The following is a 72,089-nucleotide window of genomic DNA, read 5'->3' on the forward strand; positions in this document are numbered from 1 at the left end:
TGTTTTTTAAGTATTGGTCAACATTTATTTAGTGACACGGATAAACTTATTATCAATTAATATAAATTGTACATCGTTCTTCTTGATATTTAGAAATAACATGTCAATTGTCCCTATGTCCATTTCTTTTAGCTGTCCCCAAAATAATCTCCACTCATTAAAGAGTAGTGTTTGGTTTTTCCAAAGATTCATTTGTTGAATGAAAGAGAGACTATAAGTGGAACACATCATAGGATTTCCTTTGCAGTTCCCCAGTTAGACCAGCCTTCTCTTGACCTTGCTGACATCAGTTTTCTCCCCTCTCTCTTTCTCTGCTAAATTTACTCAACTTTCTTAGCTATTACCTCTCTTTCACTCTGCCTCTGATTTTTCATTCATAACTCCTACCTCCCAAATCCCTCTCCATTTTGTAGTCAAGTAATTTAGTTCTGTCTTGCTTCAATCTCCAGCACCCTACCTCCCCTGCCCAAACACTGTTTTTAAGAGTGCCAGAGACCATTAGGATGAAGATGACAATCTTGTGTGTGAACGCTCAGCAAACAAAAGACCCTATAGTTAGTACAACTCGCCAGTCTCAGAAGCAAAGGGAGGTTATAAATAATACTTTTTTTTTTCTTTTTTCCTGTCACACGTTCAGATTCAAATAAGAGATTTCTTACATGCTTTGGTGCTGGATCATTTTCCTTTTTGACAGTTATGTTAGCAGTTGTTGGTGCAAACCAGAGTTAACTAGAACCATATTTCTGGCTATTTCCAAAGAATGGAGTTTTAACACCTCTCACCGACTGGCTATCCAGGAAGTTACCAGTCTGATGTATCTTGGTGTCAGCAATGACAACATAAAACAAGGTAATGTAATTTGATCAATAAATAATACAATGGAATCCTGGACTCTACAATTGGCCATGATATTTCAATAAGTAAATAGTTGTTGGATTAGTTTTATCCTTTTGTAGCCCACTCAATATTTTTTATGTTCAATTGCTGACACCATTATGTACTCATGAAACTGATTGTTAAGTACCTGATTATTTATGTATAATCTTAACCTGTTTCCCCTTGGTTTGAGATTTAAAATCTAACCCCAGAGGGATTAAATTTAATGTTAATTCAGAATCATTAAATGTATTTGTTTTCTTTCCCAGATTTCAGCCATCACAACTTTAATAAACAGATTTCAACGTCCTTAAATAAAAGTCTGATTTTCTTCTAATGTTCACCAGGACTGGACAAAGTATTATCTGTCACAGCAATTAAGACCACTGTCCAGTATTATACCCACCTGCCAATAGAGAATCCAACTATTCAAAAGTGCTGACGATGATATTTGTAGATAATAGTAGGTATAAAACATTCATTTTTTACTTTTAAAATCTGAAGATTTATGTCCTGAGACATACTGAGAGATTTCTACACTGCATTATGTTTTTTGAGTACAAAACTTATTCTATAGCTCAACATCCTCAAGAAGAGGAAGAAAATGACAAAGCAGCAAAGCAAAGCTTCTGTGCCAAGTATAGTTTTTACCATGTTTCAAAGGTTTTTTCAACAAAGGGAATCTTAACATGACAATCTTGGAAATGATACAGGTAACTCTGGATCAGAATTTTCACATATACATCATGAAACTAAAGAAGACTGAGACAAACCAGAAATGGTTCTTTGAAACCAAACATATAGTTCACTATCCATCTCCGGAAAAAAAAAAAAAAAAAAAAAAGCAGGAGGCCTTTTCAAAAAGATTTCTCAATGTCATCAAACAAGAGATGAGATTATTTGAAAATTAAGAAGTCAGAAGAAACTATTTGGAGTGGGTTCATAAATATCACTTCATATGTCCCAGGCAGGGACATTTTATCCGTTAGAAACATTTTATCAACAGCATGAAAATTTTACACAAAAGTATACTTGGGACTCAGTGATAATACCACAGACACATTTTGTGTATTGAAAAAGTATTTTAAAATAGGGTAAATTTATATATATATATATATATATATATTTAAATTTTCACATCTGTAAAATTGGATTAAAGAAGAATGCATCTTTTAATACCTATTGGTTTAATTTATATTTTTAAAGCTCACTTTTTATATTGAAAATTTCATTAAATGTCTTTCAATATTTTAAGATAAACACTGATAAAGTTCCTTGCTGTTTCATTGGAAACTATTCATTAAACTATGTTAATCCATGCTGTAGAACAACAGTTAGCCAGCCATTCAGAGGACCAAGGGAGACACACATAGGCCTCTTGCAGAGTAGTATGAACAGTAGAATCCAACACAGCATTCGTGATAGCAACTCTAACTTGTGGTATTTTATTTCTTTCCAGGTATCATTCTGGAGAGTGGCAAATCTAAGAGAGGTACATTATCTTCAGTTGAGTCACCATTCAAATGCTCCTCAGAAATTAGAAATCTGCAAAGTGGTTGCTATTACTGTCCTTTAATAATGAAGGACAGAGCTTGTACCCTGTTTTACCTGTTCTATAGCCTCATTTGCCTTTCTCCAAAGTGAAAGCATACTAGATCTCTAATAATATTTAAATTATTCTTTACTGAATAGGTTTAAGTGCTTATTTAAAAACTGAACAGATTCTTGAAAAGGGGAAAACATTAGGTTTTATTCTGGCTCCAATTACTGTATTTCTTTGTACTGTCTAAAGAGAAAGTGTTCACTATACAGGTTCTAGAAGGTTCTCATGTGGACAGTTACCAAGTTACGGAGCCAGGTCTAAAGACCACCTTTATTTCTGAATTCCCCCTCTGTTTAGTTGAGAAATCCTGCGATGACAAAATAAGGTCAGCAGAAATTATCTGACCCTTAGAGACGTTATTTCGTTTGCTCAGTATTGACGTATTTAGTGCTATAAACAAACATATGAAGAAATAAACATGGTTAAAGATTAATTTTTGTCAAAACATGGACTTAAAAATAAACCAAAAAATAAAGTAATATTTTTAAATTATGAGATTCCTTATTAAATCTGGATTTCCAGTTTTTCTTACAAAGCTGCAAGACAAGGTAACACTGAGCCATGTACCTAACTGTGATAAACATCTGAATTTGCTCATATTCTGCAATTTGCCATGATACCCAAATATCTGTATTTTTTTTAACCCTGAAACTACATGTTCATTGTCATTTATTATCTGTTGCTTCACGTGTTGTCGAGTTAAGTACCAACATACCTGTCAAAAGGGAAGGGGGGGAATATAACACTATGGTAGTATGATTCAAGACAAAAACTAGGAGAAAGGATTTTCAAACACCTGGATGACCGAATTTATGTTACACATCAGCCACGCTCTCTACCTTCCTCCATGGGCCTTTGAGTTCATAAACCTTACTTCACATACTATGTTCTCTTCTCTTTCTTTTTTCTCATTCCTATCCAGAAACGTAATCAGGTGATGATGTCCATTATTCCCTTCTAGTATTCTGAAATTTTTACAGCCTCAGGAAAATGTTTCTTTTCCAAAAAAAATCGTATAGTACAAGGTTCATTTTGTGAGCTATTCTTCTAGGAAAAGATGAAAGCAAAAAGGCAATTTTACCTTCTGGCTAATGATAACATCACCTCTACACTAACAAGTAAACCTCTTTCCTTGTGTTTCTGCATGTAGTTTTTCAAAGATCTCCTTTTTATCCTTGGATTTTCCCTGTGAGTGTACCTTAATACAGAAATGTTACATTTTGATCACATTTATTGTGAAGTATCTTGCAGACATCATTACCTACCCATCAGATCACACTCCTAATTCGAACACTTCTCTAGCCATTTCAAAAATCAATAAGCAAAGTCTCCTTTAAAAAAAAACCAGTCATATTTTTAAAAAAACATCTGACCTGGGATAAGTGAAAGAGAAAGTACTTTCAATGCCTCTTCGATATACTAATAATTTCCTGAGTATGAGATGAAAATAATCTGTATTTATTTCTACAAGCTTGCTCTTTTTAAATTATTTAATGGGCCACTGAAATAATGGCCATCAAGTCTGGGAGACTTGTTTTCTGGCTGACATGTTCACTGGCAATGTTTAGAGTTCTGGAATGCCTCAGGGAAATAAATACTTTCAAAACAGCCTCTTTTTAATATCTGTTTCAAGGGAAAGAGGGACATTGGTGATGCTGAGATGAGGAGATTTTTATTTCCATAATTTAGTTTGAGTGTCTCAAAGCACAGTTAGTTTGATTTGTCTTCATACGTTCCGGACCACAGGTGTTTCCCATTAAGACAAGCAAGCTGACTTTAACGGAATCCAGCAGAGCAGTGGGCACAGAATGCCTTCTGTGAACTGCCAATAATTATTTGTCCTGGCTTTGTTTCTGGAGATTCTACTTAAATTGGTTCAAAAGCTGATAATCTGTTTCATCCCTAAAGATTAACCCCTTAAAAAAATAAGTGTGCTTCCACATAATTGGACTGAATAAAAGAGCTCTCTTAATATCGTTGTTAAATTAGAGAATGATTTTTAAACTGTGATAAAAGGAGACTTCGGAAGAGCACTCAATATGTAGCACTGCTAATAAAATAGCTTCATCAATTCTCTTAGTCTTTGCAGTAGAGAATGGAATGAGTAATAAATCTAAACTGGCTAGTACCTAAATGCTTACATTATAAAACATGCTGACTGCTGAGTCTGCTCTGGAATATGAATTTAAACTTAAGACATCATTTACAAACTTACTCTAATTTGCAGTCTTCTGTAAAACCAAGACGCACTTTTTAAAAGTTGCATCTCAGCAATCCACTGATCCTAAAGTGGTCATAGCTTCTTCTCTAAGAATAAATAAATGGGCACATATCAACACCCACGGTGGACTTGGTCAGCCAATGCCAGTTGAATTACAATACAAAGTATTTTATTGTAGTCTGCTTCCCCCTCCTTTCCTTTAAATTACATTGTTTGCCTTCTTTGACAGTGGGCTTTGGTCAGTCCAACTCTTTAAATGTAACTGACCTTGAAAGAAAATCTGTGCTTATTTATTGTCTCAGAAAAGAGAGCAGATCCCACACACACATATACAACTTGGCTGGCTTAGTATGTTACAGTCACCATTGCAAGATAGTCATCTGAAGTATACAGCTCTTGGAAGAGTCTCAGGAAGAATTATCAGAATGAGATCATATTCATGATGAAATTAAAACTATATTGAATTGTTTTAACATTGTTTCTGATTTATTTTTTTTACTAATAAATTTGTACTAACATATATTACCAATATACATTAATTAAAATAGCATTCAAGGGTACAGGTTTAGTTTGAAAGCATATATTTTAGTCCAAGAAAATTAGTATGCTGTCTATAAGATCTAAAAAGATAAAAACTAATTTAAACTCCAAATTAAAAAGAAAACATGTTATGTTTAATTCAACTGCTCTCATTTATTTTGTAATACATGTGCACAAAGATACCTAAGGAGCCACTGGACACCAGGATGGATAGGAAGATGGGAAGAAAATACCTAATGATTTTAAATTAGTTTATTTTTCAAATTCCCCCCCCCCCAAAAAAAAAACACACTAAAACCTCTAGGAGACAGAATTAGCAAGAGTTGTCTCTGAACAACTGCAGATATTCTTTGAATAAACATAGACAATGAGAGTAATGTTTAAATATAAAGAGGAAGATATCCAACTTTTAAAAACAAAGGAAAAATGGAGGATACTTGAAAGTATAGGCAACGATACTTATGTTTCTGTGGAAAAACAATGTGATGTACTTTTTAGGCAAAAGGTTTGCATATACTAATAAAAAAAGGTCATTAATAAGAATCAGTGAAATCAGACATTAAGAGAAGTCAAACTAAGTTAACACCATATCCTTTTTGATAGGGTTTATGACTAGTAGGTAGTCCAGTGAAGACTGGAGAATAATTTGCTTTCAACAAGAAACCTATTGTTATTTCTTATATTATATTTAAAGAGAAAATAGAAAGATTTGGGGCTGTATGACAATTATCATGAAGGATTTTTACACCTAACTCCACTTTCTCCCTTTCTTTATCATATACTTGTAATGCACCACTTCAGATGCTGTTGACATCATCTGTTTCTCCTTCCAGCAACAGAGGTAATGATCAGCTCTGCATGGGCTCAGACCAGCTTCACTCATATGCACCTTTGCCTGGGTCCACCGCATGCACTCCCACCTCTCACTGTTGGATTTTTCTACAGACTTCATTTTGTGGGATGTCTTAAAACTTCATTTGGCACCCCATAGGCACAACCCAGAATTTCAGAGGATTAACACTGTATGAGGCAAAACATTAACCACTGGGCTCTAGGAGCCAATTGAAAAATACTCACAGTTGTTCCTAAGATGCATTTCATCCAGCTTGTCATACTCTACACGAAATCAGGAATCGTTCACCTAAAGTACAACCAACCTGAAAATACATTCTCATACTGGCTCCCCCTCCTTCTCTGCGTTGTGATTGTTCCTTACTCAAAACCTTTCTAAACCTTACAATTTTTCCTTTTGTATCCTAGTTTGATCACTTGAATTTTACTTAACATCTGGAATTTTCCTCTCAGCCTATAAACATGTCCAAATTCCTCTCAACCAAAATAAAAAGAAATGCAAAATAAATAAAAAAATAATACATCTTGATGGCACATTCCTATCTAATTATTGTTTCTTCCTTTCTCATCAAGTATCTTAAAAGAATAGCCCACATTTAAGTTCTCACATCTTCACCATCCCTCTACTCATCAACCAACAATTTTACTCTGACCTCAACATATCTCTGAAACTCCTCCTGCTAATTCCATCAAGGACATCCAATTGCTAAATAAAATAGACACTTGTCAGTTATTTTATTTGACTTTCTTTTTCTTTTTTAAGCTTCTTTGACAGTCTTGAGAAATCTTTTTAAGACTGTTTGTTTTAGATTTAACTGACATCATATTCTCTTTGTTGTTTTCTTTGATTTAATACCCCCAACAGTTCTTTTGCAGGTCGAGGATTGTATCCCTTCTTTATCTGCCTTTGCAATGTTATTGCCCATAAACTTGTAGAGCTTTTCTTATTCTCGAATAGCAATATCATTCACACTCCTAGTTTGAACAAAATCCAAACTGTTCATGCACCCTAATCTCTCTCTCAAGGACTGACTTCATGGGAAAATTTTAACTTCATCTATCTGAATAACCCACAAGCAATACAAGTTTAATGTGTTCAAAACGGAACTCATGATTTTCTCTGTGCTCATATATAAAATTGCTTTCCCTCCATCCTTTCCAATATCAATTTTTTGCCTACTATCAAATGGGTCAACACATTCAGAATCACTGTAATCTCTGTTGATACCTCTTTTACTTTCACCATCACAGTAATTAAATATAAAGACTTATATAATTCTTGACTACATCACCATTGCCACTTCCCTAGTATTGTCTTTACTCTGTTAATTATATTATCATAATACATTCCAAAGGAGATAAATTAATTATATGTATCACATTATCACTTTTTCTAAGGGAAACCATCATTATAAATGGGCAACTCTATATAGTGATGATATAACTCTATTTTGTCGGGCTATAATTGATTGAGCTCAGTAGGAGTATACAACCTAAAGACAAAAAGCACATGAGGATGTCTAATCTGAAAAGCTATGTTCAAACTGGGTCACCCAGATTACCAATATAAAGGAAGTATAAAACATGAAGAGAATCAGCCAGTAAGCTAGAAGAGCAGAAACTAAAAGATTACCAATGTAGAAACATCATGAAAGGACATGATGGACTGTAATTAAAGTTATAAGTAGGCCAATGTTACAAGTATGGAGATCACATGAGGCAGAGGACAAAGAAAGGATGATAAAATCTCTGGAGGTAAGATTAGACATAGTGAGAAGCATATTGAAGAAGACAGTGTATAAAAGTCAGGTTATATTATTAGTGAAGTATTTCTGTGAACCCTTGACATTAAGCTCTACCATAGTTCCTGTTCTTACATGAGTAGCCATGGAAAAGCCCCATTTTCTAAACTAGACTTTGTTTCTTACAAACAAGTAAGTCTAACCAAAGTACACTCACTAGTTTGTCATTTTCTACTCTCTTACTACCAATATCCAACATTAGCACAGTGGCATTAAGTGATAATGATACAAGTCGTGCTCCTGCTTAACTCTATTCCCTCCTTACATCAACCACAAGGCAAAATCTAAATTCCTAAGCATGGTGTACAAGGTCTTCTGAAATCTAACCTTGCTTGGCTCTTCAGACTCTTGCTACTCCTCTGTACCCTTCCTTTCATAATTCATACTCAAGCAATATTGTATTACATCATGTTCTTTCACCACAGTGTGTTGTTGCTCCTATTGTTCACTATTACTGGATTATTCAACTTTTTCTTCCGGACTCTTTTACTCATGTTGAAAACACTGTTCATGTATAACTGAATTTAGCCCTTTCCTACCATCTGTACAGAAACATTTTGTAATGGATATCACATTGTATTTAAAATAGTAAGATTCCCTCACCTTTGTCCCTCTTAACTAGACTGTAATCTTCTGATCTCCCATTATGTATCCCCAGAGAAAAGCATAAAATGTGGCATGCAAGAGAAACTCAGTAAATCTTTCTTCTCACAAACTATGCAAAGTAAATACAAACAATTGATAAAATAGCTTCTTTGGCACCAACTTAAAGGAGGTTTCCAGTGGACTGCCACCAGACTAGATACTCATTCGTGAGTCTGTTTAAAATTTTAATCATTTCATATCAGAATTTCTAACATAGTTCTTGTAGTTCTGAACTTCCAGGAAATTCCTCAGAAGCAATTCTATGTGTAAATTGCTGATCCTTACTCTAGATGAAAGCAAACTCTAATCTTACCACCCCTACTGTCTCCCTTATATTTAAACACCTCATCATTGCTAGAATATATACTTTGCTTATCTTGGTTTTACCATTTTCTCTGTCTTGAGTGTCTTCTTCCTCATTCTTATTTATTAAACTCATACTGATTGTTACAACACTCATCCATAAAGTCTTTGTTCAGTAGCTAATGCATGAGCTCTGGATTGCACTGTTTTAATTGTATATTCACCATTTTAAAAATATGCAATTACTGGCAAGCTATTAAATTCTCTGGGTGCTAGTTTTTTCATGCTAGTAAAATGGGAATACTAACTCTTCCTTTCAAAAGTTTTTGTATTGAATAAGATAAAACATTTCAGAAGCATTAGAAAATCTGTCCTTTTCATTCCTTTTGTCCTGTAAATTTCCACCATGCTTATAATTCTTGTCATATACTGTATTTCCATCTGTGTTTTACAAGAATTCTTGTGTACAAGACAAATCTTGCATTAGTGAGTAATTTGGGGAATGAGACAGGGAGGGAAGATATAGTTTATTAGTCTTTATTTCCCCTTAGTATTTCACCCAGCACATGCATTCAAATTATAGGTATATACCTGTATGTATTAAATATATATATACACACATTCACACACCCATAATGTGTGTTTAAAGACAAGAGACATTTTTTAATCAAATTTATAAATAATGTGAAGTTGAAACAGAGGACTGTAAGTTGTGTGGTGGGATCAAGATACAAAATATCTCAATGGGTTAAAATTAGAGTTTGATGTTTCCATGAGCAAATTAGTCCTGAATCTTTAATGGTATTGTCAGCAAATTAGAGGAGAACTATCTTGAAGCATATTTTTGTTTTTTACCTTCAAATTAGCCAATTATGCATTAAATTTTTAAACCAACTAATCTGAAGTATCTTAAATTAATTGAACTACCATAGGCATACAATAATATTATGAAGTCAGTATACGTTAGCTTATTCATAGTACACTTGAAGCAGTTTGTTCTGTCTTAGGACCTCTACAAAGAACTGGAAAATTTCCAAGGAAGAGCAGCCAGCATCATGAAGGCTATATAAATGCACATGCACTATAGCTTAGCTCAAGAAACTGGGATATTTTTTAGTTTGAATAACCAAAGAGCATGACATCTGACTGCAAGTATTCAAATGGTTGTCATTTGAGAGATATTAGATTTATTCTCTGAAATTCTCAATGAGAGAATTATATCAGTGGACAGAAGATGCAAAGCGGCAGACATTGACGTAATATAAAAAACTATAAAATTTTTAGAGATGACAATAAATATAACAGACTTTCCAGAAAAACAGCAAGTTCCTATCAACTGGGAGGATAAGAGTAGGTAAGTATCTAATAAGGATGCTATATGGGAGATTCTTTTGAGTGAGAAGTTCAATTAGGTAATATCCAACAATTCTGTGAACAGTGTCAATTCATCTATTAAAATAAGATTTAAGAAACTAAAAATATATTAAATACTTCTTTCAATTAAAATTTCAAAAATAATTATATTAGCAAAGTATTAATGTTCCTTAGTGTAAATGAGGTTAACAAATTAAAGACAAGAAGAAGAAAAACTTAGATATCTGCGAGCAAACATTTAAAAAATTTTTTGCAACTTTGGAAAATAAAGTATCCATATTTATGAAATATTAAAATAACTGGTTCCATATCTGTTATAGTGCTTATATGTCCATTAACCTAATTAACTATGAAATCTAGTAATTAACTGATCCATGCACTCACAAGCCAGTGAATACATGAACTTTTAAAGAATGAAAAAAATAGACGTTGATTTATGCTCAGTGATTCCACCCTTAGGAAGTGTATTCATACCTTGAATTTTGCATGAAGTTATGTGAATTACACAATTAGGCAATATGCATTTAGCTACAGTCAACAGAGTTCTGATTTGACTGCCAATTAGGACTGCATGTTGACTACCACTTAAGTGAAATATGACGTGGAGGGTAAAAGACTACCTCATCAAGTCTGCATCCGTCTTTTTCCTAACAGATTTAAGCCTACATTCAGTGAGCAATTAAATCACAAAATATGAGACACAATTTGACCTTCATGGCAGGTATCAGTGTATATATTCACTTCCTAGTTGACAAGCAGTACAGTTATTTTACAGAACTTCAAGCGGTACTCAGTTCCAAGACTCCCATAGAATTATGCAGGATAAAAACTCCAAACAGCTCTGGGTTTGATTTAAGGGAGAGAAAAAAATTAGAAGTAGGAGGAGGAGGAGGAGGAGGAGGAGGAGGAGGAGGAGGAGGAGGAGGAGGAGGGGGAGGAGGAGGAGGAGGAGAAGAAAGAAAGAAAGAAAGAAAGAAAGAAAGAAAGAAAGAAAGAAAGAAAGAAAGAAAGAAAGAAAGAAAGAAAGAAAGAAAGAAAGAAAGAAAGAAAGAAAGAAAGAAAGAAAGAAAGAAAGAAAGAAAGAAAGAAAGAAAGAAAGAAAGAAAGAAAGAAAGAAAGAAAGAAAGAGGGGGGTTGAAATGCTTGATTGAGAAACAGGTGATATTAAAAATGACTGAAGAGTTACTGAACTCATTTTGACATGATTTAAATAATGGCCGGAAAATACAAGGGCATGTGCAGTGCAGTTAAACCTTTCCCACTCGTTAATAGAGGGGATACAAAGGTCACTGCTGTGCAAAGAGAATTGACTAATCCATCCAATGCATGATGTATCCAGTACCTCTTTTATTTAATTTTGTAGAGGAAAACTGGTCTGAATTAGGCCTTCAATAATTATTGCAGGGACCTGATACAAAACTTAACAAGTCCCATAATGCCCTATCTATATATTCAGGCCAATTATTACATACTAACTCATGCAGTTGGGCTGCAAACATTCTGCTGTTAACTCAGAACCTTTTTTGAATTATTTTACATTTCACACGACACCAAAGAAAATAGCCATGTAAATTAGGGAAATAAGGAGAATATCTCCCATGGGGAGGGGTAAAAACCTGATTCTTAATGCTATGTCTCAGTGAAATGTGAGTGATTTCATCTTTAAAGTTTGAAATTGTGCTTGAAGTTACAATTATACTCTTTCTGGCTTTCTAAGATACTATAGAACGAAATGCAATATGTTTCTTAAAAGAGTACAAGGGCAGGAGATAGCTGTATAGGTAAGACCCAGACCAGCAATCTATTCTAAGATGACAGCAAAGGTGTAATGGAGTTGATGCCATCACTCTGGGAAAGTATGAAAACAAAGAAGAAATGGGTACTTATCAGTACAACTTCAATTCCTGCCACACTATTTTTAAAAAATTACAAGGACAAGGCAACCTGAAACTCAACCCTTTCTCCCCAATTACACTGAATGTTTCTAAATAAAATACAGGTACTGGTATTTAATTTACTATCCTCCGAGTAATGCCACACCCAGGACCTGTTGTTAACAAGGCCACTGCTATTAAATATCCCTTTACGTCCATAGCCAGGGAACAAATATTTCTCTGATTTGGAGAAAACATTATTTTGTTCTTCTGTTTGCTTATTCATCTCTAGACAGTTAATGTTAAAGTGACACTAGTTTTGCTTCTTTAGAGCAAATTCTTTCCACAGCTGTTACTTAAATTTCTTATATAGATTTTATTAAAATATATGAATGTGGAATCTGCATTAAACATGACCTGTATATGACCTTAAGCATAATGAAATCAAAACCATTTTCCTTCCTTTTTGTTACCAGTTTTTCATCCCCTGCTTAACTAGTTATTGCAAAATGTGCTTTTCCCTCCCTGCAAAACACATCTTTGTGTCAGAAATGATGAAAATAGTGTAATGGTAAAAGAATACAGAAGCTCACTAGCACTATTTATTTATTACTTAACACATGTTTCTCTTACTTTTGTTTTGTAAATCTTATAGATTTAAAATAAACTGCTATATGGGGATGAGAGGTAGCAGTCCTACATCTATAAATAACGCAGCTTACTAAATGCAAAGGTTTCTTGCAGTCCAATGTTTTAAGGAGTAATTTTTTGCAGCTCTTTTGGGAGAAAAAGGTTCTATACATTTTTTTATCTCCATGATTTAAATTTTAAAGAAAAAATATTTATAAATCGAGCTCATATTTCCAACTTGCAAAAGAAATACACTAAATATTATGTTTTCAGAGAAGAGCATTGAAATCAGGGTAAGGATGTGCTTGCAATTTACTTTCATCTTGCAAATATTAAAAGAAAAAAAATGCCTCTGGGGGTAATGCAATCACTCTCATGATATTTCTACCCTAAAAAATAGTTTATAGATTTAATCTGTGCAATCCAATCAAAACCATACATCCACATAGAACCCTTAAAAATACATTTTTTGGACACTGTTTATAGAAAAATTTACTAAAACGCTTGACTACATTAAAAAAAAAAAAGTTAGATCCTAGTAGAAAGCAACCTTGAATAATTTACCCTAAATTTTCCAAAACACCAATGCAGCATAGAAAAAGATTTGGTCTCCAAAATCTGTTAATTTCCTTGTGCATAGTTTTTCTTTTGTTTATTTTTGGGCCAAAAAAATATCACTGCTATTGAAAGGAACCTTGAAACAAATTCAGTTACTAGAAGCCCCAAGGTCACTTGAGGCAGAACCATAACAAACTTTAATAGTAAATGAAGAAAACTGAAACACAAATGCAAGTTTACTGAGAGTCAACATAACTCATCAACCAAAATGAGGCATTCTGATATTTGTTTCTGTGAGAAAATAAACTGGAAAAAAAAAAAAAAAAGACAAAAAACTGTAGAACTTGGAAACTAGTCAAAATAGAATTATAGAGGGGGTGGAAGAGAGAGAAAGGAGGAAGGAGAGACATAAAAAATAAAAGTGAAGGGAAGGAAAATAATGAAGAGGAAACTGGGAAAAAAAGAAAGCAAAATTAGTGAAGTAAAATGCTAATTTTTATTTGAGCTTTTGTTCACTGAAACTACTTCATGTTGTAACAGATACGGAAAACACATTCCTGTTTGTATTCTTATTAATGATCATTCTTGAAAAGGAAAGGGAAAATAAAAGATATTTCTAGAGACATATCTCTCTAGGTAGAACAAGAAATACCAGAACAAAACAAAGGAAAATTAATAAGGATTGGAATTTTATGTCAACAAATTGAACGAATTCTGAAATTCATTGTTTAAATGCAATGTAACTTTCATTCATAGTATAGCATAGCATATAGGGTCACATGGTAAATGCAGAAATCTACTGCTATCTTCTCAGATCCATCTTCTATGGGCTGCAGAGAAGAAGGGTGGCAGATAGCATCTAGGTGTCAGCGAGTTCAGGGTTCTGCTGCAGAAAGACACCTTGTTTCCTTCTTCCCCTTACCAATGGTGGATCTATTATCTACCACCCTCCAAAGTCTATTTTATCCTCTACTTCCAGAGAACCCAATCCATAAAACTGTTCTTCTCAGCTTTATAAATAATAAACTATGAAATGGAAATCATGATTTTTCACAATCATTGAGCGTTTTTAGCACTCATTGTACTCTATTTAAAGGGCTATGCATAAAGCTCATTTTATGTATTATCTCCCTACCATTTAACCTCCACCATTTTTTTAGGTACAATTTTTATATCCGCTTTACAGATGAAGAAAAAATGGCAGAGAGTTCAGACTGTTAAGTCTGCAAGGGACAAAGCTCAGAATCAGCTCCTGACAATCTAAATCAAAAACTCGTGCTATTATATTAAATCTTCGATATGCTATAATTCCTCACAAATAAATTAAAAAGAAACCTTTGCATACATGGTCCCAAATAGCCAGATAAAAATGTGGAAAATTTCATAACTCAAATATCCCCATGTCTGAGCCTATGTAAGTAGGATATTTGGTTAAGCTATCTAAAACTTCAACTTTCATGGGGATATTTTACATTGAAAAAAACAACAAATATTTAATACACAAATTACTACCAAAAGCACCATGCTAGGTATTGGGGAAAAACATATAGACAAGAAAATGACTGCTATCTTCAAGAAGCAAAATTGTTATACTAAGAGTGGAATGCAAACCAAAACTTAGCTTAATGTATTAGGTGCTAAAATGAAGGCACAAGATATAGCAGGTTCGTAAAAGAAAGAAGCAATAGCTCTTTCTGGAGAAGTCAGAGAACATTGACTTCACAGAGGACACAAGGCTTGAGTTAAGACATGACAAAGGTAACAGGCCAACAAAGGTGTTGCAAAGCCAAGAAAAAGCATGGTATGAGGGATGACAAGTAAGTCATCTTGCACGTAGGAGATTCTCTGACAACTGGGTCATATCTTTTCAGTGGAAGTTTCCTCCATGGCCTGACCACCTAAACTATAAGCATTTAATTTAAGTTAATCAGTTAGCAGCTCTGGGCCAAAACGAAAAATGCCTGCATTCCCAATGTATGTTTAAACTTCCAGTCAGCTATTTCAGCTTTTTTTCTTGAAAGAACAGCCAACCACCCTAGGGTACCGCATCCTGTAGGAACTTTCCAGACTGTGGCCCACAACCAATCCAGAAGCATCAAATACTTCTTTCTTATAGACTATTCACCTAACCCAGAACTTCCCACTTCACATTTTCCCATTCCCCTCATCGACAGCCAATGTAAATTCTTTCTAAACAACTTCCATCTTTCTTCCCCAAGCTCACTATAAAAGAGCCCTGTCAACCCCAGGATTGTAGACACGTCTGTCTTCCCCATCTAGTCCTGCTGGTGTTGCTTTAGACTGCATGCCTCAGGACCTGGGCCTTTGTCTGCTAGCATATGTCTCAATAGACCCTTTCTTTCAGGAAACATTTTGGTCTCAAAGCTTTTTGTTTAACAGAAAGAAGGCATTATTCACTATTATTTATTTATAAAATTAACAAATATGCATAGAGCACTCACTAGGTGCTAGGTCCTGTGGTAGGCGCTGGGACACAGTGAATGAGGCAGCCACTGCCTTAAGAAGTAAAGAATTTAATAAATTAGTCTAAACTAGGTATATACAATTATTGTTTAAATACCTGCCAGTAAGCATTAAGGACTCAGGATCTCTAAAAGGTTGAAAACTAGAGGTCATAGGACTAGATTAAACTGTCATGAAACCAGTGCTTCAATTGGATGAAACAGGAGGTATAATGAAGAAATCTTTCCAACATACCCAATTTAAACTTTTATATATAAAGAAATAAGTAGCAGTTTTTACAGGGTAGAGTAGAAAGGGGGTGGATTTGGGGTAGGTTAAACATGATTTAAAATTCTAATTCTGCCACTCAGTAACTCTGTGACCTTGGGAAGGTTATATGTATTAGTGTCAATTTCCTCATTTGTTTTCTTATTCAGGTTAAGAGTTCTCATTACTAGTGTCCCTTGCATTACCTGAAAAGCACTTAGCATACCTCCTGGTACACAGTAGCCATTCAACTGATGTTAGTTTCTTTTGCTAATTCTTAGGCTAGCCTAACTCTGGAACCCATCAGAGATAAGCACAACTTCTTTACGCCAAATGATCTTCTCTATTTTCATGCAAAATGAAAATTATATCTCTGATGACACCTCCAGTTTTAGGAGACCTTGTAGATAAGCACCAATGTCAGTTTTATGAAATATTTTCTAATATTCTAGCCAGATTATATGTGTTTATTTATATGTTGATATAAATACTAAACGATTTTACTTAGGTTCCTCAATAGAATGTGTTTTTATTATCGTTAATATTTTGCTATTTAATAAAAAGCTAAATAATGATAGCATAGTCTCAAAAGATAAATTAAAATTTAGAAACATGTATTCCATATTTTCTTCTCTATCTATATCTGGCAAAGAGATCACAATCTCATCTAGCCTATTGGTTCCCTAGTTCACTAATGTTCAACTGTGAGAGCTGGTAACAAAAATCTAAAAAATAAGAAAATAACCAACCAATGAGGGCATTGCAGTGAGTGCAAGAGTTCTGCTGAAACGCATCACTTGTGAGATGTATTAAGCCATTTTATTTTCAATCCTTTATTCTTTTAAGATTTACTCTTTAGGCCTTGTTCTTTCCCTGCCCATGGATGAAATTTAGGGTGAGTCCCATGAGTTTTCTGCTTACTCTATTTAGTGAAAACAATCTTTATTCAATAATTAATTGTATCTATAGCTATGATAATAAAAACCTTATATATTATTCAAAGAGAGGACCTCTTTCCTTTACCATCTTGGACCTTACTCACGCTAAGCACCTACATTGAGAGAGCAGAGTGTGATGGATATCTTCTTTTCCCATACCTAACGTGTTTTGTTTTCTTCCTCCTCTTCCTCCATCTTGCTCACTGAGATTTTCTAAGCCCTATGGGGAGGAGGAAGAAAGAGAAAAGGAAAGAAAGGTTCTTTCTTGTCAAATCTGCAATGGTCTATGATTGGAGTCATGCCTTCTGGGCCAGTCAGATATTTAAATTGACCTCTTTACCTAATGGGGAATAGTCACAAATTAGTTGAATTATCCCCCTCCTTAACAAAATTTTACTAGAAATTCCCTAGATGAGGGCAAATGTATCCCTTTCCGCTCCTTACATTTGTTCTTCCTTCAGCTCCTTACCTCACACAATAATGTTGACATCATAGGCAGCCCCCCGGATAGGTGGCCCTATGATGGGTCTCTTTCACATCCATGCTGGAAAAATCTTAAAGTCTGTATCTGGTCTATGGGAAAGGCTTGCACTTAATTTACTCCCTAGAGGATGCATGTTGCCCAGTTAAGGCATCTCTGGCTTTTTCTGCCATTCTTTTGATGTCTTAGGTGATCATTGTTGGCAGTCAATCATGTCTCTCAAACTCCAGGTTACACATTTCAAACTCAAGTGGTTCAGTTGAATATTTTTTCCTAATGTTTGAAATAGGGGTCAGACATCCCACACTCCCAAAAACCTCCCATAAGGAAGTAGAATGGGGCTTAACAGCATAGCTTTTTCCAAAAATCCTTTTCTTATCTCTACTTTTAATACTCTCATACTTGCAAAGTGGCTGAGAATGTTTAGATTCACAAAATTGGACTCCACAATTTCATTTTCAAATCTTCCATGGTGGTCTCATAACTCAGCTTGTAATGTGGCACTGACTGTCTTGAGTCCTCAGCTGAAACTAATACTGAAATATTTCTATTTTATTATTCTGTCACATGAGTTTTTCATAAACTTAAATTTATTTAATAAAAAGGATTTCTCTTCATTTTAAGAATATGTGTTTCTTCCCTTTTAGTGGTGGGGAAAAAGTTCTTTTTTTAATGAAATCCTAGTGATAGTGTACTGTGGTTCCTTTTATAATGTGCTTCCCTGATAAAATAAAGATTTAACCACTGACTGTCTGCCCTTTATTTAATTTATAATTTATAGGTTGATTTCCAAATGTTTTGAAAATATTAATTTAATTGAGTGCCATGTTCTTTCTTTCTTTCTTTCTTTCTTTCTTTCTTTCTTTGTTTTTTTGGGTTTTTTTTCCCTTTTTTTTAAATAAGGAAATTAAATACCTGGAGTGGCAAAGTGAAATTTCCATGCAACTTTAACACGTAAGGGACATAGTCAGAGCTAGTACAAGGAACATAGTTTTCCTGACTCATAATCAGTGCTTATTCCACTACTAACATTAATTTAAATAGGTAGGTGAATTGTTTAAAAAATAAAAGTCTAAAACAAAGAGATGAAAGAGGCTAATTACAAAACAGAAAGCCTGAAAAATGTCAATAATAACGCTACAAAAAAAGCTGTCATATAGTGCATATGTGTCTAACACAGAGAAGTTGCTTCAAATGAATTCATTTAATATTCACAGTACATTTATAAGTATCATTATTTTCTCCATCATATCATTGAGAAAACTAAGTAATAGAGTGGTTCTGTAGCTTACGCATGTCCACAAAGCTAGTATTAGTCGTAAACACAATAATTTACAACAAACTTCTGATTACCTAATAGCCAGCTATACCTAAGCTGGAAGTCATTTCTATTTATTAAAATAAACTACATAAAGATAACATAAAAATCGTTAGGTAAAAGAAAGATGGAATTTAAAAGGCAGAAAAAAAAGACTAATATCTAATTGTAACTTTTAAAGCACTATGACATATAATTACAGGAAAAATGTATAAAGGAATCAGAAAATATGAAGAGACTATAAATGAAAATGGTCTATTAATAAAATTTTAATGTCATAATTTGTATTTTCATATTCTTTTTATAATCCTTAATTTTTTTTGAAAGCATACCATGTGTTAAAAATAAATACTTAAGATATAGGATTTTAGAACCAGATGATATTTCCATTAAAGATTTCATATTTCAGGAGTTCATTACAATCTACTTCCCTTTGTATTGAGCTTCCAAATTCTAAAAATACATATTTTTAAAAAGATTTTAAATCAGTTGGTAAAATAGGAGGTAGTCACATAATAAAGTTCAGGGTTTCTGATGCTCGTGGCTTTTTCCTCCTCCACCTTTTTTTCTTTTTTTTTTTTCTTTTTGGTAAATAGCATACAACTCGATCCTATACACTGACACTGTGCAGGCTTTGTTGGACTGTTCTTTTCCAATTTAAACAAAACATAAAACAGAGGAGATATTTATCTTTGAAGAGTGGCTCTCACCATTGGGACAGCGCCTATTCTCTGTTACTCTCCAGGAGTTCTAGATGTAGGCAAAAATATATAGCAGGGCTTGAACAGCATATTTCAGTGAAAAGAATTAATTACCCAAGAAGTCAAAGATTGCTTAGAGCAGAATGAGAGGTTTCGGGAAGCTTTCCTATAGAGTTACAATGCTGAGAAACAGACTGCATGTTGAGAGGCTAGTCACTATTATATTTTACCTAACCTTTGGCTGAAGCCATATTCAAGCAATGTTGCCTTATTCTCCCTCATAATGTTCTGGAATCCTGTTGTTTTTAACTTGCATCCAGCAAAACATCATTTTTTTGGTCAAGAAGAAAACAAAAATATTCCAGCAATATGCTCGTCCTTGGCTTCTCCATTACAGATAAGAGTTTAATTCTTTTATCAATTTATATTAAATTTCATCAGAGTAAGAAATACTATTTGACACAAACTGTCAGTGAAATGCTTTTCAAATACTGTTTTGGCTTAGAATTGTCATTCTTTAGACTTAATGGCTGCAGCCCCAGGGCTGAAAAATTACACTAGTAGTACAGCTGTTCAATATAATATTCAAATAATGTTTCCTATTAATTTAGAAGCTGTAGCCTAGACTTTGTTCCCTTTTGTTTACATTCTAAGCATCGAAGTTGCAGTGTGTTAGGGTAGTATAGTAATGATGTTAGGAAAAAATAATAGTAATAATTCTGCTGACAGTAGGATCTTGTTTGTTTTCTCATTGCTCTGGCTTAGCAAAATGTGTGTGTTCACCATTCACCAGTAAATAGGGGAATGCCAGTTTGTAAACCAGAAGGAACAATGAAGTAAGAAATTCATATGAATTCTTAATTCAAAATTCATAATTCATATGAAGAAAACCTTGGACAAAGCAGATGCAATGCATCCCTGTTAAGCCTGTTGTAAAGGGCTTAACCTTGTGTAACTTAATAAAATTCAACCCTGATATGGGTCAGTATACTATGCAATGAAGCCTGAAGGGATCGTTTCTGAAGGCCGAGAGTAGTTTAAAGGAGAAAAGACAGCAGTTCAGAATAAAAAGATCTAAATCAGCAGTTGACATAGAGCATGACCTTGGGCAAGTTGCTTAACCTTCTTGGGCTTGAGTAGCTACATCTGAGAGTAAGAATAATACTTTAATGTAAGTACAAAAAGAGCTCACTTCTTTTTATTTCACAAAATTGGAGTAGGGATTAATGAGATAATGTGTGTAAAGCAATTTGATTTCCTGAGGGAAAAACATTAAAACACATAATATGAAGCATTATTACTAATAATTATTCCAGTTGACCTATGTGTAAAAGGTAGAGAGTAGTTTGACTCTTTGTGTAGCATAATTACATAGGAAACAGGTTTATTTATTTATCTCTTAATCTGCTTTCCCCAAAGAGCCAGAAATTAATTGTGTCTTGAACCTAGAAGACAAGATTTTGACTCAGACAGTGAATGGTTCACTTGAGCAGCTACTGCATAATGTGGTCCATATTATTCTTTAGGGTAGAATGTTTGTGGTTTAAACACATAGGCAAGGGAAACTTTTAAGCAATGGATCATTATTTTCTAAATATTGTATAAAGGTTAGGAAATGTTTATTCTTCAAAAAAAGAGTGTTTAGCAAATACAGTCCCACACCCCCTATCACAAGTTTATTTCATGGCCTTGGCTATCTGGTATAAAACGCAAGATTTTTAAACTAAGAATTCACTTAATATACATGGTCTGCCATCAAGTTAGAATTTCATACTGTAGCAATGCGAGGTATAAACAGGGACAAAAATCAGCGGACTATCTAACTGGTTTTCTTTCTAACAGACATTAACTAGCATTCTGACTTTAGTCAAATGCATTCATTCTTTAAGTCATGCAATCTTAACAGGCAAATCTACTTTTTTGGGGCAGTAGGTAAGATTTTTGGGATACAGGAAGAGGAGACATACATTTTTGGTGGTCTGGGAAAGAGAAATTAGGAAAGATCTCATACAGGTGGTAACAGTTGAGTCTTGACAAAACAAATATGGCTGATGTTCATTGGAGCCATAAATTCAGGAAAGAGCAAACGGTCAGGTATGGCTAAACCACAAAGACCTTAAAGTGGAAAGGCAGAACATGAGGCTTAAGCAACAGTCTGAGCATTGGATATCAGTCAAGACATTTCTGTTGAAGGGCGTAAATACCATCTAGCAGACGAGTGATTCTCAGCAGAGGATGTGACCCATCAAACGTAGAGAGAAGGCCCTCTTTCCCACCACGCTTATCCTCATCTAGTCAGACACAGGTTCTGCTTCAAAGACACTTTGTAAAATCTTTAAGTATATTAGGGAAATATAAAACGTCAACAGGAATCATTCAAGGACTTTAAGCAGACAAATCACTTGTCTGATCTGTGTTTTACCCTATATAATTCTATAATTAGATATATGAGAAGACTATTGTTTGCATAGTTGTATCCCTCCACTAGTAGAGGATACCCCTTTATAAATACGTTATTTGAATCTGTCTCCAGTGCCTCTCAAAATCTCTATATGCATTGTCTTTTAGTCCCCTATACACTTAGTCTGATAATAATTTGCTATATGTGCACCATTTGAAAAAATAATTATAAGTATACATTCAATGATCCAAATTTGATGTTCAGAAATTCTAAAATTTCAAAGTAATTCCCCAGCCTATAATCTCTGACTTGTTCATAACAGCTAAAGTCATTAATGGCTATTAATCCCTTGACACATTTATTTTCTTCATTTCATTTAGTTTATGGAATGTAGAGAGGAAAAGGAATGAAAATCTGAAAATCATATTTCTACTCCCAGCAAAGCAAGTTACTAGCCATGTTACCTTGGACTGTTAATTGGGACCATAGTGCCTACCTGCCCCAACTTTCATATGTTTATCAGTATCAGATGAGACGATGAATACAATGAAAGTCCTTTGACAACCCGTAAGCACAGGAAGACAAAAGGATTTACCAGACAACGACTTAGCCAAACTCTCCATTTGATTGGCTAGGATCCGTAAAGGGCCAAATGTTAAAAAATCTGTGATGGGGGTCAGACCCCAGGAATGGCAACAAACTTTGGGTGTTTGAAGTGAACTGCCTATTTTACAGTGTCATTCAAAAGCTCAGCTGAAAATTACTCTCTAGAAGAACAGTGATACAGGTTCCTGAAAATTAGGAAATGTTTTTTGTTCCACATAGAAATTCATATAAAATAAAGGGTATACAATTGAGCCTTTATAAACTATATTTCATAAATAGAACTATTGGAGGTGATAACAGGGTAAGTCACTGAAATCAAACACCCTCCAGTGCTATTTACATTGACTGGGAATTATTTGTGGGCCTTCTTTTATTTATCTTTGTATTCATAAAACTGCACAGTGCCTGGTTCATAGTAGTTATGTAATCAATTTTAAACAAGTTAGTATATAAGAGAGCTTTCTGACATACACATAAAGTATTGCAAATACTAAGTGATCTAAATACAAGAATCTAATTTTTCCAACATTATGTCTAAGTACACTGAGCCACTATCCAGCAAAAAAATGTGGTTCAAAGTTTTCAATGGGAATTTTAAATAAACATGAAGGACATTAACCTTAATTAATGTGCCTGTTTAAAACAGAGGTAAAATGGAGGTAAGGGTAATTGAAATATCTAACCAGTCATTAGTTTAAGACATTTCATTCTTTGGAAAACTGATTTCTGGCATCTTTCTAGAAGAAACAAGAGGCTATTATACGTATATGATAAAAGATTTTAAAAAGTTGAGCAAGTGATTTCCCAGTTAAGTCTCCTAAAGCGTTTTCTGAAGAAAGAAAATTCAAAATTGCCCACCCTATGGTTGACAAAATGCCTAAGAGGGAACAAGAAAATGATGTTTTTATATAGTTTCTTGCCAACAGACCAAAGATAACCCACAGAACATAAAAAGCAATTGTTTCAAGATTAGTTTGCAGCTAAATATATATTTTTACAAACCTGGGTAGATCAATTAATATTGAAAAGTGAATTTCAAGTAGAAAAAACATACTGAATGCCTACACTGCATAAAGCAATGTGTCTTCTATTGGAGGAAACATGATGAAGAAAATTATATAGCCATTTATCTCAAGGAACCAAAATCAGGTAAATTATTTTCATACAGGTAAGTAACTAGTTATAATATGATGCAGGATATATTAACTATTGTAGGCATGAAATGCTATGGGACCTCAAAAAATGAAAAATTAAGCTTTTTTTCTCAAACCAACTTCTATATGTTGAATCTGTTTCATTTTTAATCCTAAGCCTCCACTTTACACTCCATTACTAAACAATCTTATCCATTCCTGTAGTTTTAAATAACATTTATAGTCCAACAATTCCCAAATTTCTCTTTCCAGCCAAGACTTCTCCTCTGAGCTTCAGACTTGTATAGCTAACTCTCTAATGTCTTCACTTGAATGTCCCACAGGCGTATCAAATTAAATGTCTTCATCAGTTACGGTTCTTAGTTGTAAGCAACAGAAACTAACTGTTTGAAAAATCAAAAAGGAATTTTGAAAAGGATATTGAAAAGCTCACAGAATTATTGGGAGGGCTGGAAAACCAGGTTCAAGGCTAAATGTCTAAGAAAAATAATCAGAAGCGCAAAATAGAACTGGCCTGTTGAGAACTGGCCTCTGCAGCTGCTGCTGTTACCAAATTCTTGAAGCTACTGTTTGTACGACTGACGTAAATTTAAGTTTTCCACAATTGGCCACTAGCTCTGATGTTCTAAGAAGGAAGATAATCTTGAAATCACTGCCCCCACCCCTGATAGGTCGAGGTAACAAAGACCATTCGGAGAATGGATTCTCAAGCGCCAATCAACAACCTCTTGCATGAGCTTATGTGCTTTATGGACATAACATCAAGTTGTAAAGAAAGCTGGGAATGGTATTTTTTGGCTTCTTAGAAAGCAGAATTTATAAAGCAGAAATATTTCCCAAGCATAGCAATGGTGGTGAAAAGGCATGAAGCACATAGATAGGATATACTCTATACTACAGTACCCCAAACAGAACTCGTCCTTTTGCCTCCTCACAAATCAATTCACTTTTAGTCTTTGACATTTTATATGTCATTTCCATCAACTCGGTTCAACTCAGAACTTAATTTTTTTTTTAATTCTTCATACCCACATCTAATCCATTACTATGCTCTTTGTGCCCAGATATATCTCAACTCCATCTTTACACATCCACTATTACTATTTGTCTAGATCAGGAGTCAGCAAGTTGTTTTGTAAAAGTCCTTTTGGTAAATACGTTGTGCTTTGTGGTTTCTATATGTCTCTGTCACATATTCTTCTTTACTCTTTACAATCTTAAAAAAATATAAAAAGCATTTCTAGCTTAGGGGCCATACGAAGCATGTCATAGGCAGGTTTGGATGCACAGGCCATAGTTTAAAGACTTCTGGTCTAAATCATGCTACCATCAACTAATATCTAGGTATACACTAAAAGCTTAATGTTAATTGTTCTCTCTGTGTTTTTATCCACATTCAATCTATTCACAAAGAACATGAGTGGTATTTTGAAACCATAAATCTGATAATGTTGTTTTCTAAATTCTTTACTGGTTGATCAGTGCAATTAGCATAAGCATAAACACAAAACTGTTAAGTGGCTTCAAAGCCTGTAACCATCTGGGCCCTACAGACCTCTTTACATTTAGTGCACGCTCATTACATTTCAGCTACATCATCCTAACTTTATTTCCCTGAATGTCAAACTCTGACCCAACGCAGGGACTTTGCACAGGCTCTTCTTTGACTAGAATTATCTCACTTTTTCTTCACCTTTGAGGGCTCAGAGTCACTTCCTCTGTGCCTTTTGTGACAATCCCAAATAAACTTAGTCTCCTCCTATTTTTCTTTCTAAGAGGACCCTGTTATTTCCCTGCATATTACATATCTCTGTTTGCACTTATATAGTGTTTGATTCTTTACTTTTTTATGCCTGTCCCCTCTTTTAAAAGGTAAATTCCAAAAGAACGGGACCATATCTGATTTCTTCACTGCTATAAATCTCATACCTAGCATCTTATGATATTCTCAAATAATTATTTGTTGAATTAATGAATAAATACATAAAGGAATGTATAAATCCAGTTAGAAATGTTCAAGAAATATTCATGGAACTGGTGAAATTTGAAATAAGCCTTGAAGAATGTGAACATTTTAGAAAGGAAAATTAGAAAAGTTTCAGATGAAAAAATCTAGGGCAAATATAGAAAAGAGTGAACTATACAGTATGCAGAGTTATATGTTATGTAAGGGATATATAATGACATTATCCTAGAAAAGTAGGTTGGAAGCAAATTGTTGAAAGTCTTATATACTGAGATGAGGAGTACACTTTACCCTTGTAGTCTAACAGAGTATTTTCATATACTGTATCCAAAGCTTTTAATATGTTTAAACCATTGTAACTCAGGGGAGAATTGTGGTAGAAAGAATCTAAGGTGGCCCCCATCATCCCCATCTCCTGGTATTCAAATCCTTGTGTAATCTTCTCCTCTTGAGTGTAGGCAAGGCATGTGACTTGCTTCTAACCAATAAATTATAGCAAAGGTGATGAGATATCGCCTCCATGGTTGCTCTATGAAAGATTGTAATATCAATCTTGCTAGAGAACATTCACTCTTGCTGGTTTTGATAAAGCAAGTTAACCATGTTGGGCAGACTCACGTATCAAAGTACTGAAAGTAGTCTCTGGAGACCACAAGCAAGAAACTGAGGCATTCCGTCCAGATAACAAGGAACTGAATTCTTTTGTAACCACTACATGAGCTTAGAAGATCCTTCCACAGCAGAGCCTTGAGATGAGACCACAACCTTGATACCTTGATTGCATTCTTGTAGGAAACCCAGCTGAACTATACTCAGATTCCTAATCACAGAAACTGTGAGATAATAAATGTGTTGTTTTAAGCCACTAAGTTTGTTGTGATATTGTTATACAGCAGTAGATACTTAATACAGGATGGTATGGGATGAATTTATATGATGAAGTCCTAACACCCAGTGACTGAAAATGTGACCATATTTACACATAGAGTTTTACAGAGGTAACTAAGTTACAATGAGGTCAGTAGGGTGGGCCCTGATTCCATATGACTGGTGTCCTAATAAGAAGAAAAAAATGGGGCACAGAGACATAAGGAAGGAAGATGACGTGAACACATAGGATAAGAAGGACATCTACAAGGCAAGGAGAGAGACCTCAGAAGGAGCCAACACTTAATCTCAGACATCTAGACTCCAGAACTATGAGAAAGTAAATTTCTATTGTTTAAGCCATCTAGTTTGTGATACTTTGCAGCCCTAGCAAACTAATACACAGAAGTTATTTCAGGTAACATCTTTTCCTCTTTTTTTTTTTTTTTTTTTTTTAAGGACCATCGATTAACATCTGAAAGACTACTAGTAATTTCAGGAACCCAGTTTAAGATTCACTGCTGTGAGCAAAGGAGGTGATGGATTGTTAAACCAAGGTATAGCACGATTAAAGCTAGTAGTTAGGCAAATTTCTCTATATTCTCTTTATTCCTCAATAAGGATATAATAATTATATTCTCAGCAAGGGTAAAATATTCCTCAATATGTATATGATACTTTCTTCTCTCTACTTTTCTCAGTAGGTCTTTAGTCTCTTTCTCTTGAAGATTTGCCATTACATATTTCTCAGACCTGCATGTGATATGTCAGGGCACTCCCTAAAAGTTATTTTTCTATCCTATGTATTTTATAAAGGAAAATTCTTAAAAAGCAACTATAAAAAAGTTTAAATGTTCTAATATGTGAAGCACAGTGAAGTAAAGCCATTTTAAGCAGCTAGAAACACAGGTTTCATCACAGTGAAACATGAACATGTATATAAAATCAGAAACGGAGATTTTTAAAAATGCAATGAACTATTACTCAAGAGATTATTTATTGGACTTGGCAATATCACTCAATAGTCTGATGTTTGGAGAAACTTGATTGAAATTATTGCAAGTGGCTTTTGTTTCCCCTTCTTTTCGGGTCAGATCAAGGTTGTACATTCTCTTATGTATAATAAATGTCAAAGTACTTGTGGGTGGTTTTTAGACAATAAATGTGGTTTTCAACTACTGATTGCCAAGTTTTGGTTGCAAAATCAGGCTTCTGAAAAGCTTTGATCACATATTTTTAGCTGGATGTGTTTGGAATGGCTTGAGAAGTAGTCATTGCTTACTGGGGGCTCCTCTCCATCTCCATGAGAGCTGTCCCCACATCCTTCATGATTTTGTTCTTCCTGCACATCGCCTACATCAAGCTCATAGGTCCTTTCATTGAAGTGTGGTTCCTAAGCTTGGTTATCTATCGGCATCAATTTATAAGCTACTGTGCTGATTCAAAGGTATTGTTTAATCAAGGAAAGATACTTTCTGCTTCTTTGCTTTCTAATTATCATGTTTCCCCGAAAATAAGACCAGGTCTTATATTAACTTTTGCTCCAAAAGACACATTAGGGCATATTTTCAGGGGATGTCTTATGTTTTCATAACAATCTACATTTATTCAAATACAGTCATGTCATTTTCTGGAACATCGTCATAATGTACTAAATGTATCCATCTGGCGGATGATCTTAACTGGGGTTTATTTTTGGAATAGGTCTTATTTTTGGGGACACACAGTAGCTCTCTCCTACAGAAAAGATGGTTCTCTACACCAAGTCCTTTACCTGTCATTAAGCCTTTTAGTTACTCAAATAAGGTTTCCATGTTTATTACTTCCTGAAAGAAATCTCACCAGATTCATCAATGGTCTCCTCATTGCCAAATCCAATATGTTCCTTTCAATACCCATTGTATTTGGTGTCTGAGCCATCTGCGTCTCTTGGTTTTTGACATTCCTGAGCTTTTCTTCTTTCAGCTTCCCTGATACTGCTTCCTCAGTTCTCGTATTATGTCTTTAATTAAACCTTCTCAGTAGCCATGGTTAGATCTTCTTTCTCAGCCTATTCTTTATAACTATTAATGTACCTTAGGTTTTTTTCCTTCCCCTAAGAATCTGTTCTATTCTCCATGTTCTCTTAGGGTGAGCTCATTTAATCCCATTATTCCAAAGACAGCTAGCTATACAATGACTAAATGATGACTCCAAAACATGTATCTCCATCTCATACTATTTTACTGAGGCTTAGCCATCACATCTCCACATCCCCAAACAGAACTCATCAAATCAGCTTTCCCGTCTCACTCACCATCAAACCTGTTATTTCTCCTGCAAGCACTGTCTTGCCATCTCAACAGTGTCAATATTCTTTAAGACCAGGGAGACATTCTATACCAAACTGCCTGCATCTAATCACCTTAACAATTCTTCTATCCAGTTTATCACTCTCTCGCCTCCACTGCTGCTTACTACCCTAATCCAAGCCCTCATCATCACTAACCCCTATTACTGCAGTCACTTTCTTTCATTTCTTTTCTACATTCAATCTTAGATAACCTCAATTCATCTTACATACTACTGTCAAGTATTTCTAAAAGGCATGCTTATAAGGTGTGATTAAATAATACAGTGAATGTTTAAATTAAAAACAAAACAAAACAAAAAAAAACACCATTACAGGAAAAGACACATTGCCATTAATCCCCGTCAAAATGCTCCCCCTCACTTTGAACACACTTAACCCATCATTCTTGCCCCTTTCTGAAGCCGTCTGGAAGTCCTCTTTCGTGAGTGTCTAGTTGTGTTGTTGTGGCTGCCTCGATGTCCTTAATCAATTCAAAATGTTTTCCTTTCATGGTCATTTTTACGTTTGGGAAGAGGCAGAAGTCGCACAGTGCCAGGTCTGGTGAATAAGATGGATGAGAACACACCATAATGGTTTTATTTGATAGAAATTGCCGTACCAGAAGTGATATATGACAAAGAGCCTTTCCAAAGCGATCACATAATATGGTGAACGCTGCCGCCGAGTGCCATCCAACAGAAAAGCAGGGATCTTCAATACAGGAAGCTGCATCTTGAACCTTAGTAACAGTGTGTGACAAGTTTCTACTTGTTCAGTGCAGTCAGTCGAGTGAGAGCTACGGTTCAGAGAAGGTGTGTTTTAAAGTGTGCTGTAAATCATCCTCCATCATAACAACACACTGTGTCACATATTAGTTCCAGTATACGGTAATATCTGTCAAATAAAAACATTCCAGTGTGTCTTCATTGACCCTATTCACCAGATATGTCACTGTGTGACTTCTGGCTCTTCCCCAAGAGTCAAATGATTCAGGACATTGAGGCAGCCACGATAGTGCAACAAAAGACACTCACAAAAGAGGACTTCCAGAACTGCTTCAGAAAGTGGCAAGAACAATGGGATAAGTATGTTTAAAGTGAACAGGAGTGTTCTGAGGGGGATTGATGTAACTTATTTTCATTTAAACATTCACCATGTTGTTTTATTACACCTCATATATGATTTCATTGTCTACACATTACCTAAAGAACTACTTAAAAATAGAACATCATTCATGATCTGGCCCCTGTGTTTTGCTCTGGCCTCATCTCCCCTTCTCCCCACCACCCTTATTTCCATATATTCTATATTCCAGCCATGCAAACTACTTTTAATTTATTTAATGCACCCTTTTATACCCATGCTTACCCTGCCTAACCTACTGGAATGTTCTTTCCCCACACATGTCCAGTTTTCTATACCATGTGCCTGAAGAATAGGTCATCATTGCTTATGATTCAGCGTAAACAGGTGCTCTTCTTTGACTGCTTTCTGAAAACACTAGTTAAAACTAATAGCTTCTTTCTGGGCCCTGATGAATATATCTATTATAACATTAATCACTCATCTTTGGTGCTGCTGAAGGTGTGGTCCAGAGATAAGCATGACTTGGGTGATTGCTAGAAATCCAATTAAACCTCCTGCTCCCATCCCCATATTCTATTCGGAATCAGAATCTCTGAGGTGAAACTCAGGACTTGTTGCTTTAACAAGCTCTCTAGATCATTCGCATGCTCACTAAAGTTTGAGACGCCCTGCTCTGTAAATTTATTTGTTGCTAAGGATCTAAAAGTTAGAGACTTAATATGGCCAGTGGAAGTATGATAATAAGATGATCTGAAGGACACAAGAGGTCTTTGGAAGACCAGTGGGAGAACAACTGTCTAGCCAAGAAACAAAAAGTTATGTAGAAAAGGAAATAATAAAGCTGATGTACATGATGTGACTCAGTTCCCCTCTCTCTGACAAAATTAGAGTGGATTCCTGCTATGTGTGCACATTGAGAGGAGAGAGTGCCAAGCAGGTTGCTGGGAGGACTCTGTTCTTTTGGAAAAGAGAAAATTAAACAATTTCAGCCTGAGCTGCTGGAGGTAGGACCACTGCCAACAGAGACACAAGAGAGTGATTAGCCCAAAGTAGAGCTAAAACTTGGCCTCTTCCAAGTTTTGCCCATGTACATCAAATGGAGTATGGGAAAAACAAGATAATCAACACTCAAATACCTTTTTGCTGAAAAAAAATTTTTTTCTTAAATGTTTACTATAACTTTGTAAAGTTATAGTAGTGTGAGAGAAAGTAGTCACAGGCAGGAAAAGTCAGATGAGGAAGTAGCTAAGTGGTACAGAAAATTTCCACAAAACCAATTAACCTAGGGGATTTCATGAAAGATAATAGTAACTATACATTTTTACAATCTACTTCACTGTAGTAAGTAGAAAGTTTTTAAGAATGGAATGATCTTACTTTTTATCTCTAATGGGGAGCATAGTTCCTGCACACAGTAAACACTCAATAAATCTAGTTGACTATAAAGTGAAAAAGATATTTCTACCAACATAAACCATAAAATTATCAAATTTTAGCTATAAAATTGTTTCTACACAGATGATAATCTATTAGCTAATTTAAATATTGCTTTTCAACATCTACATACCATATCCTGCTCAATTGAATCACCCGTTACTATTTTAAAGACTCTCATTCAACATCACTCCTGAGAAATGCTGTGTATGCTTTTAAACACCAAATGGACAAACTGGAAACATAACTGCCCTCAAGTGCCCACAGAGAGAGGCTGGCCTACACACTGCGTAGTTACTCACACCTACAGCCTTCCACATACATTCTACTGTGTTCAATTATCTAAAATGTGTCTATCCTTGCATAAAACCATTTGTGTAAAATAATTTGCTTATTGAATACACAATAATGCTGAAAGCTTTAATTTTTAAATGTGTATGATTCAAAAATTAGTTAATGTCAATACTGCATTTCTCCTAATTCAAATTGATGTATTATAGAAGAATAGGCTAATGGTATGGCAATTATAACGTTCATTTCCTCCTACAAGTCCCATTTATGGGCATTTATGTTTTGACCTAATTACCAAAAATCCAAGCTCGAACACAGGTAAGCCATGGAAAAAAAATTATTTCTAGAAGTCATCTATTTACAAATTAACCCTTTTAGAGATGAAAGAACATACAGGATCGCATTTTCTCTGCACCATTTATATAATGCTTTTGTAAATAAAATAATACCAATATATCAGGTGTCCCTTCTTTTCACCTTTCTTCCCATCCCTTAATTCCCTAGATCAGAAATATTCTCTGTTTTGTGTGTATTAGCTATGCTATCAAAAATGTTCTGGATGCCTATGCTAAAGATAGAACAAGTATTTTTATGACTTTTTGTTGAGTATTAAAAGCCATGAAAGTTGTGAAAAAAAATGACAAAGAAAGTTACAGAAGTGTGAGACATTTCTTAAACCAGAGATATTTAAATGCCTTTATTTACCGTGAAAATATTGAAAGTGTAATTAGATGAACCTTCAATGACAACCTTGTTCAAAGACACTGACATCCCCTCCAAAAATATGTGTGCATACACACACATACACACACACACACACACACACACACACACACTTTCTATTATGGCTGATACCCTGTCTTTGAATTCTACTTTTGCCTATATATTTATCTCTGAGTTCCTCAGGGACAGGGATAGGTGGAAATGATGTTGTCCATTTTATTATTTCAGGTCCCTTAAAAAGTACCTGACACTTAACAGTCATCCAATAAATACTTAAAGAATGAATGTATTAATTAGATCAAAGATAAAACAAATTTATTATAATTTAAGGGTAAATCTATGTGTATTACATATGGTATACTGGTTTTAAGTCTAAATTATAATACAATTTACTATGGTATGTGTTTGTGTGTATGTATGGACATGCACATATATAGCAGTCTCTTAAACATTCAATGAGCACAGATAAAAAAGGCCTACTCTATAAAAATTGGATTATTTGAAAGATAATTATCTTAACACAGCATTTTTATGAACTATGATGTTTACTTTTATGACATATTGTTTATCATAAATTATTGATCAATAACTTATCTCTCAATTATAACACCATGTGCACAGAGAAATATAACGAGCTTTACATGAGGCACTCTGAGGTATAATTTATTGAAAAGCATTGTGAAAAAATGTGGAAACTGGATTATTTAGGTTAAGTCTGTATAGAACCTAAACATATATTCTCTTCATTGAAAATAGTAATTCATTTTGTTGTAGTGAACACAAATCTATAGCAAACATCATGTTACTGTGTTGGTAGAGCTAATAGAAGAACAATTTACTTGAAAATAAGTGATTATTTCATTTCAAAATTAACTTTATAACTGTAGTTCTAATAAGCAAAATAGGAGGAAACAAATGATGCCTGATAAAGAGAATGACAGCCTTAAGAGGAGGGATGTCATTCCCTGTGACTCTTAAGCCACCCAACCATCCAGGCTCCTATGAGGACTTTGATGCAGAGGGAACGAACATTTCTTTAGAACTTTCTGATTAATCACACCAAAGCCTTGGAGTAGAAACTCTTGATTCTGTCTGTCCACCAAGGGGATCAGCACCCCACACATTATGGGGAATATTCCTCCATCCCAACCTCGGAATTTGATTTAGAGCTGCCATGCATTTATAGACCATACCACTGCCCAGTTGATTAATCTAGATGTAGGCATTGTATCCAAAGTCAATCTATCATAATATTTCACATTCCTGACAGTAGTAAATTTGATTCCTGCCCATTGAAGAAATGAGCACTTTGCTGGGGTTATAATGTGTGTGTGTGGGGGGGGGGGGGGGGGGGCAGGGAGTGTCTAGAGACAATGCACATCCTGCTGCATGCTACCATTACTCCTAAATGAATGAGGAGGCCACTGAAGCAGAGAGATGCAAAGTGACTTGCCAATGGATCACATACTTAGCAGTAAGTGCTAGAGCTGGAATTCAAATATAGTTTGGCTCCAGAGTCTGACACTTAACTATCATATTGTGCTGGCCCTTAAGTGTACTGTGGTCCTATTGTTCATGTAGTCTATGCATTCTGAGAATAGAAAAGAATCTTTAATCCATCCTTCATCACAGGTTCAAACCATAAAATAATATACACCTATGCAGAATTCACAGTGTAGAAGAAATATTCAAATGAATTTTCCAATCCCCGAGTATCCCTACATGCAAAGGTCTTAAAACTAGATTCAATTTCATAGCATTAAAAGAGGCTTTGGAATAAAGCATTTACTGAACAACACATCTTAGGCTTGAAGTATAATACTGTCTTTAACATCTAGAAATCATTTTGCTCAGCCTTTCCCATCATTTTCATTTCTTTTACTCCATTCTGTAACTTCAGCCTCTGTTGTCATCTCTTTGCTTTTTCTTTATAGTCGCTCTGTACCCCCCCATTAAGCCTTAAAGGGTCACCTAAGAGTGAATAGGACCTTTCTCAATTCCCCAGTCAACTTGAGAGAGAATTACACATTTACCATACCTACACAATGAAATTGCAGCAACATGACATAATTGATGTGCGTCTTACTAAGGACTTTTGCCTTGTAATGAATTTTGCTGAAAAGTCTGTTCATTTTTACCTCTCATAGGTTTTGACTAACTTTTCTGAAATTGCCATATGGCTACACAATGCTGGTACAGAGTTTGAGGATTTATTAGGTACCAATCCTGATCTCAGTTTCAGGTAATCAGGAAACAGAGCAGTTATAGTTCAGCTATTATGAGGTAGGAAAGAAGCAATGGAAAGGTGGTCAGCAATTTTCAGGAATGAAATTGGGGATATGAAAGGGATACATAACACTAACTGTGACCTAAATTTCAGAGGAAACCAGTTATAAACATCATCACTGCCGTCCCAGTGTGCACACAGTACACCTGCCCCCACTTGCCCTCCCAGCTTAAAGTGCAAATTTATTCACACCGTCTGTATCATCAACAATGATATGTGTAGATATATATAGCTATTGCTTCTCTGGAGAAATAATGAGATAATAAGCAGTGGGTGGAAAATTTGGCAAGAACTATGGTAATTGCAGTATTCATAACAAAAGACGGGTCCCATTGTTTCATGTTTAAATGAAGCTATACTGGAAATAGCTTTATTTCCATCTGTGATTCATCAAAAAAGTTCTGATTCCTTGTGATAAGTTTCTGGACTGCACTGTGTGTGTGTGTGTGTGTGTGTGTGTGTGTGTGTGTGTGTGTGATATATATATATATTTCTAAAACATGGCCAAAACTTGTTATATCTTATTATAAAAATTGTTTTTATAATTACTTATAGATATCTCCAATGATCATTAATTCATCATAAACACAAAGGGTATTATCTTTAAAAGACTTTTATTTCACTATAACTAATTTTATCAATTCCTTTTGGCTGACTGAAAATGAAATCGTATTATGGCATACATATCTACATGCTGATTTATTTTTCCGACTGCAAGTTAATCTCAGTATATTCATGAAATCTCATTTATTTTTTTTCATTTCCTTTCCAATTATCCATACGTGAACTGTCATTTTGTAATACCAGAAATCTATTTAGAATTTGATCACCAGGAGAAATATATACTATATATGCATTACTCACACACACACACACACACACACACACACACACAGAGTAACTAAAGTGCCAGTATGTTTTTTTCATGTAATGTTTCTCTATCAGTACATTTCTATTCTCCATCTCCGTCTCAGAGCCTAAATAGTAAATAATGTACTATGATCTCTCCAGATCTCACACAATGTTGCATGCCTCAGTTGTTGGTGCCATAACTCAATCCCAGAAGGAAAGAGAGTTTAGCTGCAACAGCAGGGGGCAGCTTGCCTAGTTTCAGTACCGTACATACAAACCAGATTGTTCTCTATGTGGTGAGCCTAGATAGCCAGTCCTAGAGAACTCCATGGCTGACATAAAATTAAAACATTCTTCCTTACAACTGTATCATTGGAAAATACTCTATGGGAACAAAGGAAGAGTTCCATATCAAGTTGGATTGGGTTTCCTAGAAAATGCTCTCTGAGCACAGGAAGCTAACTGGGCAAAGTTCTTTGTAGGTACTAAATCCTTACTCCAACTCTTGAAGACAGAATAATTATTACCCACATTTGACATATGGAGAAATTGAAGACTAGAGTGGTTTTGTAACTTTCCCAAGGTTACACCACCAGTACATGGTAAACCTAATGTAAAACCCATCTAGTTTAACATCACAGTCTGTATGCCTTACAAAATAAATAAACTTCTTCCTTTTCCTCTAAATCTTTCACCTTGAGTCCTAAATGAAATCAATGTCCAACTGCCTTTGGAATGGTGCTATGAAAGTGTTTAAAAGACTACTTGTACTTTAAGGTAATAGTAGTTGGAGCAGTGTGACAAATATTAATGTCTATATAACCCCAAACCTATTTCCAGATATACATTTCCTAACTTGCTAGCCTTCACTATAGGAGCTTCCAAAGCTAATTACTTCCCCCTCCCCCAATTTCCCTGGTACCCCAAAAGAGCCACGTGACATAATTTTGTTTACTGATGTATATAATTAGAAGTTATACAATGGGTTTCTGGGGGAGCTTTTGCTTTTTCTGATAAAAATGATATAGAGGCAGGACTATTAGAATGGTGGAGTGAGAAGATTCTCTACAAAAGAAAAAGTGATGATAACACTGTACAAAACGGTCAAAAACAATGTCAGTTCTCTGGAAATCAACCAACGGCATACAACATACCAGAAACTTCAGACCAAGAAAAAGTACTGAAATTCAGATAAAAACAGTGGAGCTGTGTGGTGTTAGCCTGAGATTACTCCTATCCCACCCCAACCCCCAGGTCCATCAGCTCAATAGTTCAACCAGAGTGAGGCAAGCTGTGAGAAACCTGTGCTGCCAGAGGGAGCTGGCTTGATTTGAAGCAAAACAGATCCCAGGATTGCTATTGAAACAATATTAATCTTGTGGAAATGATTCAAGAGAGAACAACATCACAAGTAGTCAGAGGTTTTGATACTGGTGTATAAGGCAGTAATAGACTAGCCAGAAAGTGAATGTATATATCCAAAAAATAAGACAACCATATTTGGTCTTGCTATTCATTCACATATGCACAAGGGTGTGTGCAAGCTCAGGAAACACCAGAGAGTTCCCTCACTGTCTATTTATGAATGACTGAATGTAAGGCCTGATGCAGAGAAGACACATGAGATAGACTTGCAAAAAAGTAAAAGCTAGGGCATACTTGTAAACTGCCTGAATTTTGAATGCATTCACTGAATCCACACACAAATCCACTGTCAAAAATGGAAGATTTATGTGGCTCAAGGTGTTTAAGCACAGTTTTGACCAATCATTGTCTGACCACTGAGCTATGCTGATTTATCTCTAAGATGTCAGACTTAGAAATAAGGGGGGAAAAAACCCTGAACAGAGACATCAGTGACCACACAATGAGCGAGACTACAGATTTGGTAACTTGCGAGTCACTAAACAAATAAAACAAAGGAACAAAAATAACAACCATCCCTGGGAAGAGAGAAAATCAGAATCTAGATTTGCTACAATAGTTTCTAAGTTTGTAGCTAAAAATGTGAGGCATTGCAAGAAACAGGAAAGGATGACACTCGCACAGAAAAAACATAGCCCTCAATAGATACAATTTCTAAGGTGTTCCTGGATGTTGAACTTAGAAGATGCCAAAGCAGCTATTATAAACATTTTCAAAGAACTAAAGTAAACCATGCGGACAAGGGCACATCAAACAGTGAATATCAACAGACACAGAAATTATAATAACCAATTGGAAAGTCTTCAGTGGAAAACATAACAACTAAAATTAGAAAGAAAAAAATCACCAGAAAGGTTTAAGAGCATAGGTGAGCTGACAGAAGAATCAACAAACTTGAAGAGAGTACAATAGAAATTATCAATTTTTTAAAAAAGTAAAGAAGAGACAGTAACAGAGCCTCAAAGACATGTGCAATAGCATCAAGCACACCAATATGTGAAAAATGGGAATCACCGAAGGAAAAGAGTGACAGAAAAGGCCAAAAAGAATATTTGACAAAATGTTGTCCGAAAGCTTCATGTTTGATGAAAACCATTAATGTATACATTGAAAACACTCAACAATTCCAGGTTGGATAAATTTGTAAGATACACACCTTAAATCTAACTGTTCAAAGTTAAAAACAAAGAGAAAAATCTTGAAAGCAACAGAGAAAAACAACTGATCACATAGAGAGGAACGATAAGAAGATTGACAGCCCTTATATCTCATTAGAAAGAGAGAGAGAGAGAGAGAGAGAGAGAGAGAGAGAGAGAGAGACCAACCAGTGGTACTATGATGATATATTCAAAGGGCTAAAGTGTGTGTCAACTAAGAATTCCATATCCAGCAAGATCATTCTTTAACAAATGAAAGTGAAATAAAATCATTCAAAGATATATAAAAACTGAGAGAATTTCTTGTTGGCTGACCTGCTTTATAAAAAATACTATAGGACTTCAGGAGAAAAGAAAATGACATCAGAGAGTAACATAAATTCACACAAAGAAATAAAATACACTGGTAAAGGTAACTATGTGGTTAATATAAAAGGCAGCATATATTTATTTTGTTATTTTTAATTACCTACAGCAATATTTTTAAAAATTATATTTTGGGCCTATACACATAAAAATTAAAATATATGGCAATGCTATTATAAAGAATAACGGAGAAAATGTAGCTATATTGGAGTGAACTTATATGTTATACTGGAATTAAACTAGTATGCATCCAAAGTAGAATGTGATAAATTGGATTAATATTTTGACCTCTACAGAAACCATTAAAAAAATAACTATATATGTATAGTCAGTAACCAAAGAAGCAATTTATATAAATTAGTATTTATATATTGTCGTATTCTAGTGTACTATACTAGAAAGTTTCTATTTAAAACCTAACAAGACAGTAAATGAAGAACAGAAGAATAAAAGAGATATGATATATATAGCAGAAAAATGACAAAATAATATAATCATATAAATAATTATAATACATGTGAATAGATTAAACATTCCAAAAAAGGAAGAGATTGTCAGACTAGAAAAAAATTAATAATCAATCATGTGTAATCTACAGGAGACACTGTTTAGATTCAATGACATAAATAGGTTGAAAAAAAAAAAGGAACAAAAAAGATATACCATGCAAACAATAGCCATAAGAGATTGAGTCTAATATCAGACAAATAAATATTAAAACAAAATTGTTTCTAGAGACAAATGGGACATATCATAATAATAGAAAGATTAATTAAATGGGAATACAACAATTATAAACACATACACATTTAACAACACAATCTCAAATTGAAGCAAAAATTATCAGAATTTAAGAGAAATAGACAATTTAATAACAAAAGATGGAGACCTCAATACTCTCATTACTTGATAGAATAGGTAGAAAGTAAGTGATCAAATATATGGAAGACTTGAATAACATTATCAACCAATTGGACCTAACTGATGTCTATTGAACACTTTGCCCAACAACAAAATATATATTTTTTCAAGCACACTTAAACATCTCCCAAGGTAAGCAATATGTTAGTCCATAAAACAAGTCCAAATAAATATAAGAGGATTGAAATAATATATTGTAATAAAAGTATATACTTTTTAAACCTATTAGATATCAACAATAGAAAGTAATTGGGGAAATCCCCAAATATTAAGAAACTAAACAAGACACAAAGAACACATGGATCAATGAAAAAATTAGAAGAAAAATTAGAAAGTTTTCCAAACTGCATGAAAATGAAAATACAATAGATTAATTATGATATGCAACGGAAGCAGTGTCTAGAACTTGGTATCTTAAATTGACAATAAAAGAAAAAAAGATTAAAAATTAATAACATACAATTGTAAACACATTTTCTCAGTTCCTCAAAAATTTAAGCATATGGCTTGACCGGGGAATTCTATCAAATATTTAAAGAAGAAATAATACCAATCCTTTATAAAATCTTCAAAAATAAAAAAATAGAGGCGACAACACTTTCCAACTCATTCTATGAATTCAGTATCACCCAGATTCCAAAAGGCAGCCACAGAATTCATAACAAAACTGGAGATCAATATTCTTCATGAATACTGACATCAAGTATACAAACTCAACAAACCATAGCAACATATAAAATTCAGCAACATATAAAAAGGATTATACTCTATGACCAATTGAGATGTATCTCTAGGATGCAAAATTTGGTTTAACATCTGAAAATCAATTAATTCAATACACCATATTAATAAAATAAAAATGAAAACATTCAATCATCACAATAGTTGAAGGAAAAGCATTTTTTAAAAATGTAACACTCATTCATGATTTATATTCTTAAACTAGGAATGAAAGAACATCCTCAACCTGAGGGGAATCTATGAAAAAACTACATCTAAAATCATTTATGGTGAAAGTAGAAATGGGACATACGTAAGTAACTGAAAGCAGTTTTAAAAGAAGAAAGAAAAAATTAAACAATACTAAAACCGGGCAAGGACACAGAGGGCAAGAAAGCCAAGATTAAATATTTTTTGAGCAAATGGTTATTGCCTTATAAGTCTTTTAGTCTGATGGATCCTTTTTTATGTGTACCCCAATTTCTAGCTTAACTAGCATTTTGCATTACTAATAATGAAATTTTTGTATAAAAATATTTTATTGATAACTTGCATTAGGCCATATTCTTTATGTTGAGTTTTGCTTCTTTGAGATAATATATTTTTTACTGAATTTTCTACAATCTCTTGGTAGTTCCTATTAAAATCAAGGCAAGCATTGGTAAAATATTTGGCCAGGATAACTGTGTAAAGTATGGGTGTAAAACCCAAGTGCTCCAAGTAGTGTGTGGGAAACAGATCTACATCACTTGACACTTACCAAAGAACTAGATTCAATCTGCCATCCTAAGTGTAGATAATCTGGTTTTAAGTCAAGATGTTTTTAACAACTGTATTATAAAGAGAACTATCCATAGGTGCACCTCAAATATAACCCCAAATGCTTAACTGGATGACCAATGCAAATACTGATTTTATTCTCCCTAAAACTGTTTAGATAAATGAGCAAATTGTTGTTTAAATAGTCAACAATATATTAATTTTCAGAAACACATAAAATTTATTCAGGTGATATTAAATAAACACATGATTTTTAAATAGATTAAAGTGATTAACATATTAAAATAAACTCTAAGATTTCTCAAATAGTCAATCAAATTTCAAGTCAGGACTTTAAAAACACAAGCTTTTAAAAGGCAATGATGTTTACTACACAATGACTATAAATTAGCTTTTATATTCATTGTGCACAATTGTACATCATATTAATTTTATTGCTTTATTATTTGCACAAAGAGATTAGTTATAGTAACTAAGGGAAACATAACTTGGAATTTTTTGACTTATCCGTTTATATAGTTTGCCCTTAATGTTTTATTAATGTAAGATTTTGCAATTAATTTCCAAAGTAAAAAGTAAATAAATTAAACTAAGAAAGCTCTGCAAAAAAATTTAAACTCGTAATTCACTTGTAATGGGTTTTCTCTGAATGTGTGATTTGAAATTCAGCAAACAAAATTTTAAATACCTAATTATGTATCCTTTTATGAATTTGTTCTCATTATAATAAATGCAGCTGTTATATTTTTCTTAGAATTTGTCACCTGAAATAAAAATAAATTGCACAATTTAAAGGGGCATCCTCTTTAGTGTAGAACTGCTGAAAGAAGCCCTACAAAATCAATGGGAAATAGTGATGAGTCATCGTTACTTTGCAAGGCCTTGAATTCCCTTCTACCCATGTCTTAATTTTGCTACAGGGCCTCCCATCAAATTCTAGTTCTTTAATCATGCCTTCATTGATTTCAATAGCAGAAAGCAATATTTCCCACTCTGATTCTTTTAGAACTGCATCTGTTGCTTCTTCAAGACATGTATCACTTTGTGCTTTATATTAGGTCCCTTCCCAAGTTTAGAATTCAACCCTGATTCTTCCTACAATACCTAGCAAAGTATTTTGGGTATGTGATAAAAAAATATTTGCTGGATTCAAATTATTAATTTGATATATTCCTTCATCAAACCCTTGTTCTTAACTAATATGACAAATTTACAACCTTTCTCTCAATCCCCTGATCTCAAAAAGGAATGGAATACCATATTCATTGTAAGTCCCAGCACTTAGGACAATGTCCTATTTGTTTATTACCACAGAATATACATGTTTTGAATGTGCTAATTTTATGTAGATGTTTCATTATTTTCCCCCAGACAGACAAAACAATGAACGGTTTCACTTCCTAAGGTCATAGAGCCAATAAGATCCCAATCATAATGCAAACATTTTTTTTGTCCTGTGAAATTTGTCGAATTTAAATAAATACAAACGCAAAAGGTCAAGAAGAGACAAGACACTTGAAGTACAAGGCGAGAGGACTACTATACTGAGTATGGAAACTTATAAATTTCCAGGAATTAAGACAGTGTGATATTAGTGCAAGGATTGAATGGGAAAGAATAGAAATAAAAAGAAAAGAATAGAAATAGAAATAAAATAGATAGACGCTTGTGTTATTGCAAAAATGTGTAATAGAATGCACTTATAGTCACTAAAATTTGCTGTTCCTCCTACAGGAAGAACTGTTAGCCACCTAGTAGCTTTGGCCAGTGATATATGAAAAGTTAGCATTACTTCAGGCCAAAAGGTTTATACATGCCTCCCTCCTCCTTTCCCTTGCACCTTGAAGACCAGCGATGTTCCAGATAGAGGTTGTAGCAAAAAGCCAGAACCCAGCCACAATGGACAAGGAGTGTAAATAAGAAATAGGCTTTGTAGTCTAAAGCTGCTACAACTTGAGGATTATTTGTTGCTATATCAAAAGCTAGCCTTTCTGAATGATAAGCGTTTGCACTGTAGAATAGTAGGGAAATTATCCATAGTCTTTTCAGTTAATTACACTGGGCTAACAGTAGCTCCATATGGAAAAGGATTTTTAGAAACTCTCCCCTGCCTTACATCATACACAAAAATTAATTCTAAGTGAGTTGCACGTCTACAGCAAAACAATATGTTTTTAGCAGATAATGCAGGAGTACACATTTAAGATACTAGGATAGCAAAAGGCTTTCTAAACAAAACACAAAAGTATTATCTATAAAACACCAATAAATTGGACTACAGAAAAAACAAAACCCCCTTCATCAAAATATACCATTAAATGCCTTAGAGCGAAAAAAAAAAGAATATTTACAATATATATGAATGACAAAGGACTTACGTACAGAATACAACACAATTTTTTTAAGTCGACAAACTCCAAGAATTTATCCAACTGGTTAATACACATGCAAACGAGCAGAACTTCATTAGCAATAAGTGAAATGGAAATTAATACTAAATTATAACATCATTACAAACCCACCAAAGCAGCTAAAATGAAAATAGACAATACCAAGTGTTAACATAAAAGTAAAGCCACTAAAAATTCTCATACGCCTTAATAAAGGAGTAAATAGTACAACCAATTTGGAAAAGAGTTTGGCATTACGGGCTAAAGTTAAATGTAAACATATTTTATTGCACAAACATTCCATTTCTGAAGTATACACTCAAAATAAAATGTACCTTTGCTGGTCGTGGAGCTCTGCCGTCATTCAGGAAAAAAATCTGTATCTAGTGAAGTCAGAAGTCTCCAGTCGACCTCCTTCATTATAAGCTTCAGATGCAGAAAGCTCATCACCCAAGGTCACACCCTTTCTGGAGCAGCAGCTCACAACCACACCCAATCACAAAGTAAAGTAGGGCTCTAAAGGCCCGCCCATTTTGGCCTTTGTACTTAACTCCAGACCTGCCTTCCAGGTTTGCCAAGACATTGTCAGGCCTGTATCTCAATTCAGCTTTTTTCTCTGCCCAATCTTGCCACAACCTTTTCCCTTTATAGGTGTTAGTCCCTAAAAAGCATTGCATAGCCCAACTTCCATCTTGGCATGTGGTTCTGGAAAAATCAACCTGTAACAGCTGATGTTAGGATGTTAGGAGTAGTCTGAGAAAGTATCTGACAAATTAGGATTTGAAGCTATTTCATTCACCACCCAGCCAGCAATGGAAACTCCATCAACAGTAGTGGATGGTATCCAGGCAGCCCCTGATGCACAGGTGTCAGTCACATTGTAAAAAATCATTGGCAGTGAATTGGGAGGGAGTGCTGGTGAAAGGGAATGTACCTGTATCAGTCTTTGAAATGTTTGGAGAAAACAGTAGCTATTAGGTATCGAATGACTATTGCTAAGTACCATTAGGATCTACAAAAATATAACAAAGGGCTGTGGAGAGGAACTGGTGATTCAAGGCCAGTTGTGAAACCCTGAGGGCCTTGTGGATTGTATACAAAGATTGTCTCATCAACTTTCTCCTGTTAGCTTGAAGAAAACGGAAGATCAAGTTCAGGAATTAAGAGTCAGAGTAGAGGCTCCCTGATCAAAATGGCGGTGTGAGGTGAGCCTCTGTAAAGCTCCCCTGGAATTTACAACTAATCGAACAACAATAACTCCACAAAGGACTCCCTGCACAGCAGACAGGCAAGACGAAGAGGCCCACTACTGAATTCACCTAAAAGTGGGTGAATCGTGCAAGCAGGGGAGGAGGGAAGGAAAAAGTACGGAGATGGAGCCCCACTGGCGCAGGATGCAGACCCAGCTCAGTGCGCCGAGCTCGCTGCTTCCCGGAACCACCGCAGCTGCGGGAGAGGGAAGAACTCGGACTGCTAGGGCTCCGCTTATGGCCCACAGGGCTGAGGGGGCAGCATATAACACGGCTGAACCCAACGCTCACGGCAGAGACCTTGGAGAAAAGACTGAGGGAAGAAGGCTGAAAACGGTGGTTTAAGCCCTCACTGCCGAGCAGAGAAAGGAAGCTTTAGGCACTGAGACTAGCCGCCCCCTCCCTACCCTCCCAGAGCTCGCCCCGCCCCCACCTGCCCAGTGCTAGAAGCGGAACAGTAGCAGTGTCAGATCAAAAGAACAGAATATTTGCTGTTCTGAGAACTGTGGGTCGCAGACACAGATTCGCAGCCCAACTAGTTCTGGCAAAAGGGAGGGAGCTGTGGAAGCAGGACCGGCTGTGCTGGTGGTCCCCGCCATTGCTCTGGGCCACCTCTCACAACTCACCCCGCCCCTGGCCCCACCTATCTGGGTGGATCCCTGCAGGAGTAAACAGAACTGCTTAAACATACGGGCTCTGAATCTGGTGCAGGAAAAGCTTTGGAACTTCAAAAGCTCTCCGCATATTCACAGGGACACTGCACCCTGTGACCCAGGCGAACTATTAACAGAGGAGACGCCCGTATCAAATGGAATCACCCATTGTGTGAGAAGCTGGAATAGTGCAGAGAAAACATAGCACTACTGTGTGAGAGAGAAAAAAAGGCTGCAGTCGGAGAGAAAATAAAACATTCTACCAACACCTACTGGAAAACAAAAGAAAGACCTCTTCCTATCAACCTGTTACAGAAGCCACTCCTGTAGATGTCTAGGAAGAGAAATTATAAATCATTAATTGCCATGAATAACCAAGGCAACAAGACAGCTCAGAAAGAAAGTGAAAAGTCTCCAGAAAAGGAACTTAAAGATATGGAAATATGTGACTTAAATGACAGAGAATTCAAGATTGCAGTTCTTAAAAAACTCAATGAGATGCAAGAAAACACCGAAAGGCAGTTTAATGAACTCAGAAACACAATCAAAGAACAACATGAGCATTTTATGAAAGAGATTGATATTTTAAAAAAGAATCAAATAGAATTTCTGGAGATTAAGAAATCAATAGAAAAAATTAAAAATGAAATAACCAGCTTAGGTAGTAGAGTTGACCAGATAGAGGAAAGAATCAATGACATCAAAGATAGAAACCTGGAAATTACACAGATGGGAGAAGAAAGAGACTTGAGACTTAAAAGAAATGAAAGAATTCTACAAGAACTTTCTGGCTCCATCAAAAAGAGCAATATAAGAATAATGGACATACCAGAAGGAGAAGAAGAGAGAAGTGAACAGAGAATATATTCAAACAAATTGTTGATGAGAACTTCCCAAACTTGTGGACAAAACTGGATCCTCAAATCCAAGAAGCAAATAGAACACCTAATTACCTCAATCCCAACAGACCTTCTCCAAGGCACATTGTACTGAAGCTGTCTAAACTCAACGACAAAGAAAGAATCCTCAAGGCAGCCAGGGAGAAGAAGACGGTAACCTACAAAGGAAAGCCCATTAGATTATCATCAGATTTTTCAGCAGAAACTCTACAAGCCAGGAGAGAGTGGAACCAAATATTCAAACTATTGAAAGAGAGAAATTATGAGCCAAGAATAATATATCCAACAAAGATATCCTTTAAATATGAAGGAGGAATAAAGACCTTTCCAGACATACAAAAGCTGAGGGAATTTTCTAATACACGACCTGCACTACAAGAAATACTAAAGGAGGCTATTCGACCACCATCAACAGGGACACTTTGTGGCAACCAAACCATATGAAGGGGGAGAGTAAAGGCCTGAACTGGAATATGGGAATGGAGAAAGTAAGCGTGCTGAAGAAAACGGAATACTCTAAATATCAAACTTTCTTTTACATAAACTTAAGGGTAACCACTCAAAAAAAAAATCTAGAACTGAAATATATATTGTAATAAAATAAGAAACAGAGGGAAACATCATAGAATACCACCACACACAAGGAATAGACAACAACAAAAAGGCAAAGAAAAAATGGAGACAGAGCCTTACCAGAAAACTAAAGATAGAATGACAGGAAATCCTCACATATCAATAATCAACCTAATGTAAATGGACTGAACTCACCAATAAAAAGGCACAGAGTAGCAGATTGGATCCAAAAACTAAACCCAACCATATGCTGTCTCCAAGAGACACATCTCAGCTACAAGCATAGACTCAAAGTGAAAGGGTGGAAATTGACATTCCAAGCAAATGGTATCCAGAGAAAATCAGGTGCAACTATACTGATATCAGATGAAATAGACTTCAGGGTCAAAAAGATAACAAGAGACAAAGATGGACATTTCATAATGGTAAAGGGGACTATACAACAAGAAGACATAACAGTCATCAATATTTATGCCCCCAATCAGGGAGCACCGAAATATACCAAGCAACTACTAACAGAACTGAAGGGAGAAATTGACCAAAACACAGTTATACTAGGGGATTTAAATACATCGACAGCTATGGATAGATGATCCAAACAGAAAATAAATAACGAAATAGCAGCCCTAAATGACACACTAGATGAAATGGACATAATTGACATATATAGAGCACTTCATCCAAAAACATCAGACTATACATTCTTTTCTAGTGTACACGGAACATTCTCAAGGATAGACCATATATTGGGACATAAAATCAGTGTCAGCAAATTTAAGATTGAAATCATACCAAGCATATTCTCGGATCACAAGGCTTTGAAATTGGATATCAACTGCAAAAAGAAAGCAGGAAAAAACACAAATACATGGAGATTAAACAACATACTTTTAAAGAACGACTGGGTCAAAGAAGAAATTAGAGGAGAGATCAAAAGATACATAGAAACAAATGACAATGAAAATACATCCTACCAAAATTTTTGGGATGCAGAGAAAGCAGTTTTAAGAGGGAAAGTTATATCATTACAGGCCTATCTCAAGAAACAAGAAAAATCCCAAATAAATAACCTCATGCTACACCTTAAAGAACTAGAAAAAGATGAACAAGTGAAACCCAAGGTCAGCAGAAGAAAGAAAATAACAAAAATCAGAGCAGAATTAAATGAAATAGAGAACAAAAAGACAATAGAAAAAATTAATGTGACAAAGAGCTTGTTCTTTGAAAAGATTAGCAATATTGACAAACCCTTGGCTAGACTCACTAAGATAAAAAGAGAGAAGGCACTAATTAACAAAATCAGAAATGAAAAGGGGAAGTTATCACGGACACCACAGAAATACAAAGCATCACCCAAGAATACTATGGAGGACTATATGCCACAAAAATCAATAAACTAGAAGAAATGGACAAGTTTTTAGAAACATATAGCTTTCCAAGGCTGAATCGTGAAGAACTGGAAAATCCAAACAGACTGATCACCAGTAACGAAATTCAATCAGTCATCCAAAACCTTCTCAAAAGCAAAAGTCCGGGACCAGATGGCTTCACTAGTGAATTCTACCATACCTTCAAAGAGGATCTAATACTAATCCTGCTCAAACTCTTCCAAAAAATTGAAGAAGAGACAGTACTCCCTAACCCATTTTATGAGGCCAACATTACCCTGATACCAAAACCTGGTAAGAACACAAAAAAAGAAAACTACAGACCAATATCTCTGATGAATACAGATGCAAAAATCCTAATCAAAATTCTAGCAAATCAAATACAACAATGCATTAAAAAGATTATTCATCACGACCAAGTGGGGTTCATCCAGGGGTACAAGGATGGTTCAACATCTGCAAATCCATCAATGTGATACATCACATAAACAAAATAAAGGACAAAAAAACATATGATTATATCAATTGATGCAGAAAAAGCATTTGACAAGACACAACATCAATTTATGATTAAAACACTTTATAAAATAGGTATAGAAGGAAAATACCTTAACATAAAGGCCATATATGACAAGCCCTCAGCTAATCTCATAATTAATGGTGAAAAACTGAAGCCCTTTGCTCTACGTTCAGGAGCACGACAGGGCTGTCCCCTATCACCTCTGCTTTTCAACATAGTGTTGGAAGTCCTTGCCAGAGCAATCAGGCAAGAGAAAGAAATAAAAGGCATCCAAAATGGGAATGAAGAAGTTAAATTGTCACTTTTTGCAGATGGCATGATGCTATATATAGAAAACACTAAAGACTCCACCAAAAAGCTATCAAAAACAATCAATGAATACAGTAAACTTGCTGGCTACAAGATCAACGTACAAAAGTCCATTGCATTCCTATATACTAACAATGAAATCTCAGAAAAAGAAATACAAAAAACAATTCCTTTTGCAATTGCAGCAAAAAGAATAAAATACCTAGGCATAAAGTTAGCCAAGGATGTGAATTACTGATATGCTGAAAACTATAAGACATTTTTGAAAGAAATTGAAGAAGACACAAAGAAAGGGAAAGACATTCCATGCTCATGGATTGGAAGAGTCAACATAGTAAAATGTACATATTACCCAAAGCAATATACAGATTTAATGCAATCCCCATCAAAATCCCAATGGCATTTTTTAAAGAAATAGAACAAAAAATCATTAGATTTGTTAGGAACCACAAAAGACCCCGAATAGCCAAAGCAAACTTAAGAAAAAAGAACAATACTGGAGGTATCACACTCCCTGACTTTAGCTTGTACTACAGGGCTACAACAATCAAAACAACGTGGTATTGGCAGAAAAATAGACACAGAGACCAATGGAATAGAATTGAGAACCCAGAAATAAAACCACATAAATATGGACAGACAATTTTTGACAAAGAAGCTAAAAACATACAATGGAGGAAAGACAGCCTCTTCAATAAATGGTGCCGGGAGAATTGGATAGCCACGTGCAAAAGAATGAAACTGGACTGCTATCTGTCACCATGTAACAAAATTAATTCAAAATGGATCAAAGACTTAAGCATAAGACCTGACACAATAAACTGCATAGAAGGAAGCAAAGGTACTAAACTTATGGACCTTGGGTTCAAAGAGCATTTTATGAATTTGACTCCAAAGGCAATGGAAGTAAAAGCTAAAATAAACGAATGGGACTATGTGAAACTTAAAAGCTTCTGCACAGCAAAAGAAACCATTGACAAAATAAAGAGGCAACCAACTGAATGGGAGAAGATTTTTATAAACAGTGCCTCCGATAAGGGGCTAATATCCAGAATATACAAGGAGCTCATGAAACTCAACAACAAAGAAACAAACAACCCAATTGAAAAATGGGCAGAGGACCTGAAGAGACATTTCTCCAAAGAGGACATACAAATGGCAAATAGACATATGAAAAAATGCTCTACATCACTAATCATCAGAGAAATGCAAATCAAAACCACAATGAGATATCACCTCACCCCAGTCAGAATGGCTATCATCAACAAGACAAATAGTAACAAGTGTTGGAGAGGCTGTGGAGAAAAAGGAACCCTCATACACTGTTGGTGGGAATGCAGACTGGTACAGCCGTTATGGAAGGCAGTGTGGAGGTTCCTCAAAAAATTACGAATAGAATTACCATATGATTCAGCAATCCCTCTCCTGGGTATCTACCAAAAAAATCTGAAAACATTTATACATAAAGACACTTGTGCTCCAATGTTCATTGCAGCTTTGTTTACGGTGACCAAGACATGGAAACAACCAAAATGTCCTTCAATAGATGAATGGATAAAGAAGTTGTGGTATATATACACAATGGAATACTATTCGGTGGTAAGAAAAGATGATATAGGACCATTTGTGACAACATGCATGGATCTTGAGAGTATGATGCTAAGCGAAATAAGTCAGACAGAAAAAGCAGAGAACCATATGATTTCACTGATATGTGGTATATAAACCAAAAACAACAAAAGAATAAGACAAACAAATGAGAAACAAAACTCATAGATACAGACAATAGTTTAGTGGTTACCAGAGGGTAAGGGAGGTGGGAGGTGGGAGATGAGGGTAAGGGGGATCAAATATATGGTGATGGAAAGAGAACTTACTCTGGGTGGTAAACACACAATGGGATTTATCGATGATGTAATACAGAATTGTACACCTGAAATCTATGTAATTTTACTAACAATTGTCACCCCAAAAAATTAAAAAAAAAAAAAAAAAAGGCAATGCAAAGTATAATTGCCTACCACATTGAATTCACCATATATTCAATTTTTCTGATTTTCTATGTCATAATTTTTGTTTCGGAAAATTGGAAAGCAACATGAATAAAAACCTCTGAACTGGGAAAAAAAAAAAAGAGTCAGAGTAGCTGAACTTCAAAGAAAGTTAAATGCCCAACTAAGGTAGTTAGGGACCTAACCTTTCCCAGAAGGATTAAAATCTCTGAACTTGGTTCGTGGATGGGGTTAAGAGTTGAATTGTGTGCCCTCACCCCCAAAGAAAAACTCCTATATTGAAGTCTTAATTGCCAGTAACTCAGAAAGTGACTGTATTTGGATGTAAGGTCTCTAAAGAGGTAATTAAGCTAAAAGGAGGCCAGTAGGGTGGGCCTTAATCCAATATGACTGTATCCTCAGAAGAGATTAATACACAGACAGATCTAGAGGAAAGACCATGTGAAGATAAAAGAAGATGGCCATTTACAAGTCAAGGAGAGAGGCCTCAGAAGAAACCAAACCCTGCTGACACTTTGATCTCAGACTCCTAGCCCCCAGAATTGTGAGAAAATAAATTTCTGTTGTTCGGGTCACTCAGTCTGTGGTACTTTGTTATTAGGGCCCTTGCTAACTCATACAGTTTTGGGTACCAAAAAGTGGGGTGCTGCTGTATAAAATAACTAAAAATGTGGAAGTGGCTTTGGAACTGGGTATCAGATAGAGATAAAGAGTTTTGAGGTACATGTTAGAAAACCCTAGATTTTCTGGAAGAAATTGTTTGTAGAATTATGGATGGTGAAGTCACTTTTGTAAGAGCTCAGAAAGAAGAGAGCCGAACAGAAAGCTTTGATCACATATATCATCATGAATAGAATGTTGGTAGACACATGAATGTTAAAGGTGCTTCTGGTGAGATCTCAGACAGAAATGAGGAACACATTATTGGAAGCCAGAGAACACTGACTAATAGAGATGGGTTGGCTCAGATTATGGGTGCAAGCTGAACAAGGATAGCAGCTATAGTGCAGCCTCAGTCAGAGACAGTCTTGAAAGAAAATGGTGAGAGAAAATCATCCCAATCGGCAGATCACTGAACAGTGAATCTAGTCATTCACTTTGTGTGGCAAAAGAAGTGGCCCAAGGTTATAACATATATGGATTTATGATCAGTGAAAATGGTTTGACCGGCTGGATGGGGGCATAGAAAATAAAGATCCATCAATAACAAAATGGATAAAAATAAATTAGTTGTATAATATTCATATGATGAAACATAATATAACAATGAAAATAGACTACACTACATGCAAGATCATGGGTGAATCTCACAAAACTGAGTGCAAGAAGTCAGACAGTAAAGCATATATACTCCATAAGTCTATATCAGTTTGCTAGGGCTGCTGAAACAAAGTACCCCAGATTGGGAGGCTTAAACAACAAAAATGTATTGTCTCACAGTATGGGAGACTAGAAGTCTGAGATCAAGGTTGTCTCAGTGCTGTTCCTTCTGAGGGCTGTGATGGAAAGATCTGTTCCGGGTTAATCTTCTTGGCCATAGATGCCCTTCTTCTCTCCCTATCTGCACATCATCTTCCTTCTATGTGCCCAAGTTTCTTCTCTTATAAGGACACCTATCTTTTCTTGTAAGGCCTCATTTTGACCTCATTTTAACTTGACTACCTATGCAAAGACCCTTTCTCCAAATAGCATCACATTCTGAGGTATTAGGGTTTGGTACTTCAATATATAAAGTTTAAGGGGAACCCAATTCAACCCAGATTCAATTTTATAAAGTCCAGAACTAGGCAAAACTACAGTGTTTAGCAATACATATGTGTGTGTTAAAACTACAAAGGAAAGCATACATAAAATATATGTAGATAATGGTATCTTTAGTTGTAGGGATGGTTTCAGATCCAGAAAGGAAACACAGAGGCTCTGGCAATGTTCTGTTTGGTGATGGTTACACAGATGTTTACTTTATAATTCAATACCATCTTGATGTGTTATGTACTTTTTAAAACACATGATATTTCATATTGTAGGCCAGTGGGCTTCCCAAAACTGAATTCCCAAGTATAACTGACTCACCTTCCCAGTCAGAGAGAGTGCTGAACTACCACCTACAGCAGTGACAAGAACAAATGCATCCTTCAGGCAGCTTATTCACAAAAGAAAGGAGAGAGCAAGGGGTTGGTCTATGTGTGTCCCTTTCCTTCCCCTTCCTAGTCAGATAAATCACTCTACCTTCACTGGGGGCGGTAGGAAAGAGGGAGGGGAGTTCCAGGAGCATTATGTTCATAAAGCTGCATCAGCAAAAAAGGAAACATCAGGAGTGGAGAATAAGCCTCGCCAATGTACCCCACATTATTTCTAAGGCCTTTGTTATTTTAACTAATTGATCTTAACCATTAAACTTAAGGACTCCTAGGGTCTGTTACCATTCTATTTAGGAAAGTAGAATGGCAGTCCATCAGACAGTACCACCCACACCTTCATGAGGCTATTCCTTTAACACCATTCCCTTTGAGTGTTCTCTTATAAACACTGGTGGGCAGTGAAGATTGAGTCCCAGTTGATTTGGACACTGAACTGATTTTGATCTGAAAATGATTACATAATACACTAAGCACATCAACTCCAAAGGCCAATTTACAACCAAGGCTGAAAATGTACTCTCTCTATTTCTTATGATCAACCATGTTATCAAAAATAGGCAGCCCAGAATTTCTGTAATAAGATCAAATAAAAATATTAGGATACACTGATATGTGGTATATAAACCAAAAGCAACAAAAGAACAAGACAAACAAATGAGAAACAAAAACTCATAGACACAGACAATAGTTTAGTGGTTACCAGAGGGTAAGGGGGTTGGGGGGTGGGAGATGAGGGTAAGGGGGATCAAATATATGGTGATGGAAGGAGAACTGACTCTGGGTGATGAACACACAATGGGATTTATAGATGATGTAATACAGAATTGTACACCTGAAACCTATGTAACTTTACTAACAATTATCACCCCAATAAATTTAATTAAAAAAAAGAAATATATATATATTAGGATAACGAAATAATAAGATGTCAACATAGAGATGTTCCAATAATAAAATGTAAATTTGAATATAAATTCCTCTCTAATTATCAAATTTCCAGAGCAAAATTAAAGTCCAAAGATTAAGTCCCCTTGCAAGATAGCTACAAAAGCTCTAGCCATTATTTCTGAGTTCCAAGGAGGAAGGGAAGTAAAATGGAGCACACCTCCTAACACATCTTTTTGAAGAACTCTGGAACTCTCACATATTACTTTCATTTGCATCTCCTTAGCCAAAACTTACTCCTGTAGCTTAACATAGCTGCAAAAGAGGCTGTTAAATGTCTGTACTGAGTGGCAATTTGCTAGAATAAAAATCAGTGTTATTTTAATAAGGAAGAAGGAGAAAAATGATATTGGGAAAGAATTAGCAGTGTTTGCTAAAGCAGCTCTTGTCTGAGATTTCCTCCTTTATATGCAAAACCTTCTAATTTTCATTTTGCTTCTGAGCCTCCTGTTTCTAACACTAGACACAATGACCATATTTTCTAGTGATTAGACATTTTCAGACCTGTTTCCACTGCCTCTTGCTATGGTATTTATAAAGCCTAAGAAACCTGCTAATGTAACTTAGGAAACTGTGGTCGGTGGGATAACATTTGAGCTATGGACAAGTGACAGGAAGTCAAGATTAACTTCTTCTCAAGACTCTGCAGTTTATCCCACTCAGGGTCTATCCCCACTTCCTTCTCCTGCAACCAGAGAGTTAATTAAGGTAAAATCCCAGCATAGCTTTAAATGGGGATTTGCTGGGTCTTGTATGGAGAAACAAAGACTAAATGTCAAAAGAGCTGCATAACCCAGCGGGCAGGTACCAGCATGAGCCAGGAGAGTTTGCCTGGGACTAGATTTTCAAAATGCTATATCAAGGAAGTGGGAGTGGTGGGAGGCGCAACACCAAGTTGTCTAAGTTTGTTGACTTGAGAGCTCTCTCGCATTGTAGGGAACCCCTAACAAGGACCTTACGAGATTATGCCAGTATGCTGTTATGATAGGCCTTGGAGGCTTAGAAAAAGTGATGACCTACTTTAATTGAGGCAGAAATGTAAAACTGTCTTAACAGATGGTGGAGAACAGATGGGAAAAACTTACCATAAGAAGTATATTGATCTGAAAGGTGCGAGGGATGAAATGTAGTGCATTTATGGTGCTCTGCCCAAATCTGCTCTTGAGGGTCAAGCACCGAATCCCCAGCTTCTGGGTATATCAACTGCTGATGTCTCAGAGCTGTCCCCTCAGTGTTTCCTTGAGGCCCGGGGTTAGAATATGGCTGCCTGAGTTGGCTGCTTGTATACATAGGTAAAGTTTCACTGGAACATAGCCATACCATTTGCTTATGTATTGTCTATACCTGTTTTTGCACTGTATCAGCAGAGTGAAGTAGTCGTGACAGAACTATATGATCCACACAATCCCTGCTCTAGTCCACAAAAGATGTCTTGTCCAAGGTTATTTCTTCCAAGACAGCCCCCAGCTAAGACTGCTGATGTAGAAAATAAATTTCTGGTCCTCCTACCTAAATTAGGGAAAACTCTGAAGGCTGGACCACTTCCAGATGGGTTGAGACTCAGTTGTATTTGCTTTGAGGGTCTATTCTTTTTTTCTACCCAGTACTGACTTCCTTACTTCCTTACAGGTATCTCTTCCGAAAGTACTGTTGACCCTTAAACAACACGGGTTTGAATTGCATGGGTCCACTTATATGTGGATTGTTTTCAATAAATACAATCAGCCCTTGGCTCTTCCTATCCATGGCTTTCATGTACACCAATTCAACCAACCACAGATGGTAAACAGTATTTTCTCATTCCCAACTGCGGTTTCCCAACTGCAGATTCCCAGCCACGGGTCCAAAATGCTGTTTTCCATCTGCAGTTACTTAAATCTTTGGATGGGAAGCCCCAATTGTAGACTCAAAAGTTATACACAGATTTTCTACTGCACTGGGCTGGGAGACACTAACTTACACATTGTTCAAGGGTTAACTGCACTCCGCAATAAACCTCTACATGCAACTCTCAGTTTCTGATTGTATTTCCAGAGAATTCAAATTTAAAAATACACATACAATGATTTAGTCATCCCCAATCTGTAATGTAGATATCTAACATACCTGTACTTAACTTACCCTGTATTCATTTCTCAGCTTGGAATTCCCTTTACCAACCTGACAAATTTTTACTCGGCCTGTATGATCAAGGTTCAAATGTGTTCCATTACCCCTTACAGCAAATTAAACTAGTTATTCTATCATTGAAACCATACAGCATTATTGTGGGTATTCTTTATATTTGTCTCTCTACCTATATGCGATAAAATAGTAAAAAGTTAAAAAGAAAAGAAAATGCATATTCTCACCAACATCGGGGGGACTCTGCAGTTCATGATATACTATGTGCCTGTGTGTGATATTTCAGAGTCATAGGTGAAAAGGGATTCAAAAGTTTGAAATCTTTCTGAATAAACAGAGAACTTTATATAATCATTTAATTAATCAAATAGTGTACGAGTATGTATGTATGTATGAATGTATGTGCTAGGTCTCTTTTTTCCTTCACTCTTTTCTTTCCTTTTCAATATGGTAATGAGTAAGTTTTTGGTAAAATATACAAATAAAAAAATAATATTAATAATATAGATATATCAATAATTTCTTAAGCACCAGGAAATATCCTATGAGCCTTACATGCATTAACTCTTATAACATTCCCAGAAACGACAAGAGCGAGGCTCTATTATTATCTCCATTTTGTAGATAAAGAACAGAGACTCAGAGAAACTAAGTAACTTGCTACAATCAGTGACAATAGCCATGATTCAAAGGTAACAAATTTTTTAGCCCTACTTAAATTCTTAACAATGTGTAGCCTAAAAAAAGAATTAGTTTTCTTTCTTCAATAATATACTCATGGTTGAAGAAGCAGCCATCGTTTATAAGAAAAAAAAAATGTTTGTTTGCCTATTAGATATCCCATTTTTAAAAAAATCTGGAAGTCCTAAGTCGATTATTACCATCACCATCAGAGGATGACATAGCTGTTCGCTTCCAGAATGGAGGCAGGGTCCTAAAGAAGAGGCAGAGTGACGACAAAGACCAAGGGAACATGGAGTGATGAGGGGATAGGGAAGAAGATCACTGTGGTGGGTCTTGTACACACTCTTCACCGCTCTGCTGTACTCAGGCCCGAAATGTAAAGAAACATTTTTGCAACAACCTTTGGACTCCATGTGTGCATGTAATCAATTAACAGTGACAGTAACTTCTTTCTGCTGATAGATGAGACCTTCTTTCCTTCCCAGACATGATGGGTGCAACCTAGGGGTTACACATGAATGCGAGTTTACCCACACTGCACTATGTACAACTTCTTTGCACAATGTAAGCATCTAATAAATGCCTGTCTCCTTTAATTAAATTATGTCTCACATGGTTTTCCCTCAGTGAAGTTTAGCCTTTAATTTGACAGAATCAATTGGAAAGAGTCAAACTAGTAAAATGTCATTAGAAACAGTTAATATGTTTATTGCAGTGGACTTAATGACAAAAATAAATAAGTTGAGAGAATTTTGTAGACAGTGGGGAGAATAGAGAAGAACTTTTACTTTCAATTAGAGGTGGAGAATTTTCACTTTTTTGGGGAGGTAAATGAAGTATAGTGAAAAGACTCCTAGAGCAGTAGTCAGAGACAACTTTCTCATCCTTAATCTTCCATGAAAAGGTTGCACAATCTCAGGCAAATTAATTTGACTTTCCCTAGATTTCCCATTTTAGCAACATTGTGAGACTCCAAGAAAGCAACTCATTCTACAGCCCTACAAAAATCTTGCCATGTTGGAAAATATTTTATTATTGATCACAATACCTTATGCACATAAGGCCTTCCATAAAAATCTGTTGATCAAAATTAAGTTCCTTCATTTTAACATTTCAATGACACACATATGTATGTTTCTACTGCTATATAAAAGTATTATAATACAATTAGGTGACATGTCTGAATCATGTTATACTCAATATTTAAATAAGCCTTAGTACAACACTGTAAGGTCTCTATTCTTATTGTATCCATTTCATGCATGAAAATTGCAGAGGTTACATACCTGGTTACAAAGTTTCCTAACTGGTAAATGTTAGAGAAAGAATCCAGCATAGGTCTACTAGATATCAATAACTATATCACTCCCATCATAAAATATTTATTTTATTTGATATATAATTCTCTGCGTCCCTAAAAGAGATAGTCTCAGGGCAGAAAACATATCCACTACAGGCTCACAATTGTGTTTTAAAGCAAATACACACACACACACACACACACACACAAACAGCAAGTATATATCCACATGATATTAATGAATGCCGTGAGAGTACTGCATATTTATGATGAAATCTCTATGCTCATGGATCTATCTATTTCTCATTTTCTAATTTCATCACTTTACATAGCTATCCTCTCTTGCAAAATGAATACAATTTGGAAAGTTTTAATTTAATTTCAAGAATGTTCTGCTTACAATACCACTAAGATAATCAGAAATGGTAACCCAAAAGAATAATATTGTAACAAGCCACCCTTCCCAACTTAATACAACCGTTTCCTAAACAGTTCCTCCAAAAATCAAAAATTTATTTAGATGGCAATATTATTTTAACAGAAATATAAATATGTGCTGAACTCTTCAGAAAATGTCTGATTGCCCATGAACATTGGAGGCAGCCATCTACACATTAGCATAGATAAGAACTGCATACTTTGATGATGTGTACGAATATAACATTCCAGCTACCTGTTTCCATGAGCAAGTATAAAATATTTACCACTCTGGCATCTGACCAACTAATTACCTTCAAAAATTCAACCAGAGTCTGCATAAAATACAAAATTAAAACTTTTAAAATAGTTTCCTCACATTCTTTAACTTTATATTCTCTTTTAATTCTAAGTAGTCCTCGGGGCTAAACGTCTCAAGGTAATGAAAAAGTCATTCAGAGATCCCAGAAAAATAGCTAAGGTCATGCCACTGGTTTTTAAACACATTTTATGTGTTTAATTGAAAATCACATTTCTTTGCCTTCTTCCCGCATGTATTGTACTTAACACTCTGAACATTAGCCCTCCGAATAAAGAAATGAATAATATATAAGTTGCTCTTTATTATGGTTTTGAATCCTGATTTAAAATTAATTTTCAAGACTATTATGGAATACCAAATGTCGTGTTCACTGGTACCTGTATGCTGCTTCTCAGTTGCAATGTGCTGTTTGCTACAGCCATCTGTCCATATTCTCTCTCTTCCAACTTGAATGAGTACTGACAGAACCTCTTTCTAAAGAAAAAGAATTAGGGATTTGAAGCTCTCCATGTTTTTCATAAAGTTCACATAAAATTTGCACTCTGTAGTTAGCAATTACACAAAAATACAATTATAGGAACTCACATAAAGTCTTTTGTGATATGCCTCAGTATGCCAAGAAAGTCTGCTATTGTATTTAAGCAAGAGGTTTTATTGCACAAATGCTCATAAAATATGTAATAAGAAGTTTGTATAATAGGGACTATGGACACAAATGCAATGAATAACCTATGGGATATAACATATTCTAATAATAATAATACTGAAAAAGAGTATTTTAATACAATTGGGTGCAAACAGCCCAAACTAAAATCTTCAGCACATCATAATTATATTCATCAAACAAGCAGAACTTCTGAAGGGTTAAAATAAGCATTTTTTGACTGATGGACACAACAATGACTGTGACAGTGAGTGCCTTTGTAAGTATTATTTTATAGTTTCCAACTTGTAAAGTTATGTCAATCCAAACAGGATAGATTCATACAGTGAACATTTTGTGAATCCCCTGACATGGAGCACTGTACTAATTTGGGGAACTGAAGAAGGAAGAAAGGAAAAACACAAAGAAAATAATCAATAAGGTGCTTATCCTAAAATTTACTTTATGTGGAGTAGGAAGAATATACAGGCTAAACACACTGTTAGGAGACAGAGGATAAAAGATCATGAAATCTAGTAACCAATAAACAATACAAGAAGCCCTCATCTCTACCAATCTCTAAAGTAAAATGCTTTCCATACTAACTTTCCTTTTGAAAAGAAATTAAGTCATCTAAAGAGAACAATCCATGAATATGTCATCATAGTATTTCTATATTTCCTAAGAAGATTGAAGAAATGTCTTTGACAAAGTTTACTCTGTGAAAATAGCAAGCACGGGACACTTTCTCTGTCCTTGCCGATCAAGTGCCTCATTCCCTTCCCGGATCAATTGCCCAATGCTTGAAATAAATTCCAGAAGTGAATATGATCTGCCTGTGACAACTTAGCCCCTTTGATCACCATGATTGTTACAGTTCATCAGGCCAGTTCCATAGCCATCCTTTTCCTTCTTCACACTTCGTGTGTGCCATACTAAAGCTGTGATTCTCAATCAACTTCCAGATAAAGGTAACTCATTCTTAGAAATAAGGCTATAGGAGGAGATAAGTTCTCTTGCTGGAGGCTCCAAACAAATAAACTTTATTCCTAGGTCCATTACTAGATTCAACTTACTCGAGACTGTAGTTTTTATTATTATCATTGTTAATTATTATTATTATTATTATTATTATTTATACAACTTTTTATTTTTTGTCATGTCTGTAATATCACTGAGCAAGAGTGAATCATATCTCTGACAGCCATGTCTGTAACATTTCCAATTGGCACGAGCCGCCAAATTGAATCAATACTGCCACAACCTTGAACAATCAATGACATGCTGAAATATAATATATTCTGACTGTCTGAGTGGCAATTGCTCTACATATTCCATCACATTAAACCTTTACTTTAATACAAGTCAAGGAACAACTTGAATTGCTAAATCCCTTCAAAGAAGTATTGTCGGGACAATGCAAGATTAATAAAAGGCAGAGTTTCTGCCCAGGCGGACCTGAAAAGCAAAAACAAGTAAAAAGGGTGTAGGAATGATAGCAATCAGCTATCATAGACAGGGACAAACACGTACCTCATTCCTTAGGAGAGAGTGTACTGTTTCACTAATTGGATATTCTCCAGTATAGATATCAAAGAAAAAAGGATGTGTCGCACATACACACACATATATTTAAAGTTATTTGTCCATTACTGAAAAGAGATTACTCTAAAGGTATCCGAGAGTGCAAAAAAAGGACATTAATATGTCCTTTTTCCTTTCCCAGACCATCAAGTAAGCCAAAATAAAGAGTTTGATATAGCAGACAGGATTTTAGCTGAATGTGTCAGCATGAAATACAAGCACTGTAGCAAAGGAGAATGGATTATATGTTTTCAAACCAATGCACATTATATAATCTACCCTGTGGTGACCATGGGGTGAGACACATCAGGTGGGGATAATCAAGCAAGCTTTACCAGTAAACACTTCCATGTAGATTTTTTTTTTCAGTAGAAACTACATTTCCAAGGGTAACTTTGATTCAACTCAACAAACTCCTGTTTTTAATAGCTCATTGAAACATTATTTTTAAACAATTCATTACAGACTACAAAGGTTCTGTGTAGTATTTTGAAATGGGCTTTGCACTAATGTGATAAGAGATAACTTTTGAAAAATAAAATAAATTAAAAGCCAGCAGAGCATATGGTGCTTACAACACAGACATTTCTGGGGTTTTTTTGTTTTTTGTTTTTTTTCTTTTATGCTAAAATTCACCAGAGAACACTGGAGTTTTTAAGAAATAAACAAAAATACTTCCATATCTACAAGGATGCTCTTGTTTCTCCCATATTTTAATTAACTTTAAAAACAATAAAACTAACGTTTATTGTGAACCTCCTATTGTGTATTATGCCAAATATTTTGCATGTACTATCCCATTAGAGTCTTGCAATAACCTTTCAAGGTAGGTGCTATTATCTCACTTTACAAATGAAGATGTTGGAAATGTTCTTAATATCTCACAGCTTTGACAAATTACAGGATATATATGAGGACCCCGAATTTATGAATTCAAAAACCACATGTTAAGCAAAATGTGCCAGAGAAACCACAGTCAACTGAATCAACACGCCTCTGCTTTCACAGAATTAATATGCTGCCAGTAAAATAAACAGCGAAATCCTTGGCATCTTTCCTAAGGATCCTACCTACAAAGTATCTTAGGGTCCACAATAAAGTCCCAATGCTATCCTACCGCATGAGCTATGGGAAGTCAAAGAGGTTATACCCAGAGAAAGGTCTAGAAGAATTAGCCCAAGAGAGTCCAGGACCAAGAGAGCATTTTCCCTCCCCTCCTCCCCAATCTCTACTCTCTGGTTCCCCTTGAGGGTGCTGTTCAACTTTGTGGGGTAGAGAAATTAGAAAAGGGGTAAAAAGAACGGATCCGCAGGAGAAAAAAAAAATTGTATTCAATTACATCTTTAAGCTTAGATTCTTTTTTGAAATGTTTCCTTTTGATTGGAGAGAAAACTATTAAAAATAAAGAGTTTGGAGAGAGTGGTAGCAATGGGAGTATTATGGAGAAGCAAAAAGAAGATATTCATTGCTTAAATGAGTCAGGGTACATGTTTTCTTCTGTGGATGAGCATATATATGACCCAATAAACTTTTGAAAAGACCAAAAAGCTATGGAAAATGCGTAAGAAAGAGATCAAGGGGAGCTATCAGCATTTATGGAAAGTGTACTTTTATCAAGTGTTTTTCTTGCATAATTTTCATGTAATTATCACAATGACCCTGAAAATAAAGCAGTATAATTCAAATTTTACAGATGGTTGTCTAAGGCTCAGAGTTTAAAACAACTAGCTCAAGGCAACACAGCCTGTTGGATAGGCCTTTGAATCCAGTCAAACAGAACACAAAGCCATGCTGTCTAAGCATTACCATTATTCTATCCAGGCCTTATTACCTGGGACCATGAGAGCAGCGTATGTGGCTGTGTGTGAATGTTTTTTTTTGTAACCCAAAACATGGAAATACTTGCAAATAACTAGGGTCATTGGCTGGCATATCACATTGTCACAATGCTACCCATATCTCCTCAGGAATCATCTTTCCCTTCCACTTCCATACACTATCCCCCATAGCTCCCTCCTGTACACAACTATGACTGGCAGTCTGACTATTTGGGGCTGCTTAGCTGGGGCGGGGGAGGCCAGATGCATTGGGGAATTAATGATCTCCCTACTTCCCAGCACCTTTCAGCTAATGGCAGCATCTCTCTGCTAGTGTGAATGAGTAGATAAATGCTTGGCTTCCTCACCACAGGCAGAACAACCCTAAAGCATGCTCTCTGCAATCTCTCTGAAGCTATGACTTAGTTTCCCACAGAGGTACCTACTCATTAACATATCCTGCCCTCTCTTCATGCCCTTACTTTCTCACTTGCCTACAGATGCTTCCTGGGACCACTTCCCAAATGTGCCTCATGCACTCTGTCTTTATCTCAAGTTCAACTTCAGAGGAAACTCAACCTAACATAGTCGGGGACCCTTCAGAGAGGAGGCAGAATTTGAATTGAATCATGAAAAAAATAAGTAGAATCACAAAAGGTGGGGGGAACAAAAGAAATGGAAGCCAGATACAAAACATAGGTGTAAAAAACCCGAAGTCAATTTGGAGCATAAACCAATAGATTGAGCATAACACATCCCTGAGAATGTTATAAAATAAATATTCTCAATTATTTCTCTTTTCCTTACAAGGGGCTTAAACAAGCTACCACATTTTCTCACTGCCACTCTTCCTTATTCCAGAAAATAGACGTGTTTTTTTATCATTAACCATTTCGTATTCATAGTCTGCCTTATTCCAGAAAGGACTTCAAAAGACTGAGAAGTTGATATCACGTACATAGTTTGAAGATCTTATTTTCCTGTTTAATTCTTGTAGCATTCCTATCGATAGAATTCTTCACAATGAAACCAATAAGGAGAAAAGGAAATAAGGAGAGAAGACAGTGTTAATGCACCAATTAACATAAAGTATTAAGTTGGTGCAAATGTAATTACGGTTTTTGCAATTATTTTTAACCTGTTAAACCACAATTATTTTTGCACCAACCTATTAATTCCAAGTTTTCTGATCACTTTGCTATTAAAGGGAATTTGTTAAATAAGGTGTCTTGTGTGTGTGTGTGTGTGTGTGTGTGTTTACTTAATGTGCTTATAATGTCATCAAAATATTTTTTTTAATTATTATTATTCTGGAGAAAAGAGAAAAAAGATCGCTTTGGACTCCAAATAAATTTCCCACAAAATGTTTCTGAGGTCTTGGAAATTTAGGAATGAAGTGCTAAAGCTTTAGCAGAAACAAAGTATATAATATCTTCATGTTTCATTCTTGATATTTAAGATAAAGAGGATATTGTCTAACTTGTTATAAAAAAATTGTACTAAAATTACAATTTTAAAAGGCACATAAGACAAAGAAATGATGGTGTTCCTCATTTCTCTCATGGTTTACCCTTTCCTTTTTTTTTTTTTTTTTTCAATTCTACTTACTCCTGCTTCTGTTTTTAAAGCTTGGAAGAACTTTCAGCTGCAAGTTAAGCACACATAAGTGTAGCAGGGAGCATGCAGCCTACCATTTGCTTTGGAAACAGCAATTAGGACTTCACACAGTCAAAAATTGCTGAAGGGTATCAAAAATCTCCAAAATGGATGCCATTAGGTTTTGCAAAATCAACTATTTTGCTGGCCCAAACTCTATGTGAAGGTCTGCATTTGGAGTTGGGGGCAAGTATTCTATTTCTTTTGTTTTTCCCTTTCATGAGACAACTACACATGAAATTAATTGTCTTAAGGGTCCACAGTTTTTATTCTACCTTTCATAAACCTCAGTGACTGAATGGTGTTTGTGAATCCTTGAAGCTTATTAGATAACAAAAGTGTCTAATTCACACAGCTTGTTTCAAGTAACCTTGCAAAGATTCCTAAAACTGCCAAGGAGGGCTTGTATGGACATCTTGCTACACCTTAGAAATGAGCAGTAGGAGGTATTACATGGAAATTTCAGCTGGAAAAGTGATCTGTTTTATATTTTATTCTAAAGGGTTGAGTTAGGGATTTAAAGGATGAGATTTTTTTTTTTAAGATGAAGAAGAAAAGATATCTTAAATTATTACTGTTTTGCTATGAGTTTTTATGTGTATGTCTCAAGGGTGCAAATGAAATGAGCTTTTTTCCTTAAAGCAGAAGAATCAAAATTGCAAACCTGTATTTTATAGGAACAGATGTGGAGGCACTATAGCGGTACTTAAGATTTGTTCTTAAATAAACAGATCATAATCTGTGCATTGTTTTCTCTTTTTAGGCATTAACTTTATAGTTAAATTATACATAATAATAATTAACTATAATATTTCCAATCTTAACAGGATAAACTCTCTAAAGAGTAAATATTGCAAATCTAATATTATAGTACACAGAATAATGGCCCCCAAAGATGTTCACTTCATAATCCCCAGAATTTGTGATACATTATGTTGCACAGCAATGGGGAATTAAGGTTGCACATGGAATTAGCATTGCAAATCACATGACCTTAAAACAGGAGATCCAAGATTATCTGGGGGCCTAGTGTAATTACAAGGTTGTTTTAAAATAGAAGAGAGATGTAGGAGAGGAGGTCAGAGTCAGAGAGAGATTTAAAGACGCTATGCTGCCAGCTTTGAAGACAGAGGAGGAGGTCACAAGCCAAGAAGTGCAGGCAGATTATAGAATCTGGAACAGCAGGAAAATGCCTAGAACCTCCAGGGGGAAAAAAAAAAAAAGCAGAAGCCTGTCAACACTTGATTTTCCAGTGAGATGTACTTAGAATTCTGACCTCTGGAACTGTGTAATAATAAATGTGTGCTCTTTTAAACCACTAAATTTGTGCTAATTGGTTACAGCAGCAATAGAAAACTAATACAAGTGTTAATCCAAGGTTTTTGTTGTAAAATGAATCTGTTTGTTTTACCAGTGTGAAAGATATTGTACTTTGGGAAGTATAGGAAAAATTTGTATTTCAGTGGAAAACTGCGCTATCTACAGCACATTACACTGGATTATCTAATTCTAATTTTATGGGAGCTATTTTACAACTCTAAATTGTAGATAACTGATGGAAATGCAAGATAATTCTGGTCTGTATACACACAAGTTCTGTTCTATATGGTACACATTCAATTGACTTTCTTCCTCCACTGTAGAAGAAGCTGGTTTTGCCTCAGTTTATACAGTAATGTCAATATTCACGGTCTACAAATGTGTTTGTTCTTTGGATTTGCCTTTGAATTGGTTGCAATGCCTTAACAGGTTTCTCACTAAAGAGTTAAATAAAAATATTTTATACATGTTCATTTCTGCATTTCTATGCAAGTCATTATTTTATTTGTTTTGAAAATTATTTTTTAACAGAAGTGACAGAAATTTATCTCAAGCTAAAAGAAGTAAAAGGAAGAAACACAGGATGAGAAGAGAGAGGAAGACAAGAAGAGGATGAGGAGAAAGGGAGGATGAAGACGAATTAGAGTTTCACTTTTTCAATTCACTATGGAGATTCCTGGCTTTTTGTACAGCTGGGTGCCTGTGCTCACATAATGCCCTTGGAAGCATGTCTCCTGTTTTAACTTTCTCCCACATGGGAAGTTTTTCTTAGGCAAGCCCTTTCTTGAGAGAAAAAAGGATGAGAAGAAGGATGTTTTTTGGAATTTCTAAGCTACTAGATTCTCACCCTGTGTGACCCCAAACACAGACCACAGACCCTCTGTTCCAATGTCTTAGTCAGTTTCATAATCCATATAAACAAGTATCTATTTACTATCTTTGTGATGGATACTGTTTCTACAACTTTGGGATGCACCAATGAGTATGACAAAGACCTTCATCCTTATAGAGCTTGAATTCTCTTGGGGGAGACAGATACACAATAACCAAAATAAATGTGGTAAATACATATTAAAAGATGATAAGTTCTTTGTTCAGATAAAAGTAGGGAATCAAAATTGCTAGGGTGGAGCCCAGGTGTTGGTATTAATTAGAGGTCAGGTAGGCCCCATTGAAAGAGTGAGAGAGAGCAAAGGTTTGAAGAATATGAGGGAATGAGCTATGTGAATAACCATTGGAAGAACATCCAAACAGAAGATACAGTCAACACAAAGGGCCTGCTACAGTTGAACTGTTAGCATTTTCCAGGAACCACAAGGTGGCTGGTGTGGCTAAAAGAGTGAAAAAGAGAAAGAGTAAAAGGAGATGTTGTGAGGAGCAAATCATGTAGGATCTCACAAGCCATTTTAAGGACTTTGGCTATGCTCTATACCAAATGAGATTTCAGGCAGTGTTTCAAGCAAGAGAATGGCATCTGAATTACATTTTCTTAAAAAATCCATTTGGGTGTGTGTTGTGAATTGATTTAAGTAGACAAACACAGAAGCTAGTTAGGAGGCTATTGCAGTACACAGGTAAGAAATAACGGTGGCTCGACCCACAGTGATAACTGTGATGTAGTGATGGAAAGTTGTCACATGATGAATACTTTTTGAAGAGAAAGTGAAATGGATTTTTTGTGTGATGTGAGAGAAACAAAGTAATCAAATATGATTTCATAATTTTCAGCCTAAATAAGCAGAAGGAAGGAATTACTATCAACGGAAATGGAAAAGGCTAAGAGGGTTCTTAGTATTGGTGGAAGATTGGGAGTTTCATTCTGGACATGCTGAATTTCAGTTGTCTATGAGACGATGAGCTAGAGAGATTCAGTAGGCAGTTGGATATGAGTCTGGGGTTTAGAATAGAGGTCTGGGCTGGAGACATAACTTTAGGAATCATCCACATATAGATCATATTTGAAGACTAGGTAACATCAGCAAAGGAGCGAGAATGGATAGAGAAGTGATCAAGAACTGAATATTTCAATACTAAGAGGTTAGCAAAAAGAGGTAGAACCAGAGATGATGACCAAGAATTGAACTAGGAGGAAATCCAAGAGAATGAGGTGTACTAAAAAAAAAAAGATGAAGAAAGTCTCAGGAATAAGGAAATGATCGATTGGATTCAATGCCCTCTGAGCATTGCAGTTAGTAGGACTAAGAATTGTCTAGTAGACTTGGCTGCAAGAAGGCCATAGTGACAGTGATGAGAGCAATTTTGGTGGAGTAGTAGACTACAAAGACTTATTCAACTACATTCAATAGAGCATATATATATAGGCAATAGGAAAACAGAACTACATAGCAGTAACTCGAGCAAGTCTTAAGTGTTACTGCAAAAGGAGCTGGTGGTAGATAAGAGATCAAGACAAAGGTTTGGATTTTTTATAGCAGAGATAACTTTATATGTATATTGTAATGGCAATTTCCAGTAGAGTGTGAAAAATGTGATGATGTAGGAACTAGAAGGGTAAGTTGCTGGAGTTATTTCTTTGAGAAGGCATGAGGGGCTGAATCTAATATACATAGGAAGGGATTGGTTTAGGTAGACATAATCTATTCATTTACAGAACCAAGTCAGAAAGCAGAGGCACCATAGGCTAGTTGTCAGGGTGGTAATTACCATTTGCATGCTTTAATTTTCTCAAGGAAGAAGGAAGCAAGATGTTTCCTGGAGCAAAGATGAGGGAGGAGGTATTAGGCTGGAAAAGAGGAATGGAAAATAGTTATCAGAGTGAGAAAATGAAGAGACTGGGGACATTGTGTGATGACTGGCTTTATTAAGCACCCTCTTGAGGTTCCTAGTCAGGAATTTAAAATCAGACTACCCATCAGGACTGTGTGTTTTCCTCCAACTCTGTTTAACTGCACAGGTACAGGTACAGAACAGGTGAAGAATTCAACTTAACTAGGGTTTTACCTTTGCCAAAAGAATTTAAAATTCCCAGGACACATAGGATATGTTTAACTTGTCGAAAACAGGTAAAGTTAAAGGAATTTGAAACCCCTTGGGTATCATATCAGGAAACAAAACTATCTTATTCCTAAATACTTATTTATCTAGGGATTTTTAAAGCTGCCACATAATCTGGCAAAAATTCAGCAGCATATATTAATTGTGAAGTTGAGCTTTAAAAGTTTGTGTATTGGCCAACTAATTGAAAGCTATTTGCAAGACGTAAAAGAAAAAGAAAATTATACTAAAATAGTATATTTTACTATGACAAACAATTGAACATTCTACTGTTGTTTCAGCATAAAATGTACTTATATATACAGCTGTCATTTTCATTTATTGTTAGAAATGTTCGTTTTATTTCCCAACTATGGTGAATGTTTGTTTAAGGCAGATACTGTGTTTTATTCTTTGTGTTCCCTACCAAACTTAGCATACAACAAAGCACATGGAAAATTCTTTAAAAAAATACTTTATTGATTGAAATTATCAACTTTACTGTTTTAGACACAAGGTCCCCAGTGCAATTCATACAATATGATCCAAAAATTCAAACTCGCACTGCAAATTTTAAGTAATCATTAAAGTACATTTCTCATTTGGAGTAATTTCTGAGTATTAGCTAAACAAAAGAGTTTAAATTTAAATTTTGTTACTATCTTATTCCAGTAACAAATATAATTCAAGTAATTTTCCACACACAAAAAATACATTGCTTACAAATAATATACATTACCAGGCAAAAGACCTTATCTACAATGGAGTTAAGGAAAAACACAACACTATGGCAGATATTAAGACTGAAATAAAAGTCCCTAAAAAATAGTGTTTATAATGGAAATGCTGAAAGACCCATAACCATGGTAGCGTTAGCAGGCGCCGTTCTAATACCAAACATCATCAGCCAATTTACCTCTTCATTCATGTCTGTTGCTAAGTGTCTAGTTACTGTAAATGCTTTAGATTTTGCATAATTTATGTAAATTATTAAACACCTGTTCTGTTCCCAGAAAACAAAGATATGAAACAGTCTCCTTAGTTTAATTGATTCCTGGCTTGAGTTCTGTCACTGTTTCCCCAGCAACTACAAGGCAGTTGTAGCTCTCTAATGGTCAGATATTGCTGGAAAGACACAGATGTTAAGAATTGATCTTTCAGACATGTATATCTGTATAGTTTTATGGGTGGGTGAGCATGTAAATGAAGAAATGAAAATATCATTGTTTCTCATGAAAGCATTTAGAACAGAATGTGTGTGCTATCAATAATACTTAATTGCAAAGCACTTTTACTGTGTTTTTTTCCTATATAAACTTTTCCTACTTTCAGTATCACCCTTAAATTTGAAAAACAAAAATGGGTCATATGTCCCTTTAATGAGGCCATCCATACTATTTTCTGAAAACTCAACTCAAGTCATTTTCTTCAAAGATTTCCAAATGTCTAGTTCATGAGAATTGTGCTTAAGGTATAGAGAAAACTCTATGTGGTCACTTGAAATTTATGAGAAAAACATATCTTTGTGATAAATCATTAATTGTCATTATGACTCTCCTTATTTAAATGCCCAAAATTTCCTGTATCAAACTAATATTGCAATTACCTATCCATTCTAGACAGCGCTTTAAATTGGGTTTTCACTAGGCAAAAATCCAGTATAGCTTAAAATGATGTAGCTATACTGGATCAATTAGATGTAATGCATTATCTGTATATGTAAAATTGTTCCATGAAATTTGTTTTTTGTTTGTGTGTTTGTTTTTTGCAGTTGATTTTGGGAGTTATTTTATTCAGAATGGCATTTAAAATTATTTGTAAAACATAAAAGTGGCAAATGAGTTGTTCTGCCTTCGAAGGTCAGTACATCTTTGACTATCCGACAAATCTAAGTTAATCCCTGAGGGAAGTCATGAACTAAGAAGCAGTAAGTAGAGAGGAAAAAAAAACACAGAAAAGGTGTTTAATTTCCCTCTACATACCACATATCTATTCTTTGGCATTGTTTTCAAATCTTACCCATAAATATTTAAATTTTCCAGTGTTCAAAATTAACATGGAAGAGCATATCTTACTTCTAAATTAGACCTTTATTCATATTCAGCTACAAATTACAGTATACTCCAATTCCTGCTGTTAACAAGAATTTGAATTCAGAGTGGCTTTTAGTCAACCTAAAAAGGTGAAGAAGAGGAACAAAAAGGCATTGTAACAATGTAAATAACACAGCGAATGCAGATGAGTTGAATACATTCAAATTTTATGAAAGAAAATTAAAACCTAACATAGGAAATGTTATATGATAAAAATCTAGGCATTTAACTTAATGTAAACTTAATATGAGTCCATAGCTTAAGAAGGGTAGTTAATGAAATTAAATAACACGCCTAGTATATGGTAAGCAGGCTGTGTATCGTTCAATTTTCACTGAATAACAAAGAATACACAATTTCAGTAGCATTTAATAACAAGCATTTATTTCTTGCTCAGATATCTGTAGCACAGCTGGGTTTAGCCAATCTAAGCTGGTTTCCCTCCTCTGGGCTTGATTCCAAGCTGTGAGATAGGTCCAAATGTTTTTTACATGTCTCTCATCATCTTGAACTATTGGGTACCAAAGCGGAAACTTCCCACAGTCAAGAGCAGGAATACAAGTGCACAAGACCACCTGTATAAGCACATATGTGCATCAAGCCCCTGCTCACCTATTGTCTGCTAACATCCCATTGCAAAGCCAGTCTTGTCAAGCCAAACATCAATGGGATAGGAATATATGTTCCTACAAATAAGATAAAGAGGGATAGAGTGAATATGTGTTGAAGAAAAATTTAAGCTACTGTAGATAACTTACTATTATTTTAACAGCAATGATAAACTGAGTCTACATTAATAGATGTCTAATGTCTAATTCAAAGGGAGCATTCCTACTCAGGTGGTAAAAGAAAGAATTCAGCTATTTTAATGGAATTGACTCCATTCCTGCTCACAAATAGCATATGTGTGTATGATTATGTGTGTGGAGAGAGATTTTCTTAGAAATATTTTTTTAGGTTTATATTGCTATCATTTAAGACTTGCTCAATCCATTACCTACATGGTCATGATCTTTCTACATCAAGTTTCACCAATATGACCCTACACAATGCCCAACTCCCACCGTCCCACCCATCACATTTGATTGACTAGAGGATAACATCTCTATGAAGTTGGGCCCGTCAAATAATCTCTACTGGACTTTTATAATTAAATGTAAAAGACATTGTTCAGCATAGGTTGGACATCTCACAGAAGAACCTGGTATTCGTGGAGACTAGCCACTTAATGCAAAGCTTGC

This window comes from Rhinolophus sinicus, chromosome 14, assembly GCF_057876585.1.
Source record: "Rhinolophus sinicus isolate RSI-liver-muscle chromosome 14, RSI-T2T, whole genome shotgun sequence".
NCBI lineage: Eukaryota > Metazoa > Chordata > Mammalia > Chiroptera > Rhinolophidae > Rhinolophus > Rhinolophus sinicus.